We start from the raw sequence: 72089 nt of genomic DNA, 5'->3' as shown, positions 1-72089 counted from the left end.
TAGATGTAGTGCATATACGATTTAGTTCTGATGAAAGAAGATACTGTTGGAAAGATGACCGATTCAGGTTGAATGTTATACAATTTGGTTATGTGGTACTTTTGTACAATGTATATGTTTATTCAAATTGCAACATCACAGTGTGGATCTGACCACATAGCCAGCCGACGGCCAGGCAACAGGTGGATTAAAACAAGAGCCTGCACATCCAGACACAAGAACCACACCTATACCTGCACCATGTGAAATGGGTCTAATAAGGTCTAACAACGTCATTCATTTATCAATTGGGCACCAATGACATTTCCAAGGTACATTAGCCATGATGTGTTCATTGTAGACATAGAACTCTTGGTTAATGTGGAAATTGTGAATCGAAATAACACAAAAAATAAATTAGTTACTTCTGATATTTGTACTGTTTTGGCTATAAAACTACTTGACAAACACTTTTTATGATGAAAAAGTGCAAGACAAAAAAGGTTAATTTTTGTGTAAACTTGCCCTTTAATAAAGGCAAAGAAGGTACCTTGCAGGTGTAGCAGGCCATTTCTTCCCTGGTCTAAACTTTCCTTGGGGAGAATCTGGCCTAGGCCTAACTTTTCACTGTTTTGTCATAGGATATTCCTACCCCAGGGAAAGTTTGGTCTAGGCTAAACCTCCCCCCACCCCCAGCCAAAGTTTCCCAGGGGAAGGTTCATTCTGTACATCATTGATGTACTTGTTGAAGACATTGTAAAGAATGATTTCAGTGGAGCTTCTATTGACTGTGCTGTAAATGCATTGTCCATTCTTCTATTTGCCAATAATGTTGCTACATTTGGAAATAGTGTTGTTAACTTAAAGAAAAGTGATTGATGTTCCAGTTAAATACTGCAGAAAATGAGGACCTTCTATTGATACATTAATTTAGATTAAGGATGTAGCCTTCAAAAAAATGGCAAAGTATCATAAAATGAAAAAAAAAAGATACTGTTCTAAAATATACAATTCTTGGAATATCCTCTTGCAGAAATATTTTCAAGAATGTGATGTACTATGTAAACAAGATGAAAAACCTCTAAATCCAACATATCTGGAACAACTACATCATTGCAACTGATTGATCACATCCATGATCATGGAAGGATGTCTTTGTAAATCAGATACTGTTTTTGCTGACAATTATCAGGGATGGCAACAGGAAAATCTATTTTCAGCTGGTAACTTAATATTATGTCATCGAGTTGAGGGTTTCTCAATGGATTTAGACGATTCACAATTGAACAATTTGAATTAAAATCTGCGGAAATCCATGGATCAGCAGAAAATTGCAATCCCTGAATTATCTCAGGAGATTTTGCTACAGAAGATGTTGCTGGTATTCATTTATTTGGACCTTAAGATGTAGCACAACAGTTCCTTCAAGATAATGCTCACCCACAATCACATAGACTCTTAAAAGTCAGGCTCCTGTCAGAGTCCATAGGCCTGTTTGACTTTGTGATTCAGAGCTTGAGTATGATTTAGTTAAGTTAATGACCTATTCTTAACACTTGGATCATCTTAAGACAAGCAAGAATCATTCTATGCAAGTCTTACAATCCATGAAATCTTTGAATCTTCAAAAGGATTGGAAGTTCCCTAGGGGTTATATGAACAGTAAATGAAGTAAATAATAAGTGGCTGCCAACCACCTACCGACAGTTTCAAGCAAACAGTATGAGTCAGGATAAGGTGAGTGAGTTTAGTTTTACATTGCACTCAGCAATATTCCAGCTATATGGTGGCAGTCTGTAAGTAATCGAGTCTGGACCAGACAATCCAGTGATCAACAGCATGATCATCGATCTGTGCATTTGGGAACCGATGACATGCATCAACCAAGTCTTACGACAAGCATGGGTTACTGAAGATCAATATTCTACCCAGACCTTCACGGGTCGTCAGGATACGGAAAAATGTGTTTCTAAAGTAAAACTATTAAGGAATGTTGTTGTACACAGAGTACTTGGTGTGAATACAACACACTGAAATAAATAAAGATGACACAACCTGTAATTCTCTTCATTACGGTGGCTATCCACCATGTCCACTTTACAGAATTGGAAAAATGTGTAAGTGAACCATCTTTCAATACCATCAAAAGATCACTTGCACAGCTTTAGATATTGTGCATCATTGTTTGGGGTGTTGATCTACAAAGTAAAGCTGTTGCACAAGATATGCTATAACAAGATATCATCTACCTTGACAGCCATGGTGTATTCTACTCACTTTGCTAAGGATCACAAAAATTCACAACTTTACTGAAACAGTCAATTTAATCCATTTAAAACTGGATAGATAATAATATGGTAGCCCCTCATTAGGCAAACAGTCACTTTAATCAGAGACCATATACCGATATGGTCCCTGCCTTAATCTAACCTAATGCACTTGATACATGAGTAACCATACAAAGAGTTTTTCATGGCACCAATCAACCATTTTGCAAATCATGGAACAAGTCATTGGCAAGTACATAACATCTGTTCATAGCAGGTATGGGATCCAGAAGATGCAAGACACACTGAAACCTAGGATCCATGCTTACAATAAGCTTAGGTATTTAAACCAAATTTGACCCCACATAATACTTTTCTGTTGAATCCATGATATGATCCTTAGCAAAGAGTGAATAGTATATTATCACAGTAGTGAGAGAGTTTTTAGATTTAAGGTTACATTGGCAATATTTCAGCCATATTGTGACGAATATCAAAGTACTGATCTGAAATGGACAAACATGATGCCAAGAATGGTTGTTAAAGTAGTGGAATTCTTGCATTTTCTACAATCGACCAATGTACATGAGAATAGTTCTGCAAGTATACATGCATACTTGGCACATGCCTTTCAACAATGTTTCTTTTGGTTTAAAGCTTAAACGGTGATATTCCAGTCAGTCCATAATGAAGCCTGAACCATACAGATCTGTGACTGACAGAAGCAACAAGCTAAACAATTAGGCTACAATGCCATGCATTAACTGTGTGAGCAAGTCTGACTTACAAGCATGGGTAGCTGAAGACTGGATTTTCATGGGTACTTTGAACAGATATTGGAGCCAGAAATTCCAATGTAATTGGCCCATTGTTTGATCTGAACCTTCTGCTTATGATGTGACTAAAGATGCATGCCACTTAAAGAAACCAAGTCCAGCTGGATCATATTAATGCATTTTGATGTGATCAAACTGCCATACTTATCTTGTGCTCAAACTGAGGGGGGATGTCATTTTGACAATCAGGTGCTGACAAGGAACTGTCATGTTTTTTTATGCTAAACACTTGTTTAGAGTTATGACTATATTACTACAAATATCCCCCCTGAACCATGCACACACCTCAACTAAATGAAGGCTATCCTTCAATGTAAATATCAATGTCTACTGATGTATTTCATGAGTACCGAAACTCATCACTTATGGTGGACAAATCATTTCAGAACACAGTACAGAGAGCGAGTGATTGTACCATGCTGCCTGATCCTCTCAACAGTGAATGATTAGGGAACATCAAAGATCAAGATCAACTGGTCACAGACATCTCTCAACAAACAAAGCATCAACATATCTGGCGATCTTGCACAAGATATTGCGTCAAAAAGTTATAAGAAAGTTTGAGTGGCACTTGAATCATTTAACTTTGGTCTTTCATCAGTGCATGCTTCTTCCTGAAGAGGCGGCGACGATTTTTTTCTGGATGCAGAAGAGTTAACTCTAGATACTACATAACGGGTTGACCAGTTTTCACAAGTCTCTCTTGGATCAGAAGTTTGCGGGGACAGACACATTACGATCGGCAAGCAAACTATCAGGGCCACCTGTAAGGTAATTATTGAGCATTTTAACTGAAATTATTCTGGGTTTGAAACGGAACCATCTGCCCCACATTTGTCAGGTAAGCTCTGGTGCATACTGATCAGGAACTTATCATGAATTCAAAACCAAATCTCACGGATAGCAAATTTGGCAACATAATATGTAATATTTTCTGAACTTGGGAATGTATTATTTCAAAAGAATACTATTTACTCTCATTTGCCATGACTGACCAAATGTCAACCTCTGAGAAGTTCCAGTAAAATACCTGTCAATCCGTTCTTGTATGGCGATGTAGGTTCTTCACAGGTTTCTGGAAGTGTAGGTGTAGGAATACCAAGGTCTTGCTTTATATAGTGAGCCATCCTACAACTTTGGGTCATGGGTGTTTGTCACTTTACCTCTTCAGTATGCAATTTCAGAAACTAAATGATGATAACACACCATGTGATAGTCCAATTCAACATTGGACATTCAACCACATCTTCTTGGTTCCCGAACCGAGCCACATGGAAACTGACATGACATAGGCCAGTTTCACACTTCTACGGGCTTACAATCCTAAAGTGTGTTGCATTCATGCTTGGTTTCAGAACAATGCATGTGTAAAGAATAGAAAACTTACCTTTACTGTACATCTTCCACTGTGATATGAGGAACAGCAAATTGATCACTGAATCACATGCACTTTCTCTAATCCTTGTTTGAATATGACACTGTATCAAGAACTCAGGAGCAGCACATACAATAGTCAAGTCCACAAGTGAAGGATTTCTTCAATTCACATGTCATGATCAGCTTCCGGCAGCTTCATGATGGTACAAGATGACTTCATCCTTGATGCCAAGAACAGGTGCTTGTTCATGCAGTTGCTCTTTGATCTGCCCACCTCATTTCATCGGCAGATGGTTTGCTGGAACATTGACATATTAGACACAGTAAATTTATCTGCTACTACTTTCAATAAAGTACAATATATGTGCTAACCAAATAATAATAGCCATGTTTCTGGAATTACCATCTTACCTAAAAATAACCCCAAACATACACGAATTGTTCAACATCAACATGAAGATATATGGCAGTATTATTCATTGTGTAACAATGTTCCAAGAGTAAAACACTGTACATGTGGATAGTCAGAGAAAGGCAGTGGTGTGAACTATATTTAGACAGTTCTGGTAGTTACTGGAAGGTAGTATAGCATACTACAACCCTAGGGGCCTTTCCACTATATTCTGACCGACTGGATTGGAGAATTTTCTCGGGTCTTCCAGGCATACAACGGAGTTTGTTGTTTAATGCCACATTCAGCAATATTCCAGCTATATCATGGCGGTCTGTAAATAATCAAGTCTGGATCAGACAATCCAGTGATCAACAGCATGCGCATCGATCTACGCAATTGGGATACCATGACATGTGTCAACCAAGTCAGCCAGCCTGACCACCCGATCCCGTTAGTCACTTCTTACGACAAGCATGGGTTGCTGAAGATCAATTCTAACCCGGATCTTCACAGGTTCTCATTACATGAAGTTACAAGACCACCAATTGTGTAGAGATCATTTTTAACTGTCTATTTCTGAAAACTTGACCTTTGTTTCAGTGAGGTGAATATTACCATCTGCGTTTATTGCCACAATCACTTTCTTATAATACCGTCCTTATTATGTAATGCCACTGTAATACCTTTGTAGTGATTTGCATTTATTTGTAAACATAGGTAACTTTAGAATACAATTGTTAATTACATCACATTGCTTTGCCGTTTGTTGGTTTCACACCAATTCATTTATAGACTGATTTCCGGTTAACTACTGCGCAAGTTTCAAATGAAGGAGAATAACTAATGTTACTGCACAAAACCTATAGGGTTTCACTGATTGTAACATTTAAGTGTATCCAGGGGTGGAAATAACCCATTGCCCGACATCCGAGTCAAGTGGTTTTTTTCTGTTGGGCAAACAAATTTGTATATCACACTGTACCAGTGTCCAGTTGCCTTTCCAATGTTAATTATGTTGTTTATATACAAAAATCAGCAAGAAAACAGTCGGTATAGTGGAAAAAATATTAGGGCAAGTGACTTTACATGTGCCACTGTACCGGAGTACACTATCAATTTTAAAGTTATTTCCACCCCAGGCATCAATGCTCCTAGTGTTGGAGTAAATGCTGTGCAAAGAAGTGAAACAATTCCATATTTTTTATAAATTGTCTAATTATTGATGTTTTCAAAATGAGAGAGTTTAGTTTTATGCCACACTCATCAGTTTTCATGGTATTCCAGCTGTCTGTAAATAATTGAGTCTGGACCAGACAATCCAGTGATTAACAGCATGAGCATTGATCCAAACAACTAGGATATGATGACATGTGTCAAGGAAGTCAACGAGCCTGACCACCCGATCCCATTAGTCGACCCTTACAAGCATGAGTTACTGAAGACCAATTCTAACCCGCATCTTCATGGGCCTATTTTCAAAATGTGTATAACCGTGTATGAATATTGTAAAGATGAATTTTGTTCTTGTTTTAATGATTATCAACCGCTGCCAGTCGACCAAACCTTGTGGTTAGGTTGACTGTCAGTTTTACCTGACGTCAAGGTGATGAATACTTCAGACATAAAAATCAACTGCCTATCATTACTTCCAGTACAAGACACCGCTGTTCTGTTAATTTGAGATGTGTCAGATTCAGGTTCCTACTTTTAATCATCTTTACAGTATATTGAGTGATATAGGAGTATAGGATAAGTGCCAAATGACATGACAGTGAATTTTTCTAAAAGGTTGCCATAGGGCACCAGACAGATAAATCAGGTGTGCCTTTGTGAAAATAAGTGTGCCCATACCTTTTTGATTAATCAAGTTAACATCACAGCAATTAAGTCATTGGAATTCATTGTTTCATATATTCAGGGCTCCAGATAAGGGCCGTATCGGTGTATGTACGGATAAAAAATATGCACGATACGGTAGGAAATAATTTAGAAAACGTAGCAGATACGCACCACAGCAATGGTGTATGGTCTTAGAATCACTTACAGACGTATTTATCTGAAAAAAAGTATTGTTTTATTGTTTATTGACCTGTTTACACAAGAGTAGCAATGTTGTGCATATATGAAACGAAACACAAGATTACTGATAGTCCATTAGCTTCCATTCAGTACTCTAAATGTACACTTAAGGTTTTCCAGTACTCAATATTGAACAAATAAGGAGTACGTACTCCTGATGTTGAAAAATTATCTGGAGCCCTGATATTCGTAAACATTATGTAAACCAATAAACCTTTGAGCTGGATTTAATTCTCCCTCCTTACATTCTGTAAACAGGTTTTATCTTATTCACTCTTTGTACTGACTCAGTATTTACCTGATGAAGGAGCAAGAATTAGCTCTGAAACATTGTGTAAAGAATAAAAAGTTGTTATCCATAAAAGTGTCATGTATTTATGGATTTATACCGGAAAAATAGTTCAGCTTCATTTGTCTTGCACCCATATCCCACAAGCTATCCCTATACCAATGTTAAGCTGTGGGATTGAGATAAACAGTTTGAAGTGCAAAAATGTTTTTAAACATTTCAGTTGGTGAAATTTATCACATTGTTCCATGAAACAAAAAATGAATATTATTTCCGAAATTCACTTGTGCTGGCTGAGCATTTTGAAAATATTTCATCCGTGCCATTTCAATAATTACTGTGCCTGGGCACACTAATTACCATAAGCACTATTTTTATCCCGTGTGAAATGGGGATTGGGTTATACGCCAATCAGTCGTCGTCCTCACCATAGATCTTAATTAACAAGTCAGAAATGATTAGGTTTTTTCAAGGATGTGAAGCTCTTTAGTAACATGGGTATAGTGATTATAGTAAATATTTATAGGTTTTGGTTAAGGCTGCAATGCTCTAGATAATGTTTTAACTTCAGGAGTATGTACACCTGAAATTAGCTGGAAAAGGAGTACAGGTGTAGAATTCTGCCTTTTCGAGTACTGAGCATTGCTTGTTCTGCCAGCACAAATATGGCTGTTAATATCTTCGACTGTTTTACTTAAGTTCCAGCACAATACTACAGTATTGCTCACCATCATGCGGCAATGAGTCACTGAATGTTCCCTTTACAGTGAAACAAACCCGCATTATATTGCAGTAATTTCAAAAAGTGTGTCAGCTGTTCATTAATTACAACTTCTAGAAAATCAACTACCACCTTTCCAGGTTTTAAGTAAGAAAAAAAAATCTAGTATAAGCAGGGTAGATCTCATCTCTGGGGGATGGTGGTGGTACAACCAACCTGATTGCAAAAGTAGACAGTTAAAAATAAATTGTTTTTAGAATGTGATGTCTTCATTATTAAAGTGTAGTTTGGATTTTAGATCTGGCATTAGTGATTTTCTAATATGCCAACAGTTCCTTATTATCGATTCTGAATCCCCAGTTGGAAGATAAAGCTTCTATAGCATTAAGTACAGGTTCAATTTGTTTCTGTACTTGTTTAGTTTTGAGGATTTCCAGAATGAAATATCATTGGCAAAGTCAGGCATGATAGAATTTGGAAAAATGTCTTTGATCTTGGACTAAGAAAGTAACACAGGGATAATGAAATTTGGAATTTGAAGCTGATTATAATTGCTGCGGTGATATTGTAAATATGTGATTTGCCAGATATTGGCTGGTGTGCTGACAGTTTCCCTGGTTTGAGAATCTGTTGACCATAGCTAACTCAACTTTTAAGGACTGTGCCAGACATAAATAACAATATCTAATGCTACCTCCTCTTGCCGCCGAGGGCTTGGTTTTTCTTTGAAGCAGTTTGTAGTTCTAATAAATATATAATTTGCGTAACAGGATAAAATATTTGTATATATTTGGGGAGGTTTTATTCTTTAGTTTTCACTGAATTAAATATTCAGTATGTATTAAACATTACATACTTCTCACTTCAACTTTCCTAAATCTGTTTCAGCTTACTGCATGAGTTTTCTGCCACAGCCCCAATCACCTAGTGCTCTATGACACAATAGCCCGCCCAAGCACATCACTTACTGTCCCTTTGTCATGAACTTTGCTTACTGTGTCCAGTTTAAATGTTTGGTGTTTACTGCAGATTCACATTTCAGGTTACTCACAGATGGTCCCAGTACTTACAGCACTGAACAATGTGAAAAGTGGAAAAACATATTCATGGACTTTCGGATTCATTTCAAAAAGTTAGTCTCTAGTTCATACTTTAAATTTTATACATATTCCTCAGATTTGTATAGATAATGCATTTATGCTTTCAATAATTCAGCTGTTTTGTCATGTAACTAGTTACACTTTTACATGTGGTAAGTAATACAATAATCCAGTAAGCAATACATTTAGGCATGATATATCATTTCTCGGTAAGAGTTCCTCCAGTTCTATCCCAAATAATATGTATAACTATTCTAGAATTATAAACAAAACTTAACACAACAATTACTAGAGAACTCACAAAATGATTAAAAGTCCAAAATTTAAGTTAGGGCTAGGTTTAGAGTTTGGTTTTCAGAGTTTGGGGAACGGAAGGAACTCTTTATCCATTTCTCAGCATAACCCTCCAGTAATATAGAGCTGTATGATAGAGTGAAGGTTTATCCTTTGTTTGCCACACTGTATAGGATTAATAATAGTTGTGTTAATGGTAGTTGTGTTTTTGCAAACAAAGGAGGCATCTTGGTCCATGTCCAGCTTGGGGACTGTTACCAAAGTGCATATGACAAATTATCACTTGTCAAATTGAACAGAAAATATGTGATCATTGCTATATGTGTTCACTACCATGCTGATAGTCTTCAAATTGTAACCAGTAACTGCTGCCCAACAAGCTACCACATGTGGGTTCCAGTGCCAACTCCAGGGGTGCACCCCTTCACTATCAGGAAGTAATATGGTGAAGTTTTCAAACCAGATTGCCAGTGACCCTTCAGGGCTTGAAAATTCCACTCGTCCCCTCGTATTGACGAGTAATATTTGTTCGGGCAAGTGAAAAACAATTTGCTCGTATTCAAGGACGAGTACATTTTCGGACCCAAAAGTAACATTTTTCTTTTTCTTTGAAGTTCAGCTATCTTAAATGGTGAGCGAATTCAATTTTGTCAGATTTTGTACAGAAGACAAAGTAAGTAATGTTTATTGTAATTTTATTCCAAGAAAACATTTTTAAATAAAATAATTTAAATTTACATTCATTGTGATGCATGATCTATAGGGAATGTACAATTTTAGAAGGACGAGTGGAAAGTTCATATTGCTCACCCTGCAGGGCTTTGCAGATTTATTAATTTGTCGAGCCCTGCCCTTTCATAATTCTTGTCATGCCAGAGCCTGTGCCTTGCCCTTTGAGACCTGCTGACAATGTTTGGGTTCATGCCCTTGACCAAATGCACTACTGATGTTGCAGTGTTGGCTTTTACGACTATGGTACTGAGGAGAGGGTTGACTGAAGAAATGTGTGGGACCATTTTGAAACAGCAGGCCCTTTAACCATCAAAACTTTGAGGGGTGGCAAACAAGTTTGAACCAAATTGCACATTCTCATCTAAACTTGTGTAACTTTGACATTTCGAAGAAAGCAGATGCACAGCAAATATTGTGATCAGCCAAAGACGTATATACGTCTTTGGATCAGCCAACTGTTACTGGGTGACAAGCAGCTGCCTTGGAGAGAAAGCACAATTTTCTTTACCACCTGAACCAAATGAAGGAACACCTGATGAATGGACCTAAGACTGCCATCCAGTGTGAGGACTATTTCATCTTGTTGGACTTTAATGTGTTAACAGGGGTGGAAATAACCCATTGCCCGACGTCCAAGTCCAGTGTTTTTTTCTTTGGGGCAAGCAAATTTGTATATCACACTGTACCGGTGTCAAGTTGACTTTCCAATGTTAATTATGTTGTTTATTTAAAATCGACAAGAAAGCGGCCGGGTATAGTTTTATCAGGATTTTAAACTTACCGGAGTACACTAGCAATTTAATTTATTTCCACCCTGGTTAAATGTTTCGATCCAAGACTGCGATAATCCATACCCCTTCATCAATCAGTGGACCTCACCCCTGATGAAGGAAGGTATGTCAAACGTGGGATGCTGAGTTAATGTTTAATGTATGAAGGAATAATGTGTGAACCTATGAATGAATCAGGGATTCAGCATAGTTTAGAAATGTTTCCAAGTACTTGCCAGTGATGTATGTTTGTATTCATGTTGTTTATATTAATTGAAATGCTGTTAAATGCAGCACTAATGTAAGTAATTAGGGCTGGACCAGACAATTCAGTGATCAACATCATGAGCAACAATCTTTGCAATTGGGATACATGACATGTATCTACCAAGTCAGCCAGCCTGACCACCTGATCCTGTTACAACCATGGGTTGCTGAAGACCAATTCTAACCGGATTTTGTCTTAATACTGTTGTGGTTTGATTGACAGTATGTATAGAAGTTCATTTCTTGGCCATGCAGATGTAGCTGTCGTGCTTGTGTAGCTGTCGCTTGTGTAGCTGTCGTGCTTGTGCAGCTGTCGGTATCCGACATTACATTGTTTTCTTCTGTATTGTAGGTAGAATGACAATATATATGCATTATGCCACGTTTGTTAGTTTGTATATGGTCACATTTACAAAAAAATATTTGACATCATATTATAGAGCCTCAGACCAATATCCTCGTCCCTAACCCTAAACCTAATCGTGGGGGCGAACAAATTCAGAAGCTACACTCCCTAACCCTTTTGAACTGACACTAGGTTCTGTAGTTACATAGAATGGCTTACAGTTGTTTCAGGATTAAACTTGTTCATAAGAAATATATTTGGCCATATGTACAAACAACACCTGTCCGTTCAAAAAAGGAAAAAGCGGGCAGCTATGGCTTTAGCCTTACGTGGCTGACACTGAACCGCGACACCGCCGTCCTACGTATCACACAACCTATTCTGGAGACAAGATGTAACCTACTCGCATACAACTGGGACTGTAGGATCGGTTATTTTCAATTCCAATATTTAAGCTACAAGAGCGTAAGTGGCTTACCTGTTGTCGAAACTTTGCTCTCCGAACATAAGCGAAAAATCCGACATTTTCAAATCAGACACCTCTGTCGTCTGGTATCCTCCACGTGACCAAGACTTTCGCGCGTTTGCACGTGCTGTCATTTCACGCTTTTCACATGGAACAACCATTTTCCGCAGTGTAATGAATCTGTTGTTACAATCATAACTCGAATGCAAAATTTGGACTCACTTGCCTGTTGCTTTATGGTAGTGATTGATTTTGGTTTTCATCATAGCCAAAGAACATATTTACTATTATGACTTGTAGGAGCTTTGTTAAAAAATAGAGATTCTATGGGTTGTAGCAGCTGTGCTCCATTTTTGGAAATCAATACAGTGTTTACTAGACCCGCTATGGTTAAGTTTTGATTTACAGCTGAGGTGCATGATCATCAAAATTTGGCACCAGTCATGTCATAACCAGTAGGCCTATATTCTTTTGGGATTGAATAATGAAATAATTTTCAGATGACTTACGCGTTAACATATCCTTTTCCTTTTCCACAATCTGCTCATGGAGGCTATAACCATGCCAAAGGGATTCCTGGTATTTACACCATGTAAAAAGAATTAATGGCACTCCAAATCGACACACAAGGAATGTATGTTGTTTCACTGTGATAGTGATGTGGAAATAGTTTCAAGATTTCACACCTCTTGGGATTCCAAATTGGGACCATTCTCAACCAACTCCCATAGCTCCCGAACCGTGAAGATCCGGGTTAGAATTGGTCTTCAGTAACCCATGCTTGTCGTAAGAGGTGACTAACGGCATCGGGTGGTCAGGCTCGCTGACTTGGTTCACACATGTCATCGTATCCCGATTGCATAGATCAATGCTCATGTTGTTGATCACTGGGTTGTCTGGTCCAGACTCGATTATTTGCAGACCACCGCCATATAGCTGGAATATTGCTGAGTGCGGCGTTAAACAACAAACCAGCCAACCCCCTTCCGCAATGCAGAATATAGTGCATAACACAGCTGATTCACCCACTCACTCACTCCCCAGATAGCATTCAGGCCTATAGTACAATGCCATATATACATATGCTTTACACACGTTCAAGGAACAATACGCTTTACACACGTTCAAGGAACAATACGCTATGTACAAATGCGTAGAAAATATACATGGACAGGTTTTCAATTTCTTTAATATTTGAACTGTTTAGCAGTAGTGAAAACTAAAGCCTGTTTGGATGGACATAATATTTTTCTCTTATATATTTGCTTCGAAGATTACTGTAGTTAGGGCACACAAGAAGAAAATGATACTCGTCTTCAATTGCATTTGAATTACATAATTCTAGTTCTATGTTCTCTGTTCGTATTTACATATCTACCTTTCTGAATTAAATGTTCATGAGATGAGCATCGGAATCGTGTTAAACTTACTCTATACCTTTTTACATTTAAACGAAATAGATAGAATTCGGTATGGATATTGTTTTTAAACATAAGGTAAGTGTCACATTTGCTTCAAATAGATAATTTTTCTTGCCAGTTTTGGAAATAAATATCATTTAGTCTTTGAGTAAATGATTTGATGAATTCCGGATATATTCCACTTTCTTCGTTATTTCTATCGTACAAAAGCGTCATATTATAACAGTTCTTTGGTAAGCGATATGTTGGCATGTATAATAACTATACAATACCGAAGCCAAGCCAACTTCATGGCTGTTTGTTTACAGAGTTCGGCCATTACATTATGGCACTGATAAGTAAAGTGTTCTACATAAGTAACACAACCAATTCACAAACGGATACTCTACGAAGACACTCTCTTGTTGAAGAAAATATATCTTATATCTCTTGGGGGATTCTGAGTTAGGGTAGGTCCCTAGCCATCTATGCCAGTAGGGAGAGGGAATTCAACTGACCAGGTGACTGTTGCCCGTCGGCTTGGCTCATGCTACCCATCACTGGATTGTCTGGTCCAGACTCGATGACGTTACAGGCCACCGTGACAAAAACGGAATATCGCTTACTACTGTTACAAAAAAATAAACAATATTAACTAAAAAAATCCGTTTTAAGGATGAATAGTTCGTATGTAATGGAATTGTATTTTTATTTTGACGGATTCGTTGAAATTTCTAAAATACTTTCATAGACCATTTCAAATAACATTTAAATGTAGGAAGACAAGACATCAAAAGAAACGAAACCTTCTTCTAAACCCATACGCCTGTCACAGCATAAAGTCTTTTACGTCAGTCAATTGGCGATCTTTCTTCTCTGATGCCGTATTGTCACGCTGGAAGTTATTGCTGGAACACTGCCTCAGGCCTGTATGCCGCATGATGACAAGTCTAATAACAACAGACTGATGTCGATGAAAGCTATCGGTGCGGACATGGACACACAATGAATGTACGAGATCACTTCTTTTCAACAAGGCGTCTGCTTCTGAATCAACAGTGGAAGAACACTACGACAAAGAGTGTGGACATCGAGAGACAGATTAACGGGAGATGCTAATATCAGACCATGGGCAGGTAGTTCACGACAAAAATTGATATATACGGTAAAGAGATATAGAAACACCGATGTTGGCATACTGGTTAACGCCGACCTCAGCAATATTCCAGTAATATTGAATTGATAAATCGAGCCATTAGCAGACAACCCAGTAATTGACGTCATAAGCATCGGGCCACGGAGTTGGGATATGATGACATTCAGGAACTGAACGTGTGAACTTGACCGTCTAATCCCTTAAGTCGCCTCTCTTGACAAGCTAAAGACAAGTCATAACACTCTGTGTATGGTTTTACGCGGCTTTTAGCAATATTCCAGCATTATCATGGCGGGGGCACCAGAAATGGGCTTCACACATTGTACACATGTGGGGAATCAAAACCGGGTCTTCGGCGTGACGAGCGAACGCTTTAACCACTTGGCTACCCCCACCGCCCCCTCAAATTAAAACACAGACCTTTACTGGCAAAGGTGTCAGTACTAAACACAATACAAATTCACTTATCGGAGTGGCACTGTTGTCAGGTAAAACTGTCCGGTGTAACAAATGTCCGACTTCTCTGTAACATCTGTAGGACCACTTTCCCAAATATGAACGCACGGAAAACATTTTTCCAGATTAGTGAGTGAGTGTAACACCAGTGTAACACCAGCAATATTACGGCGTGGAACATAAGGAATGGGACTCGCACATTGTACCCATGTGGGGAATGGGACCATTGGTTTTCGGCGAGACGAGCAAACGCTTTAATCACCAGGCTATCCCCTTGTTTCCAGGCTAAATAGTACTGTACTCCCGGACTACCAATATTTGTACTCACGGTCACCATGTACCCGTAATGCTTTGTGTTCTTAATAATAATACATTGGCAGTTATGTATTTGTAGACATGTACACCGTGACATTACGAACAGGAAGATATCACGATCTACCACTGTCCAATACACAGAAACATAGACTGGCCAGTTGTCTTAATTGTAGAAACTCGCGGTGCTGAGTTACGTCCCTTTGGACCGCCAGAAACATGATTCTGGGTTTCAGTTCATCTGGATTATTTGTTTTAGGCTAGAAAACACCATACCTGTACTCGCGGGTTTCATCAGCGGTTCGCGGCTTGCATCACTTCGTGCTTTCCCCCACATTAAGCTGACTACTCCGAGATATAACTGGAATATTGTTCAAATCCGCGTTTATACACAAACACCATACCTGACAGATTGTTTCCTCTTCCAGAATCTTTCCAAGAATTAATCCCAAGGGAAGGAATACCCTCAACATTTGACAGTATTAATGTGAGTGTCAAGGTTGGGGATAAATTAAAGGATGTGGATGTGATTTGGGTTAGACCTATTGCATGTTAAGTTTAATTCAGGATAAACAAAAGCTTCAAGTATGATAACTTGTACCAGTCTAATGTGTCTTTTTATTTAGTTGTTGGTTATAAACAGAACTGTATATGTTTCTGGTATTATTTAGAGCTGAATCACCTATCGGTAATGGGTGTTTACGTCTCAGTTAATCCAGAAATCTGTATGTAAAAGATTCCAATGTGAAACAAACAAAATGCAAAGAAATGATATAATTAACAACTGAATTATGAAATAACTAGGTTTACAAATCAATACACGTCACTCCAAACTAAAATGGCAGTCCTAATACTATGGCCGTACAATTACAATGACAATATAATATCCAACAGCAGTGATAATGGCAATAACATCAATGATATCATTTCCCACCAGGAAGCAACCAAATATGCCTTGGTTGGATATTCAGGGTGGAGAAAGTATCTTCACAGTCTGCTGTTATGTGAGATTACAGAGGTACACGCCTTCCCCCATTTGTTAAAAAACTGCCATACATTGTTATTATTAATCAATGCTGTTCTTAAGGGTTTAGAATAATATTAACTCCAAAAACGTCTAAATATTGCAACTTACACGATACTGCCCTATATTTTAACATAAAAATGTAATGCAACATTGTTTTGTAACAGATTACTCTCCATGTAACGGTAGTTGTAGCTGATATGGACACAGGTGAGAGAAGACAGGCGACCAGTCAGGTCACAGGTTGTGATCACCCGATCGTCATTTGAATCCGTTCTTACTGCAATGGCGATAGAAAGCGGACAGCCAAGCGTCATTGATTGAGAAATGGCTCATTTACAGGATGACATACATTGATACGATTGGTAAAAAGACATCGTCATATATTGAGAATGCTATGCATGTTCACAAGGGGTCAAACCTGTTTTACCCTCTGATAATGCAGCATTTTCACGGATGGCTGTCAGTATTCGAGTAAGGACCAGAGATTTATTGAGCAAACAACTATGTTTCTTCAGAGAATGTCGACGAATGACACATTATGAGCACCCGGTCTGTATTTATGACAACTCTCATGACAAACATGCGACGCTGGGGAGCGATTCTGCCCTTAATCCCTGCCGGCGAACGTGAAACAACGCTGAAGATAAACTCGGATATCGACGACCTGCTATTCTCTGACTCCCTCAAGGCTTAAACTTAGACGAAGTGCCACACACTCACAACCTTATGAAGCCTGTGACAAGTTTTGTGATGAAAGGGTTTGTTCAAAGATCATTATTCGTAATGTATAGACTATTGAACTGATTTAAGACAGTTTGATGGTTCATCATGCCTGGGTCGACATGTACCTTAAACTTGCACTGAAGAGGACACTGATATTTACTAAAGAATGGCGTTGATTCAATAACGTCATACAAGATCGAATACCAAGATAAATGCTGTCACTACATTCAGCATTCAGTTCAAGCTTTAATGTGACTGTCATAGACTGTATCTTCGTCACCTAGTGAAGCGATCTAAAATCAGACCAGTCGAGATATTTAGGAAGGCGTCTCGCCCCTAATGACAGGCGTCAAGAAACATTGCACTTCATCAAATCCAGAATTGGGTCCAATTTCCGCTCGTGTCAAACAAGTTTACGTACATCGGAATCAAAGATTTTGTGGATGGTTGAAACATATGTGTCTTCCTTTTATCTCCTAATGGTCTCTATTTGTAAAGGGTTAGCTGGGTTTCAGACGCACAACTCACTTTCAAAGCGAGGCCTGATACTTTCAAATAAAGAGAGGGTACCAATCTCCAAGCTAGGCCTCGTTATCAGCGATAATTGGTCGTTTATGTGTTAGCATAGACTGTTAATGCCAGTGCATCTTCTACTAATAGCATCACTTCTCCGCAGTAAATTGGAATTGACAAATTTCACGAAGTTTTAAACAGTTGTCTATCTTAAAGGGGAAATGTGACTGAAAAGAACCCACACGAAATTATGAAGAACGTGCTTTTTTAGATGTTTTCTTAACGCACAGAGTGAGAATAAAACTGACAAGGCCATTTCAAGCTATAGAGGGCAACGTTCTCGGAACCCATTTGTTTTAATTTGTTGGCGCCAATGACTCTGGCACATGGGTATTACACCGGAATAAAAGGAACCCTTTGGTCACCAGTCGCCCTCCTACTCATCAACGTAAACGCCTTTTTCTTGCCTCCGCAGAAACTCCGCAGAATTCTGAAGAAAAATACTCAGCTAATGTACACGGGGACTGCACATAAGTTCTGTACACTGTCTGCGTCGTTCGCGAGCCCTAAGCATAATTACTGCGGATTGTCTAAGGACAGCCATTCATAATCAATTGAAGCAACGTCAGTAAAGCTTACGTAATTGTCACTTTAAAAAGAGGCTTTGATACGTTTTCTAATTTTCGACGACCATCAAGTTCTATATCAGATCTATTACCAGTTAAATATTCTCCCGAATGTGTGGAGTAATTGCCATGCCTTTCATCTCAACACCTCGTATCATATAAGATAGAATATACAGGCTGTACCTCATGGCAACAGGGGATCGAGAGGCTATCTCAGTCTCTGTGTCTCTATTGATTGTGTTGTTGGAATCTGATACCGTGAATATTTGCACATGATTTCAGTCACTACTTTATCTGGCCCAGACTCGATTACTAACAGGTACCTGTGAGTTACTGTCGACTGGATGTTGAGCTAAACTGACGTTCAAAAGAAAGTATACAAAGATTGGGATATATCATTGAAACAAATTGAAATCACCAAGGTCAGAAAGAGAACATTCACATTTCTTTGAGAGGCATTTTAGAAGTTGTAAAGATGAAGGAATATGAAGTTCTGTGGATAGTCAACTTCTTTATTGCAATGAGTATGACGTTTTGGTGTAGGTACTAACACGGTGTTGATAACGGTGTTAGTACCCACACCGAAACGTCGACTTGCTTGATAACGGTGTTAGTACCCACACCGAAACGTCGCACTCATTGCAATAAATAAGTTGACTTTCCATAGAACTTGGGTTTCCTTCAACATTTGCATTGTCATTATGAAAACACATGTGTTAGGACAGACTAGTTAGTCACTGCAAATCATAATGCACCGGTTAAAACTGAATATCTTCACCTTGTGCATCAATGCAGGCGGCCGCCGCCATATATAGCTGGAATATTGCTGAGTGCTGCGTTAAGTTTAACTAACTCACTCACTCAATGCAGGTTTTACCTCACCGATGACGTCACACGTCAAAACGACATCTAATTACAAAAGACAGCTCCTAAATGTCTGCGGGATTTTTGTATATGTGTCGATGTCTGTTTGTTTGTTTGTTATTTATAGCCGCACTCAGCAATATTCCAACTATGTGGCGGCGGTCTGTAAAATAATCGAATCTGGACCAGACAACCCAGTGATCAGCATCATGTGTCAACCAAGTCAGCCAGTCTGACCACCTGATGCGTCAGTCGCCTCTCACGACAAGCATGGGTTACTGAAGACCCATTCTAACCAGGGCCTAGATTTTCGAAGCTCTCTCAGCGCTAAGATAGTTGTAAGTTAATGTTAATGTATGGCACTTACGACTATCTTAGCGCTAAGAGAGCTTCGAAAATCTAAGCCCGGATCTTCACGGGTTCAATGTGTCAATGAGATATCGCTCCAAGGTAACAAGGCTGAGCATGGAGGTTTCACAGTTGTGACACTGTGTGCCAGTTGACACGATATCCGAGTGTAGTCGATGTGTTTACTGTCCGTTTTGGATAGCCACATGGGGCCTCCCAATCTTATGTCTGACCTGACTCGAGTGCAACTGAATGCTGTTGACATGTGGACATGCGTAGCTCCCCCGGGCCGCCAAACCAACGGTTGTTAAAAGAGGCACCTTTTTTGTGTGCTATTGTTTCCAGTGATCTGTCGGCAGCTGTTTATTCCAGTTTTGCACGTATATTTCGATTTAGAAGCGCAGAAAACATTTCACAAAGATTCGCAGTGATCTTTTGAATACTTCTCTAAAACGTCGGCGGTCACATGGGGCTTTATTTCTCTATAACGGATTGTGACAGTTCAGTTTGTGTATACGTGTTTCATACGTTACACTTATGTTGTTCAATAATGAGTTTAATTTTTCACGACAACCCTCAATTCATTAATGCGTGGGAAGATTTGGCACAATGCTGAAAGGGATATTCTTTTCATCTGCTTATTCAATGTTGTTCTAACGGTGTAACTGAACTCAAGTAACCGCATAGGGGGCGTAAAAGTAGAACATGTGACCAGATATTGTATTGGAACGAGTAGTTGTTTTGATAACATTCTGATCTGAATTTATTTTATTAATTCCCTCTTTTTTGATAGTTCTCTTAAGTCTGAGGGAACAAAGGGATTTTTTGGTAATTGTACAGAATGTTCAAGCAAATCTAACGCTGCGTTTTCACATTTCTGTTATGGTGCTAATTGTCCAATGTGTTTTTCATTCATAATGAACGTGAGATACTGAAGCGTGGCGTGTACCATGTGTACGTGTGGAATGTTGTTTGGCCTCCACCTCGTCTGCGACAGTATTTTTGTTTCTTCTGAATGTGTCTGTTGACATAACATTCTCAAAAACATATTTTGTATTGTAAATTTCTTAAATTTCAATTGGTGTTATTATCTTGTGTATTTGGAATACAGTGTTCTGAAAAGTTTATTTCATCGAGAAACACCTAGTTAGTATACTTTCTTTTTTGGGCGTCAGTCTATTTCAATGTTCCATGTTCTTTACAAGAAATGAAAAGTTCCCGTACTTAATAATTATCAAATCTTAAAGTAGTGTTCCGGCCCATTTCGGATGTTCACGGCGGAATATTTCTCCCATATTGCTAAAGGCGTCGCAAAACCATACCCTCGCACTATTTCTCACTCCGTATTTCCAATGAGCACCCTCAATACATTTATCAGGGTGCCCCATTTTTGTGAGTCAAGGTGAACAGAGAATTTCCTTCATCTACAACCAAAATGTATATCACCTAGTTTCACATAAAACCCTTTGGTATTAGGGACACCGCTGGTTTCACATTTTGTGAAGATGTCTGATCATTCTCCCTGAAGCAGATCCGCTTTCTTTCACACGATAACATTCTTTTTGAAGTACAAGCTAATTCGCTTGTATCATCAGTACCAACCCTTTGGTGAAGTAAGGCGTTTCCATCATCTTCTGACGTAACACAGACAATGGTCAGTGTTCCATATATCCATCTTCGGGCTATCGGTGTCGAACTTCACCCTTGGAAGGGAACCTGGTCCAGGGGCTCCTTTCACGAAGCAACCTTTACTGAGGTTAACCTTAACTCCCATTCCTTTACATTGCACTAATGTTACCTTTAATGACTTACGATCACCTTAGTGCTTTGTGAAAGGAGGCCCTGACCAATAAATCTACTGACAATAGATCCAGCGTATACACATGTTATGCGTCGCCATCACGCAGCGAGCTCATGGTGTAGTTGGCAATGTACAATCGACACTGCTTTGGGCAGAGGGTTTTCATGAATATGGACGGGGTGTTTTACGCTGCTATTAATATACTGAGTCAAAAAGAAACTTCTACATTCTTTCTTCAGGGCACTATAAAGAACAAGAGATGGTAAGATGGTTAAATTGTTATTATTTCATTGCTTTGAGATCTGTGTTATGTACTCGATACACTGACAGTGCCATAATCAGTTCCATTAGGCTACACCGCCGTTCCAAAACATGGGTATACAGAATGTAAAGTCACAAGAATAAAAATGCGAAATTTCTCAGTTCAATATCGTGTATGGCCGCCCCGCGCATTCACCACTGCCAAACACCGTCTCCTCATCGACTGCCTGATGCTTGTGAACACGTGGTTGGGGATTCTGCGCCATTGCTCTTGCAAGGCAGCGCCAAGTTCCTGCACATTCTGAGGTTGGTTCCTAAGACCACGAAGCCTTCTCCCAAGTGCATCCCAAACGTGCTCTATTGGATTAAGGTCAGGGGACCTCGATGGCCAGTCCATGACGTTGATTCCAGCGTTTTGAAGGAAATTTCGTGTCAACATCGCGGTATGCGGCCGAGCATTATAATGCTGGAACTGTAGACCTGGGCCATGAGCCGCCATGAAAGGAATGAGTTCAGGGATGAGCACCTGGTCGCGGTAAGCAGCAGCTGTGAGGTTTCCACGGATGACCAGAAGTCGGGAACGGTTGTTCCCACAGAAAGCACCCCACACCATGCAACTTCCGCCCCCGAATCTGTCGACTTCCTGTACACAACATTGGGCATACCGTTCACGACGTCGTCTCCAGACTCTATGCCTGCCGTCCGCGAATCTGAGGGTAAACCTGGATTCATCGCTAAAGACGACTAGATTCCAGTCTCTCTGGGTCCATCGGAGGTGACGTTGGGCCCACAGCAGACGTTGACGTTGATGAAACGGCGTCAATATTGGCCCACGAAATGGACGTCGAGAATGGAGATTGGCAGCCCGCAACCGATTTCGAATGGTCTGTGAGGACAGTCGACCTCTAAACATCTCAGCCCTGGTTCGTGTAGCCGGCAGAAATCTGTCACGTAGGTGACGTAGGACGATGGACCTTGGGCGATCAGAAGTGGTGCCAGTTTGTTGTAGACGACCTCGCAAGTCATACACAGTACGACAGCTGCATCCCATTGCTCTTGCGACGTCAATAACTGATCTTCCCGCTTGCAACATGCCAACGGCACGTTCACGTTGCACATTTGACAATCGTGGCATTTCAAGTACCGTTAGAACTGTGGTTTAAAAGTGTTTTTTCAATTCTTGAGGCCAATGCAAACACGTGCATATGAAGAAAACTTCGATGCGAAGATCACGTGATCGACTGCACGTGCAAAACCTGATTTGGCACTAACGTCATTTGCACGACGAATGGATGGGTTTGAGTGGTTTTGCTAACGTTTTTCTAGAGTCGAAAGATAGGGATCCCATTTCGGATACATAGATGTATCATCAGAGAAAAATTATTTATTATTTTTCAAATTACATTTTGTGAAGTTTCTTTTGACTCAGTATATAAATGTATTTCTTAACTTTCAAGGCTTCTTTCCAGTGCTTTTAAAATAGACCAGCTCGTAATGTTAGTTACGTTTTTGGGTTTAAACAGTGGCCTGTGTTCTATTTTTCATGTTTCTTCCTGTTTCAACATTTGCTAAGGATCATGGAGTTTTGGAAAAATATGATGTGTTACAAGTATCATATAGGTCTGTTAGAAAAGACATTTCCACTGATAACAGTGGATTCGACCATTTGTGAGAAAGTGTCTTTGCGTAACACCTAAACGCACAGGTGGTGACACAACAGATGTCAAAGTTACGTCTATGGGCTCAGTAGACTGTGTGTAAACCCCAAGCACGCACTACAGCTTGACATATGCTATATTTGGGATTACACTTTGTACATGTCACCACATTCTAAATGGCATTGTGTATTCATAGCTTGAAATCGCCTTCTCATGCAGCCAATTAGGATCTTCTGCTGTGGAAGAAGGTTCCATTCCTTCACGAGTTCCGCTCCGAGTTCCTGTTTGGTGCTTGGTTGAACCACACGATCTAGCAATGCATGTTAGTGCATGTTCCATACATGTTCCGTGGAATTAAGATTAGGGGAACCCGCTGGCCACTCCATACGGTCAGTGGTTTGTATATGCAGATCTTTGCATGATGTGGACGAATGCTGTCAGCCATTAGGACTGTATCTGCCTCTTCTACACCCGTACACATCCATCGGTAACGTCCAGACGCTATCTAAACTCGTCTGTGAACAAGACAGGTCTCCAATCTTGTGCAGTCCCATTCACATAGTCAGCAGCCACTGTCTATGTGCACCACGGTGAGCAGGGTTAAGGGGATTCGAACACAGGGTCGTTAAGACCGCGAGTAGAGAGGGAGGTCAGATCTCTGTAAATAAGCCCTGTTATTGTGTCTGAGAGCTTGAATATGCATTTTAAGATGACGGTCACCCGTGACGATCTCCACCAAGACGTCTGGCGGCAGTACCATACGCTTGGAAACGAATGCATTGCCCTATTCTTCACCCACCTCACTGAACTGAACTGAACTTTTATTTCAACTCAGGCCGCAGACAGCGCTGAGTCGAAACATTCCAGTGCCTCATTGGCAAATGCCGTCTAACACGACGTGGCTTATCATTCAGTTCTTTAAATCTTTTCTTGAAACATTACATGATCGTTGGCAAATCATTTATTTCCGTATCATATTATTTTTCTCGCTACGATATACGTATCGTAAAAAACAATTTGATACAATACATGACAATGACAATAATTAAATGAGTCAAATGAGAAATGAGTAGTCTATTGTGATATGTTGCGATACCTGACCTCAGAAAATATCGAGACGCACCGAAACTTCGGTTGATCGTCCGATATTGTCCTCTAACAATTGTCGTAATGCTGAAACTGCTTGATGGAACAAGACCGTACGCGTGAACTCTGCATTGTCAATCCCGGTCACGGCTTCCGGTACATGATTGAGATATGGCCACACTAACTAGTGACTGAAAGAATGAGCAAATATCTACGGGAACAGGTTACAGCAACATGCGACCATTAACGACAAACCAGGACCATCCAGTCCCCATGTTGCATGACGGACGGTGAACCTATTGTTGTCCGTGTTCCTGCAGGTCTTGAAGGTCATGGTCATTGCAGGACAAATCCTGTTACACTTCACCACAGGGATAGATACAGATTGTACAGGTCATTGCTGGACACATTCTGTTACACTTCACCACAGGGATAGATACAGATTTTACAGGTCATTGCTGGACAAATCCTGTTACACTTCACCACAGGGATAGATACAGATTGTACAGGTCATTGCTGGACACATTCTGTTACACTTCACCACAGGGATAGATACAGATTTTACAGGTCATTGCAGGACAAATCCTGTTACACTTCACCACAGGGATAGATACAGATTGTACAGGTCATTGCTGGACAAATCCTGTTACACTTCACCACAGGGATAGATACAGATTTTACAGGTCATTGCAGGGCACACCACAGATAGTTACACTTCACAACAGGGATAGATACAGATTTTACAGGTCATTGCAGGACAAATCCTGTTACACTTCACCATAGGGATAGATACAGACTTTACAGGTCATTGCAGGACAAATCCTGTTACACTTCACCACAGGGATAGATACAGATTTTACAAATCAGGTCATTGCAGGACAAACAGGTCCTGTTACACTTCACCATAGGGATAGATACAGATTTTACAGGTCATTGCTGGACACATTCTGTTACACTTCACCACAGGATAGATATCAGATTTTACAGGTCATTGCTGGACACATTCTCTGTTACACTTCACCACAGGGATAGATACTGATTTTACGGGTCATTGCTGGACAAATCTTGTTACACTTCACCACAGGGATAGATACAGATTTTACGGGTCATTGCTGGACACATTCTCTTACACTTCACCACAGGGATAGATACAGATTTTATTAGGTCATTGCAGGACAAATCCTGTTACACTTCACCACAGGGATAGATATGGATTTTACAGATCATTGCTGGACACATTCTGGACAAATCCTGTTACACTTCACCACAGGGATAGATACAGATTTTACAGGTCATTGCAGGACAAATCCTGTTACACTTCACCACAGGGATAGATACAGATTTTACAGGTCATTGCTGGACAAATCCTGTTACACTTCACCACAGGGATAGATACAGATTTTACAGGTCATTGCTGGACAAATCCTGTTACACTTCACCACAGGGATAGATACAGATTTTCACCACAGGGATACAGGTCATTGCTGGACAAATCCTGTTACACTTCACCACAGGGATAGATACAGATTTTACAGGTCATTGCTGGACAAATCCTGTTACACTTCACCACAGGGATAGATACAGATTTTACAGATCATTGCTGGACACATTCTGTTACACTTCACCACAGGGATAGATACAGATTTTACAGGTCATTGCAGGACAAATCCTGTTACACTTCACCACAGGGATAGATACAGATTTTACAGAACACACTTGTTCGATTCCCTACATGGGAACAATGTGTGAGCCTATCTTGGTGTCGTATGACTACTGACCACACACGCAGAGTACTACTTTAATTGAGTTCTGCTTCCACCTTTGTCCATGCCATATGTTCAAATGTAACATTCCTTCGCCGTCATTAATATAAAGAGTGTGTCATTTCCCTTCTTGATGGCCTGCCCTGCGAGGAACAGCTACCATATCCTGCTATCAACAATGACCGTCACACTGCGATTATGTGCTTTGTTTATATCACTATGTTGCATATAGCCACTGTTCTAGCTCTTGTCTCGAATTCCTGTGTAATCAAGGCTCTTTCCATGCTTACAACATCTGTCTCTGAGTAGCCGATGGGTGGGGCAGGGTGTGAAGCCACACAATGTGACTACTATATTGTTCGGGTTATAGGTGTAAAGCCACACAATCTGACTACTATATTGTCAGGTTATAAGTGTAAAGCCACACAATCTGACTGCTATATTGTCGGGTTATAAGTGTAAAGCCACACAATCTAACTACTATATATTGTCGGGTTATAAGTGTAAAGCCACACAATCTGACTACTATATTGTCGGGTTATAAGTGTAAAGCCACACAATGTGACTACTATATTGTCGGGTTATATGTGTAAAGCCACACAATCTGACTACTATATTGTCGGGTTATAAGTGTAAAGCCACACAATCTGACTACTATATTGTCGGGTTATAAGTGTAAAGCCACACAATCTGACTGCTATATTGTCGGGTTATAAGTGTAATGCCACACAATCTGACTACTATATTTTCGGGTTATAAGCGTAAAGCCACACAATCTACAATCTGACTACTATATTGTCGGGTTATAAGTGTAAAGCCACACAATCTGACTACTATATTGTCGGGTTATAAGTGTAAAGCCACACAATCTGACTACTATATTGTCGGGTTATATGTGTAAAGCCACACAATCTACAATCTGACTGCTATATTGTCGGGTTATAAGTGTAAAGCCACACAATCTGACTACTATATTGTCGGGTTATAAGTGTAAAGCCACACAATCTGACTACTTTATTGTCGGGTTATAAGTGTAAAGCCACACAATCTGACTACTATATTGTCGGGTTATAAGTGTAAAGCCACACACTCTGACTACTATATTGTCGGGTTATAAGTGTAAAGCCACACAATCTGACTACTATATTGTCGGGTTATAAGTGTAAAGCCACACACTCTGACTACTATATTGTCAGGTTATATGTGTAAAGCCACACAATCTGACTACTATATTGTCGGGTTATAAGTGTAAAGCCACACACTCTGACTACTATATTGTCGGGTTATAAGTGTAAAGCCACAAAATCTGACTACACTATATTGTCGGGTTATAAGTGTAAAGCCACACACCATGACTACTCTATGGGGGCGGTTAGGTAGCCTAGTAGTTAAAGCGTTGGCTCGCAACGCTGATGACCAGGGTTCGATTCCCCACATGTACAATGTGTGAAGTCTATTTCTGGTGGCCCCCGCTATTGTATTGCTGGAATATGGCTAAAGGCGGGGTAAAACTAAACACACTCACTCACTCATTATTTTACTGTGAATTTTCATGGGGTCATTTTTGGAATATATCACTGTCTTCCACTTGTTAAGTTATAATGCACTGTTAAATCATGGAAGAGTATGGACTGATAAATGATGCTATTTTAACTTTTGGTAATCTTTTGCTTAGTTTCTACATTCACATTTGGGGCTAGTGAATTATTTTGTGGGCTAGTAACTTTCAGGCATAGCTAGCCCGACTGCCAAACAAGATTTGGAAACTATTTCGCACACTGGTGTGAAGGCGTCTTGTAAACAAACTGAAACAAAACACGCCACCAGTCACATGTTCAAATCACAAACTAGTCTGAACAGTTTGTTGTCAGACTCCGCACTCAGCAATATTCCAGCTATATGGCGGTGGTCTGTAAATAATGAAATCTGCACCAGACAATCCAGTGATCAACAGCATGAGCATCGATCTACGCATATACCATGACATCTGTCAACCTAGTCAGCGAGCCTGACCAGCCGAACCCGTAGTCGCCTCCTACGACATGTATGTCTGAGCAGCGCTCCGGGTAATCTTTGTTTGTGTAATGACCAGTTACCATATTCAGTCCCGGTGAATCGTTGACTGAATTCATTGCCAACTAATTTAGAAAAGCTTTTGATTAAATATTCCAAGCACTGTGTTGCTATTTTCATCATCAGAATATGCCATGCTTTGAAGCCAATCTGTAATCGTGCAATTACAAAACATCGACAACAATCTTTTAAACTGTGACTTTCGTGTTGCTGGTAATGGGGCTATAGCTCGGGAGGAATACTTACTTCCTTATTGCATGTTACGTTCACAAGATAATCTCAAGCTTTGCCTGTATACATGACCATATCAAGAACTGCCACACAGAAATATGCTGGTTAAAAACATTTGGTACAGCATCTGCAGCTAGCCAGGAAGAGAAATGATTTGTAATGGCCAATGAGATATGCTTGAAGGAAAAGTGATTAATTTTATAGCCGTTTCCCTGTAAAGTTAGTTTCTGCTCTGTTTGTCGTGCGGATTACATTCAGAAGAATTTTTATATCATATTTGTTAAACGTTTTCCCGATCTTAAATGAAAGTTTAGGAACAACCTTCCTCCTCAGTTTTAAGGGGTGATGATGATTTTATTAAGAAGGTGTGTGTGTGTGTGTGTGTGTGTGTGTGTGTGTGTGTGTGTGTGTGTGTGTGTGTGTGTGTGTGTGTGTGTGTGTGTGTGTGTGTGTGTGTGTGTGTGTGTGTGTGTGTGTGTGTGGGGAGGGGTGTTTGGGTAGGTGTGTGTGGGGGGGAGTGTGTGTGTCTGTGTGGGGTTGATACCCATTTTGTTCTGGGGAGGTGGCTGTGGGGGTTGTCATTGATTTTGTACATCACATGCAGGGTGGTCACTTACTTTCCATCCATCATTTCAAACTATCTCACGGAGGAGTTAAACGGCTATCCTGACGAGCTGCACCCATGCTAGCGAGCGCTTTGTCAACGGGCCTACCTCAGCGCCGCTGTTTTCATGGGGAGACATATAATGAAGATAGCCATCGTGTGTAGTATTTCCAGACTCAGGTAATCGAACTTTGGGGTTAGAACGGTGGGACACACCGGCATCTGATGTTGCCTGCATACTAGCAGCAATGTTCCCTACTCGTGTCTCTGGGTGCCCAGATAACACGGGAAATTGGACTTCGGTTTGAGATAATTTACTTGATTGTAACATAAATACTTTCAATTGATTACCTTTGTTGTTTAACCGTACCTCTAGGGCAATGCGTATTAAGAACTGATCTTCGATACCAACAAGACGTCAAATTAAAGAAGAGGAGGACTCGCATTATAACGCTACATGTCCACGTACAAAGGGAGATCAGCCAGGGTGCACTTGAGGTATCGTGTAACGGAGGACATCAGCATCTCCCGTCGGGGCATTTCTCACCAAATAAAAGCAGAATGTTTAAAATGATGGATCCCTGTTTGAGATGTCTCGTGTAATTTGATATCAGAAAAAAAAATAATTAATATGGACAAAAGTTGTCTGGAAACCTATCGTAACTATTACCTTCCTTTATGGACTGACAGTATGAGTTCCAATCCCTATTATGGTGGTTGTTTTATCTGTAGACAGTAGCAATACCGACAATCTAATTGGCCTGACACATGGTTTAGATACTGAAGGCCTTAATAGCTGACGGCATGCCATCGGCTATCTGTGTGAATATACTAAATTGACACAGCTAGTAAACCTCTTTACTTGTGATCATACACGGAACCAGAATTATGGCAAAGTAGGGCGCTTTCTGTGATCTGGCCTGTCGTGACGGATAGCCGCGTTGTTTGTTAAAAACATATTACTGATACAATGCGGGTAAAACTCGCATGCTTTTAAGAATGGAATGGATCAAAATATTAGACACTTTATCAGCACGTTACAAGGTTGAAAACTGTCGCCATAACACTGCAATCGTAAGGTCCAAAACAAAGTAAGATACCGTACCAAACACTTCATCATCTTATAACCATTTCTTCTTTGTATTGGTTGAACCCCTAGCAAATAGGGGTGCATGCTGCCTTTAGCCCCTGCATATATTTTGAATTAGTAACGACTGACACGAACTTACTTTTAGTCATCAAAATACATTAAAACAAATGTATTTATTTGCAAACACGGTGGTGTCTGAAGCGATTGCTATAGATTATTATGCATTTTAAACAGTCTCCCCTTGCTTGGCTATGTTTGTAGACAGCCTCTTAAGAAAGAAAGTAAGTTGTTCCGGAAGGGGTGTTTTTATATATCCGAACCAATTTTCAAAACATTTAATAGCGATTTTTTTACCATTTACGCCATATATGACACTGCTCTTGCGAGATTTACAGATTGTGTCCTCAGTATTCCAAGGTTCTCATATTCTGAAACAACTCCTATTTCACTACGATTATACCATTTACCACGTTTTTAAAGAAGTTATGTCAGTTGACATTTAACTTCCACAATCGACAATGAACATCCGGAATATTCCGTTGCTCTTATAGCCAACTACTCGATCAAAAATACGAATAACATTATCAGAAAACATCAACAGAAACTTCATGTAAATCTGGGTATAACTGTACTCTTCCTCCACATGTAGCAAGAAGTTCAGCAGCCACCCCACTGAGTACTAGTAAATATATTTGGGTTTACTACTCAGCCCTGTTTCAGTCCAAAACGACAATCGAAACAGTCAGTACAACCAGCTTTACAGCGTAGTTTTAACAGTTAGAAGACTTTTGGGGACTTGCTTAAGTATATGTCTATCTTCAGAATCAAATGTTGAAGTCTACAAAGGATTCACAGAATCAACCTTCTACGCTAACTGTATAGAAGTAGTCGGTGTGAACATGTTATCCGTTATTGCATAGCCAGGCCCAAAACCTGCTTGTTACTCACTCATGGTGTTGTTATTTTCTGTCCACATTTTAATCTACAGTTAATTATCAAACACACATAGTTATACGACATTAACTTCAGCCATTTTGTTAAAGATCGGCACTATTAAACCGTTCTCTATGCATGTGGAAACTGGTCCGAGGAATGGATTCTATTAATATAGCATACATGTAAGGTATAACTATTTTCATGATGATTTGAACATTTCTGGCAAAACATATCTAAACCTGATGGTTTACCCTGTTTAATGATTTTATACCAGTCAGTATATGTTGCTGTGTACACGTAGACTCCAGCTCGTTATGAAGTTAAGTTCTGTTGCAACAACATCACAAACATCCGTTGTAGGTAATATTCCACCTTCGCCCGCCCAAAGTGACCTTCGACAGTCAGGTCACATATCTGAACCAATGTTTATTTGTCAGAAGACTATTACAAAATGTAATGTAAAATGCAAGTATGAAATAACTCAAAATTGGGTATTAATTTATAATTTGGCGAAGATTATAGAAAACATGAAGACGTTCCTAATTAATGTCAAGGTGATAAAATGTACGGCCTGAGAAATTGTGAATATGTCAAAAGACAATTTTATAGAACCAAAGGATGAAATATTTCACACAGGGACAAGCATTTCAGGCCAGCATTGGAACCTGGACTATATTAGACATTTAATATTGATTACAGGCACACGGGAACGGTGTCATTTGGCAACCGAGACACACCTGATGAGGGAAGTTATCCCTAGAAAATCATAAGCTCAATACGTCTGTTTACAACTTTGTGTGTTTTCATCATCATCAAAGGGTTGTATCATGGGAAACACTGCTTGATCAGATGTCTAGTTCCTGTAGAGACTATTTATGGTGATATCCTGCCAGCTATAGTCTGTACGTTCAGACAACAGGATTGCATTGGAAGCATGGTATACATATGGAGAGCCCTGCTAGTGGACCAACGTCTGACGGAACATTACATCGCTGAACCGCTCACCTTCATAAGATAAAAAAACAAAACCACTGGGCTTCTATTTGAAACTTACGCCTCTAAGAGTTGGAAGCAAACTACGAGTGTTTTTTTTCAATTCACAGTGTTGCAGTGAGGAAAATTACAATCGTCCGCACATGAGATACTAAGAGATTTGACGATGTTCTTAGATTGGTATCTAAATTATATGAAGTTCAATAAAGATTAATGTACATCTATTCTGAAACTCAAAAATGAATTTGTCAATGCATTTTCATGTAAACATCGACTGTAAGTTGTTTATGCAATTTGTACGTACATGTTCATGCACGGCGCACAATCTGGATTTCCTAAATCGGTATTTCCTTAAAAATAAAAAAAATACACCAACAAAAACCAATAGCAATCTGGTACTGCTAAAGCAAGGACTTTACGGTGATTAACGGTAAATAGTGCTAACGTAATACCATGGCTTGCTGAAAATTGGTATATTGCAATCAGGAATAGCGAAAAATGTTCATCGAGACAACATCATCTTTTTGGAGACGTTAATAGACGTAATAGACTGCTATATGAGCAACTCGGACAATACTCAGGCAGAGATCGTTTAGTGTTGGGTTGAGGTCTGGCCCTAAGGTCTAGTGATAGGTCATGTTTAGCTTCAACGTCGCCGTCAGTCTCGCCCTGCTTGGTGCAGACAGCATCTGAGGTTCAGGTGACAAAATTGTCTCGCTATATATACTAGGCGTCATTAATAAAGGGGCAAACGATATATAGCTCATGTAAAGAAAATTTTCTCAGAAATAATAGAACTAAGAGTGACATCATAATGTTTATTGTGTTGACAAACGGGACACATCGTGAAATACAGACTAAAAGTTCAAACGGCACTAGCAAACATCAATTGTATAGACCAACTCCCCAAAATGAAAATGACAAACATGAAGCACTCAGTCATTCAATATCTTGTGTACCCTCCTCGCGCGTCCAAGACACAGGTGCACCTTGTTCTCATGCTCCTTATCGAGTTCATAAAGAAAGCTTACGGAATCGCATTTCACTCCTCTACTAGAGCTCTGCGGAGTCCTGGGAGATCCACTGGTGCTGGGTGACGTGTGTACACGCGTCCACCGAGTTCATCCCAGGCATGATCAATTGGGTTGACGTCTGGCGAGCATGCTGGCCACTCCATCCGCTCTACACCCTGCTGCCTCAGGAATTCCGTGGCAATCATGGAAATCATGGCCCTATGAGGCCTCGTCTTGCAGTAAGAATCGACCATAAAAGCCATGCGTGTCTTGCAGGAATGATACTGCTATTGGAGAGAGAATCTCGTCCCGATAACGCTGGCCGGTAGGATTACGGTCGATCACGTGCAGCGGAGTACGTCAAGTGGGAGGTATCCCTGCCCAAGCCATGACCGACCGACCGCCAAATCGGGTAGTGGCCACAATTGCACCTGTGATTCGCTCTAAATTGCGACGCAATCCGAAACATGAGTCTCATTAGCCTATTCAGACAATGACCTATTTTTCAGCCGATCCGAATTTTCTCGTGTGAAAGTGAAAAGAGACACCACAAACAACTATGGTTACACTGAATTCCAATTCCTTGTTTCATAAGAAAATGGTATTTACAAGTTAATTTTAAGTTTAAACTTTAATAACATCGTATTTCTATATAACATATGTTATATTTGGGATTACACTTTCTTTGTACAAATTCTAGTACTTTTGGGGTTGAGTCCCATCCGGGATTCGAACCCGCACCCTCAGAGTCAGGCACCTAATCGCCAGCACACAAAGTCAGACGCCTAGACCGCTCAGCCACCGCGGCTTCAACAAAAATGGAAGTCGGACAACTGGTAGTCTAGACTGCGGACTTTGTGTACCCCTCTGATAAGTGTTAATTGGCACGGCTCCCACGGCCGAAAGCTATGAAATACACAATGCCATTTTAGAAAGTGGTCAAATGTAACATATGTTATATTTGGGATTACACTTTCTATGTATAAAGTTAGTTTATCATTGCCCATTTCAACAATCACAATTCCAGTAGAATAGACACGATACCATCTTAAGGTTTAGTTTGGCAGGCGGTCGACATTTGTTCTGATGCATTACGGCTGTTACATCTACGTAGAAACATGATTTCGCTGAAAAAATATCAGTCATTTCAGCTGTAAATGTCAATGATTATTTTTTTGCCTGAAGGTTTTAGTTAATTCTTGCTCAGGAGGCTAGTGGTTAGCATGGTGACCTCGCTCCTGACATGCAACGCAACAGAGAGTATTCTTGGCTGGGCTCAACCCCTATCATGAATGACGTCAACAGACAGTTTTAAAGATTGTTGACGATGTTGTGTAATTGCATGATTACAGATTGGCTTCAAAGCATTGCATATCGTGGTGATGTGATGGTCACGTGAATGGCCTCATGCTGTTTGTAATGTTTAATCAAAAGCTTTGTGAAATTAGTTTCCGTGAATCCAGTAAAAGATTTGCCGGAATTGCATATGGTAACTGCTCATTACACACAGAAAAGATATTACAGAGGATTGTTGAATTGCGCTTTGAATTTGAGAACGACGTACTTCGGGTTTGTTTTGTGTTAATGATATTGTTTTACTCACGGGGCTTTGAGACATAGGGAGTGGAGTGGAGTCACAAGCTATATTCATGTATGTTCACATATAACCAATTATCGTTTTTACAAGTAATTTGTTGCCGTGCCAAGTTTTTTTAAAATCTGATCTATTCTCGAATCTCCTAAACAATACAGCAACTTCACATGTGTACTTTGTCCCTGTAGAGGAAATGTGTTACTTTTGTATGACGTGCACCGTATCAAAAGACGTTAACGGGTTGCACTTCTTGGTACCCTGCACGGTTCTAGACACTTAGGGAACATGGACTTGCCGAATTTGAGTCACTATAACGTGTCTCTGTTGAATATCAATGTATCTATTTATCCATAAATAAATAACTGTTGCATGACATCTTGAAGGTCACATGCAACCAAAAAATCAAACATAATTAAAACACAATTATCACTTCTTCATGACATATAATATGCATTGCTGATTATGAAAAAACAAAATTATAAGCGTATAATCGCAAATCAAAAGTGCAATATTTTGTACTTGGGTTTACTTCCCTCGAAACGAAGCAGCCGGGATACCGAACCCAGTCAGAGCGGGTGGGTGTGCACTCAAGTGTAACGGCTGGTTCATTAGCAGATGCCCGCCTCACGGCTCATTGTGTGTGTATATATAGAGATGTTGGGTTTTGTAAATACATGCTCATTTTTGTGTATAACATTTTGCAATCAACAGACATCATAACATGTCATGTGTTCAACTATCACACCTGCCTGTCTGTGTAATTACATAATGTGACAGAGACCGAACTCGGGCCATAAATCAATGCATTTTGTTTATGGTGTATAGCCTGATTGGTGTTAAGTTCAAATTGCATGTGGTCAGTGATAGCCAATGTGTATTGAATATTGTCATTAGCAGACAGGCAGGCAGACACACAGATGTCAATAAAACAAGACATTGAGTTTTGTCTGTGACAACGACATATCTATATCACAGTTAGAAATTCTGTCAACGCTAAATAATGACATTGCTTTTAAGTATCGAACTGAGAAAGTGACTCGGTAAGAAGAACGTGTGGTGAAATTATATAAACAGTTAATTTACTGTCATAACATATAAAAAGCTCGCGCCTGTGAGATATCAACAAAACATTAGAAAAATAGCTCACACCAAAGCCTTCACCGAGTATTCACCCGACAACCCGCTTCCAAGTTGCGCGAACCTATTTCACTGCGCACGTGCTATGAGCGCAGCCCAGCTGTTGAAACCCGTTTTCCCCAGAAGGCTGGGGAAAATTAGCATCTTTGAACTCCGGGGCGCGTTTTTTCATCGCGTTATTTTTCAACTTTATATGGCACCATACCGATATTAAAGTTGTGGATTACAACAAGGGGGCATGGCATCAGACACCGATATTACTCCGGATTACACACGCACAGCACGCAAGCACAAGCACACGTCGCTATGTGCAATAATGTATCCTGCGTCTCGTCACCTAACTTGTATCACCACACAGAGCTGTTTTCATAACAGTGATATGGACTGCCAGAGAGTATATTAAAGGTACACAACCTGCAAAGGTGAGAACTTGTACGTATTTGCTGTACAGTCATCGATATCACAGATATTTGACCGCCACATAAATGGGACCGAGCAACAAGAACATAGTAGCTGTAGTGGCGACTCACCCGGTAATGGTAAGATGAAAGTGGAAACAGACTCTTGTATTAGAGGACACATTGCGGCAACTCCCTTCTGGTCAACTTTATACATGTATTTAGACTGACCAGGGCAACTGTCACTAAGTTTGTCCACATCGACTACCTCAATGATATCATCCAATATAGGGGTTAAAAGGAAAATACGATCGAACGCAAAACTTATCATAGAGGTAAAAGCATTCTAAAGTCACATTCCGTGATTAAAATTGAACACAAAGTGCCATATCAGTGTCACGTGTGTACAACTATTTATGATTGCGTACATGGTTCCCTTACTTGTTTATATAACTGTGTGACTCAAACATCTCCACTGTTTGAAGTACGTTCTAACTTTTAACACACACTGGCACCAAGTACGGTTAACCGTTCTCTTTAACACACCGGGCATCAAGATGTCTGCCAGACAGCGGGAATCCTTAGAACCTAAATGCTGTTAATGTTCTTTCATTTAGATTTTCTTTGCAGCTGACACATCTTGAACTTTCCATACCACACATTTATTCTAAAAGAACTAAAAGACAAACATAGCGAGTAAGCGAAGAAGAAAAGCCAAACTGCTGTGAGTCTTTTACGTCCGCTTCTGAAATTTGTAGACACTTTCCGGATTTTAGCGACCGGAAGTGCAGCGAGCATTGTCCAACATGGCGACGGTGGGCACGTTGGAAGATGCAGCGAGGAAACGAAAAGAACGACTGAGAGCCCTACGAGAGAAAAAGCAGGAAAATTCTAAAGGCGACGCATCGGAACAGTCTGACAACAATGAAAGTGAAAGTCTACCTCGGTAAAGACATTTCTGAGAAGTCTAGGATGTTATCGACGTAACACACGACTCGATCGAGATTCATTGACTAACATTATTGTTGCGTTGTATACAAAATTAATGAACAATGTTATGGTAAATATGTCCAAGATACATGTTCAGTGTAGATACCTTCATTTGTCACTCTGGACCCAACACCTTTGAGACTTTTGAACAGAGCTCTAACTCTCAGCTAGTTCATATGAATAAACTCGTATTCCAGCCAAGGCCTAACTCTCAGCATAATTATTTTCAAAGTACATTGTTATTATCATGCTAGTTTAAAAGATTATCAGATCACAGTTTTAACAGTTTTTGTTCATTTTAACATCCAACAGTTTATTATATTAACTATATTTCAGACCCATGTTTAGAAGCTATAAACCACAAGATGACGGACTGAAGGAGCATGCACTGGACACAATTAAACCTGGAGATGGTATGAATTATTATACTATGTCAGGTCTTGTCTCACATTAGGGGACAACAACTCCAGCCCTCAATTTTCTCATGGTATAATTAGCCTTAGCAAGACTAGCACTGAACACAAGTCAAACCAGCCAGAAGTTTGAGTCCATTATAAGCAGATTTTGAAGTCACAGTTGGAGTGTTGTAGCCTTTATATATAGCAGACTTGTACAACTTTTAGTTAATATTTTATCAAATGATCTTTTATAAAGTGACTGCAGTTCTTAAGATTTGAATGTTTTTATAGATGTTTTAATTTTAAAGTCTCTCATAACTCTGTGCTTATATTGTCTTAGGCTATGTATAGTTTTTATCATGTATATATTATATATGTACATTGTTATCAAAATGACGAGGTGAGACTATAATAAACAATCTGTCTGTCTGTATAACTTTATGTTGAAATAGGTCGCCATACAGACTGACCACTTTGATGAGTTAGTATAGGTAGGTGTGTGTGATTGTGGATCAACAATGGATGTAAACCATGTATACTGTATGTGAGGTTCATATGTTCTTGTAATTTTTCAGTTGAGAATGAAGTAAAACATCAGATCGAAGCTGGAAAAACAAAACATATTGTTGAAGAAGTGGTGAGTAGTCTATGTTATTTTTGTGAATTATATGCATGATAAATGACACTCAACTATCATGCTCATTGTACAAAAAAGTGAAAAGAAACTTTGACATGTTCACCGACATACTGTGTTGCCAATTGTATGTTGTTATAAGCTTCTATGCTGCTTTGCTCTTGATCTTTACAAATGATACATTCTGGATGGTTTGGACAAAGAGGTACAAATAATGACAAATGTTAATGTCATCTGTCAAGTGCATCCTTTGGCCACTGAAACCAATGATCATTGATTTGAATCCTATCCTGGTTCATCCCCAGTAGGCTTTCTTTGATTTGTCAGCATCATGTCAGTATGGTTCCCCAAAATGGCAGATGTATGAGACCTGCATCACTTTGGGCTTTTCTCCCAAATTAAGCCGACACACCATGCCATGTTAAAATACTGTTCAAAGCGGAATGGTACCTAACCCTTCACCTATTCTCAAGGCTTCAATTTTAGTCAAAGCTGTTAGAAATTAGTAGCAGTCAAATATATACCCGTATGTGCTGTTTGACAAGTTACCTACTTGCAGTCATCAGCATAATCAGTGATTGTGAACATTTTATAATAATACATTGATTCATGTTCTCTTTGACAACATGTGTCTTGTCATGGTAACCTGTGTCAAAAATGTGATGTAGAAAAGTTAGGTGTATGGGTCCTTTATTGAAATTGCTACAGACCTTATAGGGGCCAAGCCACTCCTGAATTTGGACAATTCTCAGTGTTTCTTTTGCATAGCAAATCCATTCCTGTTTTACACATTTCCAGTAGAGTGTAATGGGTTTGAACTCGTTAAAATTCTTTTGTGATTATGACAGTCGACAAAGCCCAGGTTAGCTGTCATATTTTCACTTTGCTCATTTGTTAATCTGTCAAAACATTTACATTGTTGATGTCTGAAAGTGAAACCTTTAATGGATGATCACTGCAAAGGCATCTTTAGAAACAGAAGACTGTTAGACAGATTTAAGCAAAGTCTCAACCTTATTATATAACCAATATATGACAATTTGGTGAATTGCTCAGCCATTTTTGTACTGTCTTTGTGACATGGATGGAATATTTGCATAATATACTGACTTTTAGATATACTGTATGAAATTCATGAGAACAATTATTCAGTCATTGTAGACGGTTTCCTTAAAACTGAACTATAGATAATGGTCAGTCTCCCTTTTGATAATGTATCATATGTTTACATCTTGTCTTGGTAAGTCATCCTGGTCATTTGAGCTCAACCTAGCAGTAGCTGCTTAGCAATACCAGTAAACTGTTGGGGATGTGGTCAGCACCTGTTCATTGATTGCTCATTCTGTCCAGGACCTCCTGAACTTGGCACCTAGGAAGCCAGACTGGGACTTGAAGCGAGACATTGCCCCCAAGTTGGAGAAGCTGGAGAAACGGACACAGAGAGCGATTGCTGAGTTAATCAGTCAGTATACAACAGCAGTAGCTCATTTGTTCTGTTTAAGACTGCACAGTAACAAAAATAAAAATATGCTGTCATATTGATGAAACTGAAATATCAAGTAAGAAAGGTACTGTGTCGTCAATATGAGAATGATGAGAAATCTTTTAAAGATATAAGTTCTGTATTTGCAATCATACTGAATAAGGTGTTTTCTGGCAAGATTAGATCCATTACCCTACATTGGTAACAATGTTACAATCTTTAGCTGATGCTAAAACATCTAATCAGCTAGGATAGGTGTGAGATTATCTCCCTTTGTTCATTGCATACATTTCTTAGTCAACCATATGTCGTGTAGGATGAATTGTTGCATGTAAGTAGTGAAATCTGGTCACTGTTTGCAGCAGATGTCATATAGCAGGTCTCAGTTGATGAGCTGAACACATCTGTCAGCAGTCAGTTTACTTGAATTACTTCTGGTATTTGAAAATGTTGAGTGGCTGCGTCAGGTGTGTTTCAGAAACAAAAACACTCACCTTTACTTGATTTCCTCTTCTGTTTTGTGTTTCCAGGGGATAGATTAAAAGCAAGCCAGGAAGATTTAGCCAGTGTGGTGAATGCGAGCGAGGCAGTTGCCAGAGCTGATGCAGATGATGATGATGACTGAGGCATGTGTCTGGATGTCGTAGAACTGAACTGTTCACCCAAACCAGTCTACCGATGTCAGAAATGAGAAGGCACAGGTCTGGACGTGGTGAAACTGAACTGTTCACCAAAATTGTAAAACTGAGGGTCTTCAGGACTTGCAGTGTCTTCAGACGTCTACAGTGAGACCTTATCATCTTTATGATTGTTCCGGAGATGGCTACTTGTGTGAGGTGCGGCTGATGTACTGAGTGGTGTGAGGATGAGTATTCACATTTGAAAAGAGGACACTCTCGGACTTGTGTGACCACGTGAAGACAACTGAGGACATATTTCATCTACTAGTTACGATAGAGTTCCTTTGAATACATAACAGTGAAATAGGCTTTTGAGAGTGAGGCTCATACTGCTAAACATCAAGCAACCTTTGACAAGAGGAGCGGGGCTAAGTTTCCTCAGTGAGTTGTTTTGGGAGTTATGTTTAATGGCGATAACAAGGAGTCTAATAATAACACACTACATTCCATACGTCCATGTGCATGGTGCCGATGATCAGCTCAGAGAGTATTCCATGTGACATTTTTGCCATGTGTTACTTGCTTCCCTCCAGCCTATTATAATGACTTTATTATTATCTTTAAGTGAAAGTTCCAACATGTATAGCTGCAACTGATGTTTGTGTTGATATTTTTGGCTCTGGTAAAGTTAAGATGATTATCATGTCATATTGTGAGAAATAGATAGGCAGAGAACCTGGTCAAACTTTTCTTATGTATATCTCAAGTGTTTCCACATGAGTGTTGAACTTTCTGAATATCTGCATATGTATGAATCATGTGTAAAAATACAATTGTCCTGTTACCATTTGTTATGTTCCAGTGACATTGCTTTTGTTAGAAATCGATGCTGAACCAATTGAGCTGAATCATCAGTTTTGCTGGACATAGCATCCACCAACATTGTACCTTGTATTCTAAGATGCCTAGCGGTTAGAACAATCGAAAAAAAATACATTATCAGACAATAAAGGTATAGTTTTTTGATGACGTTACAATTGAATGACGTTATCCCGTCACTGCGCCATTCTAGTGTGCCCCCTCGAATCGAACTATTTTTACATTACGTCACGATGTAAGCGACGTCACGATGCATGTCAGTTGTCATCGCCTCGTACGGCATCCTACAGTAAACTACTCCGTTGCATCCCGTTTCTTGGTTTGCAGCTGCTTCACGCAGCTAACATCACTGGTGGAAACATTACGTTTATGTTTTACGATGGTTAGTTAATGTGTGTCAATTCGACTCACACGTTTTCAGCGACACGGTAGCGATCGCAATGTTTACATTCCCACAATGCAATTGTGGAATGTCGCTTGACTACTCAGCTTCATCTGGATGTACTGATCTAAACTTACGTTGGTAGTAGAAATGCGACGTTCATATTGCCCCATATGGTTTACGTTAATGACAGATGTAATTAAAATAATTCAGAGAAGATATTTAATCCAAACATAAACCGTCATCAAACTGTTATAATTTGTTTTTTTCTGGTAACGTTCATCTTAACGTGGGGTGGGGGGGCAGACACATCAATAGAACAGCGCGTCAGTTAACCCTGTGTGAGGATTCTTAATTTAGGTCACCGACGCTGTCGTTTGTTTTCTGCCTTAAATTAATCGTAATTATCCTTAGAAAGTCTTAAATTTGGCATCTTAGAAAAGAAATACAGTTTGCTCTACCACCATGTATAGAATAAAGCACACTTTCGCCCTCAACTATTATAACGTTAAAGCACTTGGATGCAAGCGTCCAGTGATTACCATTATAACCATTGGCAAAACACCATTGTCAGGGTGAGGATGGTGGCTGTATGAATGTGAATGTACATGTGGTCCAAATGTAGCATCATCATCATCATCTTTGTCATGTCATCCACTGTGATGATCTGTGTATCACTGATAATATTTCTGAATAAAAATTTACAAGATTTTGTAGCTTTCATGATTTGTTTTCATTTTCATCCTTGTATCTTCATATTCAGTTCTCAACTTCCATCCAATATGGGACAGAGCCTTGGACCAAAGGTAGGCCATGCTAAAGGTGGAGACAACCGTTGATTTAGTTGTGATACAGTTCCAGCACCAACCTCCTGAGTACGTGAAGTTCTAATATTGACATTCATACCCAATCACTCACATCTGAATACAGATACAACTTTTCATTTGTTGTTCTAATACAAGTCAAGTTAAACACTCACGTCCTGTGTAAAGATACAACTTTTCATTTGTTGTTCTAATACAAGTCAAGTTAAACACTCACTTCCTGTGTATAGATGCAACGTTTCATTATCCCCCGCCGCGGGTACGTACGAATTAGAATATCTTAAGAACCGTTAACCATTCTTCTTTTCATAATTGGTACCTAGGTCCATCACAGTATAAGAAAGGTCAAAGTCAGGTTTGGTGACCTTGACCTTAATTCAAAATATGTGTGTTTGAACACCTAAAGAGCAAGACATCAAGAGAGGTTGACAGGTCAGGTTTTTGTTGACATTTTACTTAAATTCATTTTTACAAGTTTGATTTGATAATTTGCGGCGGGGGATTATGTCACCTTAGTGACAATGCTTGTTTGTTGTTCTAATACAAGTCAAGTTAAACACTCACTTCCTGTGTATAGATACAACTTTTCATTTGTTGTTCTAATACAAGTCAAGTTAAACACTCACTTCCTGTGTATAGATGCAATGTTTCATTATCCCCCGCCGCGCGTACGTACGAATTGGAATATCTTAAGAACCGTGTACTAGATTCTTTTCATAATTGGTACCTAGGTTCATCACAGTATAAGAAAGGTAAAAGTCAGGTTTGGTGACCTTGACCTTAATTTCAAGGTCACAAGGGGACTTTAACGTTTTACCTGCATGTTAAGCTATCTCAAGAACCGTTTTCTGGATTTTCTTCATATTCAATACAAAGCTTTATCTAGGGAAGGCGCAGTGCCCAGTCGATTTTGGTGACCTTCACATAATTGCCAAGGTCATGGCGACACTTTGATGATTTCAGCATGTAAACCTGCATGTTAACCTGCATGTTAAGCTATCTCAAGAACCGTTCCCTGGATTTTCTTCATATTTGAAACCAAGCTTCATCTAGGGATGGCGCCAGGCCCAGTCGATTTTGGTGACCTTCACATAATTTTCAAGGTCACAGAGACACTTTGAATATTTCAGCATGTAAACCTGAATTGTCATCAAGATATTTCAAAACCAGTTCACTGGATCTTCTTCAAAGACTTTCAAGACTTCCCTTGAATGTTTTTCAAAAAGCAATTTCTTTAGTACTATTTTGGGGTTAGGGTTAGGGTTAGGGTTATATCTTAAGAACCGTTTACTAGATTCTTTTCATAATTGGTATCTAGGTTCATCACAGTATAAGAAAGGTCAAAGTCAGGTTTGGTGACCTTGACCTTAATTTCAAGGTCACAAGGGGACTTTAACGTTTTACCTGCATGTTAAGCTATCTCAAGAACCGTTTTCTGGATTTTCTTCATATTCAATACAAAGCTTTATCTAGGGAAGGCGCAAGGCCCAGTCGATTTTGGTGACCTTCACATAATTTTCAAGATCATGGCGACACTTTGATGATTTCAGCATGTAAACCTGCATGTTAAGCTATCTTAAGGACCGATTACTGGATTTTCTTCATATTTGAAACCAAGCTTTATCTAGGGATGGCGCCAGGCCCAGTCGATTTTGGTGACCTTCACATAATTGCCAAGGTCATGGCGACACTTTGAATATTTCAGCATGTAAACCTGCATGTTAAGCTATCTCAAGAACCGTTTTCTGGATTTTCTTCATATTCCATGCAAAGCTTTATCTAGGGAAGGCGCAAGGCCCAGTCGACTTTGGTGACCTTCACATAATTGCCAAGGTCATGGCGACACTTTGATGATTTCAGCATGTAAACCTGCATGTTAAGCTATCTCAAGAACCGTTTCCTGGATTTTCTTCATATTTGAAACCAAGCTTTATCTAGGGATGGCGCCAGGCCCAGTCGATTTTGGTGACCTTCACTTAATTTTCAAGGTCACAGAGACACTTTGAATATTTCAGCATGTAAACCTGCATGTTAAGCTATCTCAAGAACCGTTTTCTGGATTTTCTTCATATTCCATGCAAAGCTTTATCTAGGGAAGGCGCAAGGCCCAGTCGACTTTGGTGACCTTCACATAATTGCCAAGGTCATGGCGACACTTTGATGATTTCAGCATGTAAACCTGCATGTTAAGCTATCTTAAGGACCGATTACTGGATTTTCTTCATATTTGAAACCAAGCTTTATCTAGGGATGGCGCCAGGCCCAGTCGATTTTGGTGACCTTCACTTAATTTTCAAGGTCACAGAGACACTTTAAATATTTCAGCATGTAAACCTGCATGTTAAGCTATCTCAAGAACCGTTTTCTGGATTTTCTTCATATTCAATACAAAGCTTTATCTAGGGAAGGCGCAAGGCCCAGTCGATTTTGGTGACCTTCACATAATTGCCAAGGTCATGGCGACACTTTGATGATTTCAGCATGTAAACCTGCATGTTAAGCTATCTCAAGAACCGATTCCTGGATTTTCTTCATATTTGAAACCAAGCTTTATCTAGGGATGGCGCCAGGCCCAGTCGATTTTGGTGACCTTCACATAATTTTCAAGGTCACAGAGACACTTTGAATATTTCAGCATGTAAACCTGAATTGTCATCAAGATATTTCAAAACCAGTTCACCGGATCTTCTTCAAAGACTTTCAAGACTTCCCTTGAATGTTTTTCAAAAAGCAATTTCTTTAGTACTATTTTGGGGTTAGGGTTAGGGTTAGGGTTATATCTTTAAGAACCGTTTACTAGATTCTTTTCATAATTGGTATCTAGGTTCATCACAGTATAAGAAAGGTCAAAGTCAGGTTTGGTGACCTTGACCTTAATTTCAAGGTCACAAGGGGACTTTAACGTTTTACCTGCATGTTAAGCTATCTCAAGAACCGTTTTCTGGATTTTCTTCATATTCAATACAAAGCTTTATCTAGGGAAGGCGCAAGGCCCAGTCGATTTTGGTGACCTTCACATAATTTTCAAGGTCATGGCGACACTTTGATGATTTCAGCATGTAAACCTGCATGTTAAGCTATCTTAAGGACCGATTACTGGATTTTCTTCATATTTGAAACCAAGCTTTATCTAGGGATGGCGCCAGGCCCAGTCGATTTTGGTGACCTTCACATAATTTTCAAGGTCACAGAGACACTTTGAATATTTCAGCATGTAAACCTGCATGTTAAGCTATCTCAAGAACCGTTTTCTGGATTTTCTTCATATTCCATGCAAAGCTTTATCTAGGGAAGGCGCAAGGCCCAGTCGACTTTGGTGACCTTCACATAATTTTCAAGGTCATGGCGACACTTTGATGATTTCAGCATGTAAACCTGCATGTTAAGCTATCTTAAGGACCGATTACTGGATTTTCTTCATATTTGAAACCAAGCTTTATCTAGGGATGGCGCTAGGCCCAGTCGATTTTGGTGACCTTCATTTAATTTTCAAGGTCACAGAGACACTTTGAATATTTCAGCATGTAAACCTGCATGTTAAGCTATCTCAAGAACCGTTTTCTGGATTTTCTTCATATTCCATGCAAAGCTTTATCTAGGGAAGGCGCAAGGCCCTGTCGACTTTGGTGACCTTCACATAATTGCCAAGGTCATGGCGACACTTTGATGATTTCAGCATGTAAACCTGCATGTTAAGCTATCTTAAGGACCGATTACTGGATTTTCTTCATATTTGAAACCAAGCTTTTTCTAGGGATGGCGCCAGGGCCCAGTCGATTTTGGTGACCTTCACATAATTTTCAAGGTCACAGAGACACTTTAAATATTTCAGGATGTAAACCTGAATTGTCATCAAGATATTTCAAAACCAGTTCACTGGATCTTCTTCAAAGACTTTCAAGACTTCCCTTGAATGTTTTTCAAAAAGCAATTTCTTTTAGTACTATTTTGGGGTTAGGGTTAGGGTTAGGGTTATATCTTAAGAACCGTTTACTAGATTCTTTTCATAATTGGTATCTAGGTTCATCACAGTATAAGAAAAGTCAAAGTCAGGTTTGGTGACCTTGACCTTAATTTCAAGGTCACAAGGGGACTTTAACGTTTTTCCTGCATGTTAAGCTATCTCAAGAACCGTTTACTGGATGTTCTTCATATTCAATACAAAGCTTTATCTAGGGAAGGCGCAGGGCCCAGTCGATTTTGGTGACCTTTACTCAATTTTCAAGGTCATAGAGACACTTTGAAGATTTGAGAATGTTAAACCTGAATTGTCATCAAGATATTTCAAAACCAGTTCACTGGATCTTCTTCAAAGACTTTCAAGACTTCCCTTAAATGTTTTTCAAAAAGCAATTTCTTTAGTACTATTTTTGCATATTTCATACACTATGACATTCATGTCAAGTCAGTCTTGAAAATATGTGTGTTTGAACACCTAAAGAGCAAGACATCAAGAGAGGTTGACAAGTCAGGTTTTTGTAGACATTTTACTTTACAAGTTTGATTTGATAATTTGCGGCGGGGGATTATGTCACCTTAGTGACAATGCTTGTTTGTTGTTCTAATACAAGTCAAGTTAAACACTCACTTCCTGTGTATAGATACAACTTTTCATTTGTTGTTCTAATACAAGTCAAGTTAAACACTCACTTCCTGTGTATAGATGCAATGTTTCATTATCCCCCGCCGCGCGTACGTACGAATTGGAATATCTTAAGAACCGTGTACTAGATTCTTTTCATAATTGGTACCTAGGTTCATCACAGTATAAGAAAGGTAAAAGTCAGGTTTGGTGACCTTGACCTTAATTTCAAGGTCACAAGGGGACTTTAACGTTTTACCTGCATGTTAAGCTATCTCAAGAACCGTTTTCTGGATTTTCTTCATATTCAATACAAAGCTTTATCTAGGGAAGGCGCAGTGCCCAGTCGATTTTGGTGACCTTCACATAATTTTCAAGATCATGGCGACACTTTGATGATTTCATCTTAAGGACCGATTACTGGATTTTCTTCATATTTGAAACCAAGCTTTATCTAGGGATGGCGCCAGGCCCAGTCGATTTTGGTGACCTTCACTTAATTTTCAAGGTCACAGAGACACTTTGAATATTTCAGCATGTAAACCTGCATGTTAAGCTATCTCAAGAACCGTTTTCTGGATTTTCTTCATATTCAATACAAAGCTTTATCTAGGGAAGGCGCAGGGCCCAGTCGATTTTGGTGACCTTCACATAATTGCCAAGGTCACAGAGACACTTTGAAGATTTGAGAATGTTAACCTGAATTGTCATCAAGATATTTCAAAACCAGTTCACTGGATCTTCTTCAAAGACTTTCAAGACTTCCCTTAAATGTTTTTCAAAAAGCAATTTCTTTAGTACTATTTTTGCATATTTCATACACTATGACATTCATGTCAAAGTCAGTCTTGAAAATATGTGTGTTTGAACACCTAAAGAGCAAGACATCAAGAGAGGTTGACAGGTCAGGTTTTTGTAGACATTTAACTTAAATTCATTACTTTACAAGTTTGATTTGATAATTTGCGGCGGGGGATTATGTCACCTTAGTGACAATGCTTGTTTGTTGTTCTAATACAAGTCAAGTTAAACACTCACTTCCTGTGTATAGATACCAGCTTTTATATGTGGTTTAATAATAGCCAAGAACATAGTGTGGATTACTTCTGTTCCTGAGCGGTTAAGAACACCTAGGTCATACACTGTTAATCACACATTTTAAGTTCAGCATTTGGACCAGAACTAAGGAAACACTTCACAATTTCGCCTAACACAGTCTACAGGAATTATACTTTATTGTGGAAATGTTTGTGTCTTCCTATATCTTGGCATATAGTTTGTTTTCATGTTGTCTACCCACCAGTATCCAATTTCTCAGTTTCTTCAGCAGGTTACAAACACTTTACAACCTCATAATCAAACATTTGTATTCAGTTCTTTGGTTTTCAGAAACGAACCCATCTTCTTAGTTGTGTCTTGTGCCGTGAAGCTACATTTATCTTATTTTTGGCAGAGTGTGTTTCTACTTGAAATGCACTAATTACAAGTGCATGTTATTTATAACTTAACAGTGGAGAATGGGTGGCATCCTCCTCTAAGGCTCCACAATTTGCAGTGCAGAGTTGTGCCTCTTTGGCACACCGGAAGCCTGTTGTGGGTGGAATCCCGGCTCTCCCATATATTGTTGACTATTGTGGGGTTTGACCAAGGTGCATCCCTTCCGGTCTTCCTCTGAGGTGACATAGATTAATGCTGTTGGAAGGATGGTTGAACGTTAAACCTCATGTACTCGTTCAATCACTCACACTTCGCAGCATGGGGCCGCGGGGTAGCCTAGTGGTTAAGGCGTTCGCTCGTCACGCCGAAGACCCGGGTTCGATTTCCCACATGGGTACAATGTGTTAAGCCCATTTCTGGTGTCCCCCGCCGTGATATTGCTGGAATATTGCTAAAGCTGCGTAAAACCAAACTCACTCACTCACTCACACTTCGCAGAATGGTTTAGGTATTTCAATTATCTGGTGTATGGAATTGTTTTTATTCATGGAAGAAAGAACACGTGAAGTATTAATCTGTTTCATCAATATTTCATAAACACTTTTATTTGGAATATATTTTTACTGTCCTGAAGACTGCGACTGCAACCAGGCTTTCTGAAAAAGAAAGAGATATTTGCTAACACATAACCACATCTAAAACGATATCAAGTTTATATACATCAGATGATAAGATAGTTACAAAACATTGAGACAATATCCCACACGTAATTTCAAGTAAGATGTTTGAGAATTTATCTATGAGCAACAATGAGGAGTCTGTAATACTCACACCACGGCTTGGCAATCAACACCACCCAAACGTGATAGCTTCAAACCTTGGTGGTATGCCGTTTTACGTCACACTCAGCAATATTCTAGTCATATGCTGTCGTAATGCCAAGAATAGGTTCCCATGAACCATTGAAGGTCGTTAGAGGCGATTAAATAGGTCGGTTGTAAGCTCTGTGACAGGATGGGATGAGTTTCATCGTACTTGACACTGTAGATCGTTTACAATCAAACACCGGGTTGCCTGGTACTGACCGGTTATTTACAGCCATAGTTGCGGTAAACAACTACCAAACACGCATCACTACCCTTACACGACTGACGTAACACAGATTAACACTTGAGCGTGGACCACCTCAGACCAGTTCACCTTTACAAGACTGACATGTAACAGGTGTATATTTGAGGGTGGACCACCTCAGACCAGTTCACCTTTACAAGACTGACGTCTCACAGGTGAACATTTGAGCGTGGACCACCTAAGACCAGTTCACCTTTACAAGACTGACATGTAACAGGTGAACATTTGAGCGTGGACCACCTAAGACCAGTTCACCTTTACAAGACTGACATGTAACAGGTGTATATTTGAGGGTGGACCACCTCAGACCAGTTCACCTTTACAAGACTGACGTGTCACAGGTGAACATTTGAGCGTGGACCACCTAAGACCAGTTCACCTTTACAAGACTGACGTGTAACAGGTGAATATTTGAGGATGGATCACCTCAGAGCAGTTTACCCTTACAAGAATGACGTGTCACAGGTGAACATTTGAGCGTGGACCACCTCAGACCAGTTCACCTTTACAAGACTGACGTGTAACAGGTGAACATTTGAGGGTGGATCACCTCAGACCAGTTCACCTTTACAAGACTGACGTGTCACAGGTGAACATTTGAGCGTGGACCACTTCAGACCAGTTCACCTTTACAAGACTGACGTGTAACAGGTGAACATTTGAGGGTGGATCACCTCAGACCAGTTCACCTTTACAAGACTGACGTGTCACAGGTGAACATTTGAGGATGGATCACCTCAGACCAGTTCACCTTTACAAGACTGACGTGTAACAGGTGAACATTTGAGGGTGGACCACTTCAGACCAGTTCACCTTTACAAGACTGACGTGTCACAGGTGAACATTTGAGCGTGGACCACTTCAGACCAGTTCACCTTTACAAGACTGACGTGTCACAGGTGAACATTTGAGGATAGATCACCTCAGGCCAGTTCACCTTTACAAGACTGACGTGTCACAGGTGAACATTTGAGGGTGGATCACTTCAGACCAGTTCACCTTTACAAGACTGACGTGTAATAGGGGAACACATGAGGGTGGACGACTTCACCATCACAAGACTCGCGTGTAACAGGTGAACATTTGAGCGTGGACCACCTCAGACCCCTTCACCCAAACAAGACTGACGTGTCACAGGTGAACGCTTGAGGGTGGACAATTCCACACCACGTCACCCTTACAGCACTGACAATTAAGACTCACGTGTCACAGGTCAACACTTGAGGGTGGACGATTTACACACCAGTTCACCCTTAGAACACTGACATGTCACAGGTAACCACTTGAGAGTGGTCGACTTCACATTACAAGACTCACGTGTCACAGGTCAACACTTGAGGGTAGAGAGGAGGCCAATGTTGACCTTCGCGGTTCCAACCATCTTGCCATTGTCATCAGTACAGAAGCAGACGGATCCCTCGCACTTGTACTGCTGGTAGTTTCCATTGTTCTCACAGGTGAACGTCTGGCCCAGCATCCCGGTCTTGGAGAACTGCTCCTTGTCACGTGCACACTCTGAAGTTAGATGAGTTCAGGGTTGTATTCTGCACTGACATGCTCTGTAATTATAATCTTGATTGTCTTTGCCACTGCTAACAAGTGATTAGTGAATATATGTCAACAAATTAATATGACGGATGACAACTTGAGAGAAGTGGCCACCATGTCGGTATTCGATTGTCTAGTATCTTGGACCTTCCGATCAACATTTCACTATTTCAATTAATCGCAAAACCCAAACCTACAGATCTACAGCTGTGACGCACGCTTAAAAACCGACAATTTATAAGCACGCCTGTCAACGAACCATTCATGTAAACACGAAGTTTATTTCAAAACATAGATTTATACACGCAAAACCCTCCCCCAACCTTAAACACGCGGTCGCACTTTAGCCTACAGACTCCGTGATGAGTAACAGATTACGGCTTGATGCCACCGAGCCGACATTCTTGCTAGCTTTGTGCTAAAGTTTGCTAACTATGTGAACAGGAAGTAAATCCATATAACACAGACAATAAAACGGGAGATCTTGACAAAAGTGACAACTTCTAATAATTAAGTGCACGAAAAGTGAAAAATGAACTCCTACACACTTGTAAACAAGTGAAGCAGGTGATAGTGCGAGAATCATGAATAGTCAATTTGACGACAAACAATTTCTGGTGGTGTCTGGTAGAACCAAGTGAAGACGTAACTACCATAGCCAACCAATCTTCGGGAGCGCAAGCATTTCGGTTACTTTGTGTAGGAGGCGACAAGAAATCGTCTAACGGTAACGAAGGTACTCGTTCTCTGTGAAAATGTATTTGGTATTAAAACAAAATACGCCTGCCCATATTCTTGACACATATACATCGATAGGATGTCTGTTTTATGGAAACTAAACCCGATGACCTAGACATCATTATTATCCTTGGATACATGACACATTTTCAAATACTAGACAAAGACACACTGCAATAAAATAATCATAAATGGTCAGGATATCAAATATAGACCCATAGATAAAATTACCGATCTCATTCTATGTATTGGATTATTGGAAGCTGTAAATATGGCACCAACCACTCTCGGACAAAGATTGGCCACTTTGACGTCATTATGTCCACAGTGCCTGATCATACATAGTACCAGGGCATTATAGAGCTCATCAACGCCCAGGACAAAATGGGTTCCTACAATATACCCAACCAGCGATTCTTTTGTGAATGTAGCAAGGTTAATGCTCACGTCCATAAACTTCTTGATTTTGTAATTAATCAAGAAATGTGCAATTTGTGAAGGGTTTGTTAGTAGCGTCACTTGAAATAACTTTAGTCCATTGGATTACTGTATCGCCTCTCTTCGGCAGCAATAGTAAGTTTAAAGGTGGTAACTTTAGGAGTTTGATCTCCTGTTCTCCAATATATACTTTCGTACATTGCTTAGTCATAATACGTCTGCTGTACATTCAGACGTGAAATATATCCGATAATTGAGTGAGTGAGTTTGGTTCTACACTGCGTTTAGCAATACATTCCATCAATATTACGGCGGGGGACAGCAGATACGGGCTTCACACATAGTGCCCATGTGGGAAATCGAACCCAGGTCTTCGGCGTGACGAGCGAACGCTTCAACCACTTGGCTACCCCGCCGCCCCTCCGAATATTGAACAATAGGAAGTTTCGAAAAGCTGCTTAGTTCTTCCAATAGTTTTGGAAGAACCTGAAGTCTTGTGGTTAAGGGAGTGAAACCCGACAAAGTTTGACGAGTTATTCGCCTTTCATAGCGATTTGCACAATTGAAGAACATAATCTTAGTAAGCCTTAAGTTTCTTTTATCGAGAGTATGGATGAAAACGTTTACACGAACAGTCAAATAACACCAGAAGAAATAGAACATTGGTTGCAAAACAACTAATATAGAAAGTCTTCTGCAAGTGATGGAATTACACATGAATACATTGTACGTTTGTTGGAAAATGTTGATAAGAAAAGCAAGATTTATGGATGTCAACTTCTTTATTGTGGATAACACGACATTTCGGAGTGTATGCTTGCTGCTTCATTCACCTGATGATGACATCCATAAATCTTGCTTTTCTTATGCATTCCACTTCTAAATGCCCTTAAAAGATTTGAAAATATTGATGTTCATATAAGGTAAATTAACATATGTTGTCTTTAATCCTGAATCAAGGCTAGTCGGCATCGTAGTACCTATACTAACAAAGAAGGCCCATCCCATCCAGAAAGCTGTCGCCATGTTGTTTACTTGCTGTGTGGGAACATTATTCAGTAATCAATAATAGACTTTATAACTTTATCGGAAAAATGTATTTAGCTTTATTGAGTTGCTGATGGTGAGGAAGAAAAAAACGACTTATTTTTATTAATTGATTTTATTGATAGCAAACAGTTCGATTCTGTGCAGCGGGTCGGGCTTTTGGACACACTATTGTCTCTTAATATTTCTGAAAAAAGTCTCACGATAACTACACTGTGCTCATAATAAATATGAAGCTGGAGTCCAGGGTAGAAAAAACCCGTATCCTCCTGTTCGTGTTCTTTTCTACCCTGGACGCCAGCTTCATATTTTAGTGGAAATACGTGTAACGAACTACAGGTAGTGGTCCCTGTGGGTTTTCTGTATGTACAAGGATGCGGACGGATCCAGAGTGCACACTGGGTGCATCAGTTATAGATATTGAATCTAACGGGAGGACCTTAATTGTTTTACGTGTTGGTTCGAATCCCGGAAGGACACAACCCAGAATTAGTACTAACACGTGTACTTTAGTGATCATCTATTCGCTACTGAACCGGACAACATGAAGCATACGAAAGAAAAACAACGAATAAGAAGCGAGAAGGTTCTACCCGACCGAGAATTGTAGGGCCACCTATATACTCACGGCAGTTCTTGGTGGAGAAGTCGGTGGCTCCGATGCTTGTTCTGTAGCCAGCAATCTCAATCCCGGCAGAATCCACACAGTAGCATCTACAACGGACACAAAGCTCAGCAAGGGTAAAATATCATGGACTGAAGAAAGCCAGTCGGTTCTAAACGTATTCAGCTTATAAAATCTGGTCACGGATTATATTCTTCATATGTGTCCGTTTCCGGTGTCAATAACTACGGTATTGCCTAAATAGTACTAAAGTTCACTGTTTAGGTTCATCGCTCACTCTATGCTGTTATTAAATTCTAAACAACACTTTACTTCACAAACCTTCAAATTAATGAGTATACAGCAATATCATAACAATTCATAGTTTCTTCTTGGTGAACTACGTATATTGCTGAGTGCGGCGTAAAACTAAACTCACTCACTCTGGTTGAAATAGTCAAAACTGCAATTCAGTAAGATAATCCACTTCTGTACTTAGGATTATCTTGCTAAATTACGTCGCCATCAATTACCCAGTGCATTACATCTGTTTGTCGACTTAATAAATGCCCTGGATGAAATCACCCTTTAGTTTCGTTCAGAAAATGAGGTCACCGTTTCGGTGACGAGAGTAAATACATTGTGCGGCTGTGTCAGCGCCGTTACAACTGAATCAGCTGGCTAAACGCTATGCTCGAAAGCTTTCTCACTTATATTCCCTTTAGGCTTTCCTAATAGAACCATTGGTAGGATATGAGCCCGCAGAGAGCGCGTTACGACTTGTTCACAGACACCGGAAACGGACGCAAATGAAGGACATATTGGTCACATATAGTTAACAGCGTAATGTTGACGTACACTGATCCCATGCACTGTACGGACTTGTAGGATCCGTCCTGGTTACACGTGGGGGTCTGGACACCCAACATGGGGGTACCAGTCTGCAGCTGTTTCAGTTTCAGTGCACAAGGACCGAGTGCCACTGTTGAAGAGGGAGAGAGAGAAACATGTTAATGCAAAACGAGAGAAATATCTTTACTAGACGCCTCAAACCATCAAAATATTATAATTACCTTTTTAGTTTCACATATTTCATGATATATTTTAACACGAGGCTAATAAATAATTATCAAATACTTGAATTCGGACATCATAGGTAATGTCAGTCACTGATAAGTCAAATTCAGAAGCCATACAGTGACGTTTTGCCAAGCAGCATTCCATACAGCTTTTTGTGAAACGTTTGTATGCGGCATTGAAACTGCCGCGCCCCAAAAAATCAAAATCACACAACTAGTCACACCCCATAGCCCTTGAGACGTTATATAAGATATTTATAATGCATTTAATATCCCCAGTGATAATCATATATGATACATCGCCATCGAATGTTGATTTCTTGTTCGATTCGTTTTTAGCCACCATTTGGATGTATACTTTCTTCTCACATACAGTTGGTAATACGATTTGGATTTCATCTACACTTATGGTATGCTCGTATCAAAAATATCTGTAATCTATCCAATGTTTGAAACGTAAAGAATCTGACCTTGTCTTTTGACAGCTTTGACACAAGTCACGGTCTTCAAGCTACAGTGTAAACCGGGTCCACACTCGGAACTAGAGGGAACACCCAACAAGAAGCTGAAACTACACTTCTCATTTTCTCCTGAAAAAGAAAAATTCAGATGTCAGCAGGTATATCCTTATATCTCGCATATAATGAAATAACACCGTGTTGCGAAATTGCAAGAACAACGTGCTGGCAATCGTTAACAAATTGTGCTTGCCACTGCCAGAAATATAATATAATCAGGGTACATCTTGAATTCGAACTCACAATCGTAGGTTCATGGAACGTCTAAGGGACTCAACTCTGTTCAGCAGAGTTTGGAAGACGGGAGACAGGGTAGATGTTACTGTAAGACACTTCGTCACTGTTTACTGTTTTCTCTGCTGGCCTACGCCATTTTACCAATATTCACATAAGGCCAGTATATCAAATTCCCATTTTTCAAACAGTTCAGATAGCACCAAATTGTATTATCGTGTTTACAAGATTTCGACTGTCAGCCCGCGTGGAACTACCGATAAGAACGGTCATTGCATTGTCCTCGATTCTGTATGGGAATACCCAGCTGATAGCCACATGGCAACACTGAACATAAGGCTTCTATTCAAATAACACAGAATTAATATGAGATGAGATTTAAGAATCTTCTTTTTGAATAAATTCCAGAATAAAGAAAATCTCTCCTAAGTAGAAAGACTCATTTTGTCATTCAAACACTAAAGAACATGTGCTATTATAGTTTTATTCATTTCACTCTACTTTCAAGACATGCTTTCAAGAGAACATTTTCACATGCATTTTCGCAATTATTCTGAGATATGAAGAATGCGGTACGGCCGGTGAGATCTGATAGTTTCTCCTGTAAGAAAGTTTTGATGTTGCATGACGCAAAGGCGTATGGCCAAGGACTGTTGGAACTGTGCGGACAGCAGGTGTACCTGTCTGTTATTTGATCAGCTGATACACACCTGAACTGTTGAGCATGTACTTAATATCAGTTGCCAACATCTAGGTCTTCTCATAGTGATATTTGAAACCACTGTAATATGTATATGTTGCGGCCTATGACATACGAGTGTACAGATGTTTCATTACAATAATGTTTCAAAGGTCATGTTGACATAATTATAATTACACACAGATCAACTATATTAGCTCCCTAATTTAAGAATGTAAGGTAGGCAATAAAATGACATATGTTTTTACCTCGTGCATAAGATCCATAAAAGTTGGAATGATATTGAACAATAACACAATATAAATTAGTCAGTTATCAGTTCGTGAGTGGGTGAACATACTGTGTGATATCTACTATACTACAACACAAAATATCTTAACTGTCCTCTCAAATTGAGTCATGTATGAAATAACGTTAATGCCATATATGTAGTGATGCCGGGAGGAAGAACAAGGTAAATCCTTACCTAGAAGATTAACACAGGTGTCGCAGCAGCCACAGAACCCGCCGTTGGCCTTGACCGTGCCCTTACAGCCACTAAGGTCAGGGCAGCTACCCTTGCACATGTCAGGGGTGCACACGATGGCCTCGGCAGCCAGAAACCCACAGGCGGCGACAAACAGAAGTAACATGGCGAAGGTGGCTTGCGAAATGAAGTGCTCCCGGATGACGTTACCTATATACCATTGGTCTGAAACCTTATCTGTGTGTGACGGTGGTGTGATAATGCAGCACTGACAGTAAGCTGTACTGTAATGGGACTTTAACAGGTCAACTTACAGACGCGTTTACAAAACTTTGGGCGTAAACCAAGACATAGATTACACATGCACGTCGTATTTTTATCTACTTCTTAATTTGCAACACCCTGATTCCACACATTACCGATTCTTTAGAATGCTGTATAGATGCATTTATATTGAATCATTATCGAAGCGAGTTACAAACTCTATATGAATAAGAAGAGATCACATGATACATTTGACCTTCTCTGTTATTGACATAACATATTTATGCTAAAGATCGCAAGTATGTGTTACATTAACTTTAGATTGACCTGCAATAATGCCACTCCAGGTGTTGTAATATTCAGTCCGTGAATATTGTTTCATATCCCGTTCAGCAGATCCAACTTTATCACAAGGGTTTGTGAAGTTAGACGATCGGACAGAGTGATCGGCCAACGATCTCCGTTTCTAGGAAACACCAGATTATGGGAATCTAAACTGACCCGAACTCTCCAAGGGCATACAGCTTTTGTTTCTTCGTTTGTTGTTTAACGCCGCTCTCAGCAATATTCCAGCTATATGGCGGCGATCTGTAAGTAATCGAGTCTGAACCAGACAATCCAGCGAACAACGTCATGAACATCGATCAATGCAATCGGGATGACATTTTGGGTTGCAATTTGGGATGCAATCATGGGCTGCTGCTGAGTAATTCTAACCATGATCTTCACGGGTCCAAGGGCACATCTGTCCGTGTTGAAAACCTATCATTGCAAAAATACAGGGAGTGCTTAATTAAGTTCTTTGTGTATATTACATACGGCCCAGGACCCGTGTAGATATGTCTTCAAGATATTAGGTATATGTAGTTGTCCCACATGATTCGAGGGGGCGGTGGGGTAGCCCAGTGGTTACAGCGTCCGCTCATCACGCCGAAGACCCGGGTTCGAATCCCCACATGGGCACAATGTGTGAAGCCCATTTCTGGTGTCCCCCGCCGTGATATTGCTGGAATAGTGCTAAAAGCGGCGTCAAAACATACTCACTCACTCACATGATTCGATCATGATTATACCACGAGCGGCCAAGAGCTCATAAAATATTATCATCGTTCAGTCTTGTCAAAGAGTTACATGTGGTTACATCACAGGCGCCACGTGTGGGTTCATGGTCGTCCTGGTGCCCACACATCAGTGGGCAAGGTGTGGCAAGGTGTGGCAAGGTGTGCTTGTTTGCCCCATCTGTTGTTATTGTTTTCTTTCGGATTGCACTTGTGTGACCTCAGCTTATGACCTTGCTGTGAACGTCACATGTTGAGGCTTATCACTCCGCACACTACCCTGGTTTCTCGTAACTCATTTTCCTGTTGTTACTGTGTGAATCATAGGGGACTTGGTACATTTGCTACACAATGCTACACTTGCTGGACACAATCTAACCCGGCGAATCCAGACTGTTCCGCTTCCAGAGAAATCGTCGTTAATTGTAACTACTCGGCAAGGGGTGGATTGTGGGGTACGTCTGGTGGTTGAACTAACTAACGTCACGTGATAACACAGAGACATGGCTGGATGATTATAGATTTGTAACTAACATTTCACTCTATTTACAATCATTATTGTCAGGCTGCTGGTTGGATTGGATCAGTGTGTTTGTTGCTTAACGTCGCACCTACAAAGTGTTCAGCTATATGGAGACAGTCTGTGTATGGTCGCTTCTTGACCAGACAATCATACTGCATCATGACAATCGATCTATGCAATTGTGATACGATGACATACATCATCAGGGCCGAACACCTGACCAGCCGATCACCTCTCACGTTGGTTGGTTTGTTGTTTAACGCCGCACTCAGCAATATTCCACCTACATGGCGGCGGTCTGTAAATAATCGCGTCTGGACCAGACAATCCAGTGATCAACAGCATGAGCGTCAACCTACGCAACTGGGATACGGTGACGGTCAACCACCTGATCTCGTTAGTCGCGTCTTACGACAAGCATGGGTTGCTGGAGAGGGTTGTGTAAAGTACCATGCATGATATCTAGTCAATGCCTGCCTTGGATGCATCACGACTGTTGCTGATTGGTGAATGTCATTATCACCGACTTTACTGCTATTGCCACTGCTATTTTACTTTACCTTTGAATTTAGTACTGTCATAAATTGTGCACTGTCAGTGGCATTACTTTGAAGCTGTTTGGGTTGATTTGTAAATGTAGATAAGTTTATAACACAATTGTGAATCTAATGACATTTTTCTCTCGCTGAAATCTTTTGGTTAGCTTGTTGTTTCAGTTTGAAAGTCGCCTAGCAGCAAAATTTACATCAAACGCACTTAACGAAGACATAATGAAACACAAACAAAGTACTTGTTAAAGGAACCGACGAACCTCACCCTGTGTAAGATACAACAAAGCAACCGCTTTCAGTGTTTGATGAAGGCAACTATTCATCGACGCTAAAATATTCTGGCAAATAGGCCTGTATCTAATAATCGATCGAATTGTCTTAACTGAATGTAAAACATACCCACAAGCGGCTCCAAATCTATTTTCAGTACAATTCGATCGGTCCATGACAGCGTGTAATTGTGACGGAAGGATGGCTCAAGGATTCTCGATCGGAAAGGATGGAAAGCGTCAACACCCGAGCGGCCATCCTTGCATTGAATCAACTGAAGCTATAGGGACTACTTTAAATGGATATATGTAGGTGTTGATTCTAAGAAGAGAAGAGTACTCTTGAACCAAATTATTGTGATGTGTAAACTTTTATTTAAAAAAAAAATAACTAAACGTACAGGAAATTGTTTATAGGATTTTCCGTCATGTTTCCCCGCGTCAATGGCAACACATGATCACTAGTTCCACTTAACTACTGTATGTTGATTTTAAAACTTGAGATGTTTAAGGGAGATTAGTTACATCGCACTGAACATCATTCTCAGTTCGTAATCCAAAAAATCATCTCTGGGAAACATCATTCGAATTATTCATCGTAAGATCGTTTATTCACGATTAATGATAATATATTACATAATGGAACTCGAAGATATTTGAAATTATTTTAAGTACTGCGCAAAATGATGGAAAATACAAAACAATGTCCTTTATATTGATCTGGAAGTCCGATATTCCATTGCCCAATATGTTCTATAGATTTAGAACAAATATAACAAGTTGTTGGTTGGTTGGTTGGTTGGTTGGTTGTTTAACGCCGCACTCAGTAATATACCAGCTGTATGGTGGTGGTCTGAACTATAGACTTTCTGTACAAGTGCCAGTTATAGGGAATGTAATGCTTGGTTCCACGGGGCGACGATATCAGGCAGTTGGGGACTCCCAAGAGTAAGCCACTACAAGATACTGAGAACAGATGACTTTCCCCTCCGCATTCAGGTATTTCATATGTACCATGATGAACCGGGGTGGCAGTGACTTGTGCCATCTTTGAAAAAACATGTTATTATCTGTTGATTATTTATATAATACATACGACTGCTTCCGTGGTGCGTCTATTCCGATACCGCCTATGTGGTGTAGTGGGTGGAGCGTCTATCCCGAGACCGCCTATGTGGTGTAGTGGGTGGAGCGTCGGTCTGGTGATGCAGCGTCTATCCCGATACCGCCTATGTGGTGTAGTGGGTGGATGATACCGCCTATGTGGTGCAGCGTCTATCCCGATACCGCCTATGTGGTGTAGTGGGTGGAGCGTCTATCCCGATACCGCCTATGTGGTGTAGTGGGTGGAGCGTCTATCCCGATACCGCCTATGTGGTGTAGTGGGTGGAGCGTCTATCCCGATACCGCCTATGTGGTGTAGTGGGTGGAGCGTCTATCCCGATACCGGGTGGAGCGTCTATCCCGATACCGTCTCCGTGGTGTAGTGGGTGGAGCGTCTATCCCGATACCGCCTATGTGGTGTTGTGGGTGGAGCGTCTATCCCGATACCGCCTATGTGGTGTAGTGGGTGGAGCGTGGTGTGTAGTGGGTGGAGCGTCTATCCCGATACCGCCTATGTGGTGTAGTGGGTGGAGCGTCTATCCCGATACCGTCTCCGTGGTGTAGTGGGTGGAGCGTCTATCCCGATACCGCTATGTGGTGTAGTGGGTGGAGCGTCTATCCCGATACCGCCTATGTGGTGTAGTGGGTGGAGCGTCTATCCCGATACCGCCTATGTGGTGTAGTGGGTGGAGCGTCTATCCCGATACCGCCTATGTGGTGTAGTGGGTGGAGCGTCTATCCCGATACCGCCTATGTGGTGTAGTGGGTGGAGCGTCTATCCCGATACCGCCTATGTGGTGTAGTGGGTGGAGCGTCTATCCCGATACCGCCTATGTGGTGTAGTGGAGCCTATGTGGTGTAGTGGGTGGAGCGTCTATCCCTGATACTCTCTATGTGGTGTAGTGGGTGGAGAATCTATCCTGATACCGCCTATGTGGTGTAGTGGGTGGAGGGTCTATCCCGAGACCGCCTATGTGGTGTAGTGGGTGGAGCGTCTATCCCGATACCGTCTCTTTGGTGTATGAGGAGGGCAGACAACCAAAGTATAATGTGACTGGATGGGGATATTCATGATTTTAACTGCAGCATGGTGTCACAGTTGGCGATCTATATAACCGGCATTAGAAATTAATAGCGACAAAACCCTTTCCATAACCTCTGAGCAAAGACCATCAACCCATAAGTACATCCGTATTCCAATCGTCGTGGTTTGCACAGATCTTACTGCAATAATCTACCACGAAGTGATATCACTTCTAAAATATTAATAGCCAGAGGTCCAATTACTTCACATTCATTTGTGAACATAAAGATATTTAATTTACATTTGCTCAGATGCATACACTATTTCTTTGGTAAGTTAACCTACCGTTACTGGTTTCAACAAAAACAGACCCTTCTCAGCATTACAAACAAAGCATAACCTTTGTTTCATGGCAAATCTCCAAGGTCGATGCGATAAACCTGTCAACTGCGCAAGTTAAACTCAATATTTATCGACAGTCACATAGCCAGCATACAGCTCTGTACTTCAACTGCATGGACCTTTCCAGCACAGTCTAACCCAGAATAATATGGAGTGAAGCATCATATACATATCATGGGTAACTACAAATTACTACATGGACCTTTCCAGCACAGTCTAACCCAGAATAATATGGAGTGAAGCATCATATACATATGATGGGTAACTACAAGGTGCTACATGGACCTTTCCAGCACAGTCTAACCCAGAATAATATGGAGTGAAGCATCATATACATATCATGGGTAACTACAAGGTGCTACATGGACCTTTCCACCACAGTCGAAACCAGAATAATATGGAGTGAAGCATCATATACATATAATGGGTAACTACAAGGTGCTACATGGACCTTTCCAGCACAGTCTAACCCAGAATAATATGGAGTGAAGCATCATATACATATAATGGGTAACTACAGGGTACAACATGGACCTTTCCAGCACAGCCTAACCCAGAATAATATGGAGTGAAGCATCATATACATATAATGGGTAACTACAGGGTACAACATGGACCTTTCCAGCACAGCCTAACCCAGAATAATATGGAGTGAAGCATCATATACATATAATGGGTAACTACAAGGTACTACATGGACCTTTCCAGCACAGTTTAACCCAGAATAATATGGAGTGAAGCATCATATACATATAATGGGTAACTACAAGGTACTACATGGACCTTTCCAGCACAGTCTAACCCAGAATAATATGGAATGAAGCATCATATACATATAATGGGCAACTACAAGGTACTACAACTGCATGGACCTTTCCGGCACAGTCTAACCCAGAATAATATGGAGTGAAGCATCATATACATATAATGGGTAACTACAAGGTACTACATGGACCTTTCCAGCACAGTCTAACCCAGAATAATATGGAGTGAAGCATCATATACATATAATGGGTAACTACAAGGTACTACATGGACCTTTCCAGCACAGTCTAACCCAGAATAATATGGAGTGAAGCATCATATACATATAATGGGTAACAACAAGCATGGATCTTTCCAGCACAGTCTAACCAGAATAATATGGAGTGAAGCATCATATACATATAATGGGTAACAACAAGGTACTACATGGATCTTTCCAGCACAGTCGAAACCAGAATAATATGGAGTGAAGCATCATATACATATAATGGGTAACTACAAGGTACTACATGGACCTTTCCAGCACAGTCTAACCCAGAATAATATGGAGTGAAGCATCATATACATATAATGGGTAACTACAAGGTGCTACATGGACCTTTCCAGCACAGTCTAACCCAGAATAATATGGAGTGAAGCATCATATACATATAATGGGTAACAACAAGGTACTGCATGGATCTTTCCAGCACAGTCTAACCCAGAATAATATGGAGTGAAGCATCATATACATATAATGGGTAACAACAAGGTACTACATGGACCTTTCCAGCACAGTCTAACCCAGAATAATATGGAGTGAAGCATCATATACATATAATGGGTAACTACAAGGTACTACATGGACCTTTCCAGCACAGTCTAACCCAGAATAATGTGGAGTGAAGCATCATATACATATAATGGGTAACAACAAGGTACTGCATGGACCTTTCCAGCACAGTCTAACCCAGAATTATATGGAATGAAGCATCATTTAAGAATTGAATGTCAGTTTGTATGTTTGCACTGAAAAATGAACGATGTCAAAGCGGTGTTCAAACTCGTGTGAACGAGCGAGTTTACGAGCGAGTTCACGCGAGAGTTTGAACACCGCTTTGACATCGTTCATTTTTCAGTGCAAACACACAAACTGACATTCAATTCTTATAATTTCGCACCTTGAAGTTTACACATACGTTTTCCACCCACTTGTAGATGATCATTGTTTAGTGTGTTTTAATAGCTGTAAAATGTTGTAATGCCATTTGATTCAAGAACGATGTTTGCAGCGATGTTTGTATACACAGCGATTTTCTTTTTACACATGTGTCCCAACCCTTGAAGACATAGTTCTCAAAGTATTCGATCTTTAAAATATAACAACAAATTCGTTATGAGGTTTGAAACTGCTTTAATAAGTATAATCAATAACAGTATCAAACAGAAACAAATATCAGAAGCAATAACAATACCATTTTAACAAACTGGCATTGTACCTTTTCACTTGTAAATACCTTGTTTGACGCGTAATAATACACTGACCGACTTAGAAGTTGTGCGGCGTGGCGAATAGGAAACAGGTCTTGTTGTATTCTGTTTATTTGTGATTGTTTATTGTGAAATTTATTGAGCAGTTGTTAAACTATGGTGGCTCATTCGGGCCATCGCTTTATCGCCCTGAAAAATCTAGGCGATATTGCGACAAAGCGATAGCACGACACGATATTGCGATATGGCGACACGATATAGCGATATTGCGATACAGCCCAAAAACGAAATAGCGATAACACGACACGATATGGCGATAGCAAGACACGATATGGCGATAGCAAGACACGACATTGCGATAACTCGACACGACATTGCGATAACACGACACGAAATGGCGATAACACGACACGAAATGGCGATAACACGACACGAAATGGCGATAACATGACACGAAATGGCGAAACAGCGATATTGCGATATAGCGACACGGCGATAATGCGATATAAACAGGCGACACGGCGATAGTGCGACATAACGATATGAAGATATAGCGATACTGCGATAAAGCGAAATTGCGATAATGCGAAATGGTTAAGCGACATGGCGAAACAGCGATATGGCGATAAAGCGATATATTCATCTTTATATGAGTTTGTGTGTATGTGGTATGTACTTATGTGTATCTGTGTGATGCGTCCATGTTGTATTTGAATTAGTATCGTATTAGTTTATGTGAGAAAGCAAAAACTTTCTAGGGATTTCACGTAATGATAATATTCGGTGTATGCAAATGGATTTTATGCAATAGTAATCTTCTATGCATGCCCATCATAAATATGGTGCTATTGTGTAACTCATCGTCTGAATCATCAAAATGCAGCAACAACCGAATAATACAAACAGAAAGAAACAAACATGATCGACGAAGCACCAAAAGGTGGAGTGGTTATTAGTATTTAAGACTAGATCTGTTATAGCAACTTCGGCGTCATATCACCACTAAATAAAGCACAATGGCACAACGTCGGCGAATGGAATCTCTGTTCCATCCAAAAGTGTTGAAAATTACACTAAATGTAAAAATGTTTGACTTATTTACCGGTTTTCTTTAAATTGTCATTACTAGCATATCATTTGGCTGATTATATTCAATCTTAATACATACAACACAAAGTAAAAGTTCGTTATTGTACACATTTATCATTGTCTTATCTTTAAAACCATCGTATGAGCTACAACCAAATCGAGAAAGTGTTACTCTTACTTTGTAAAAGATACGGTTCTGCTTTTTTTAAAATAAAGTGTACTATTCAGCTTTTTCTAGAATTGGGTAAACTGCCATGCCGTTTTGAGATGTACATGTCTTTTAAGGCCCATGTTAAACGCCTTATCAACATCTGCAGCGAGTATACGTGTTGTAACTAAATATACACATGAGCGTTAATTAAGCACAACTTGAAACTAAGGGCAATTTTAAAACTTTTAGCTCAAACAGTCGATCATACTAGAATGCACATGTAAAGCACGTGCTTCACCCAGTCTATAAAATGCAGTGGGTCGTAGGTTCATGTGCTGCGAACGCGCCTAATACATTGGGGTATATATTTCAAAATTGCAGTATGTGCAGTCTGAACTGATATAAAAGATGACACTACATGTATCTTTCCAGTAAAATCCTAATGCTCTTGCCTCCACATATCTGATAAAAATAAATGAATTGGACCTACTTTTGAAATCAAATACTTTAATCCAATCATGTGTAACATTGTATCCCGGGCTGTTTTGTTGGGCTATCTGTCTCCTTAAACAAAGAAGTTCCTCAGTGGGTCCACAACACTTTATTCGGCGTCAAATATGCAATTAGATGATAGTACAGCAACGCACAGATAGCATATCAGAGGGGATCATCATTCCCCCTGCCTTGCCGTTTTATGAGGGTCCAGTCCCGTTGAAAACCAGAATTCTACATACATTCTCACTTTCAGGCATCTTTGTATCGTATGTACAGTACATGTATGGTCAGTCTGCAGTACCCAGTACCTCATCCGCAATACTAAGCTTCCGTGGCCAACTGGCCATTTGCTGCTGGCCTACACATGGCTTTGCTTTTAACTGCACTGTAAAGATTTAGATATACTACTTTTACTTAACTTAGTGAGTGAGTTTTGTTTTACGCCGCACTCAGCACTATTCCAGCTATATGGTGGCGGTGGAACCGATGATATGTGTCACCCAAGCCAGCGAGCCTGACCACCCGATCCCGTTAGTCGCCTCTTAAGACAAGATTGGGTTACTGAAGATCAATTCTATCCCGGACCTTCACGGGTGACTTAACTCAGGAATACACGAACATATCTATACTCCCCTTTAAAACCTACATCCCGCCAAATTGCCAACAATAATTGTCAAAAACTCTGGGATTGATTTACTATACAGTGGACTCTGAATTATCCGACAATCTGTGTATTCCGACATATATTTTGGGCCCCGGCAGCGTTCTTCTATATTATCATCATATCAATATTGAATTATTTGACTTCTGTACATTCAGAATTCCGACACCATTCTCTGGTAACAATGACACTATCACGCTGTACAATCCGACATCCTCTCCCCATATTAGACTAAAATAGCCAATCAACCTGTCAATGGCTACAATGGGGAATTTTTTAATGAAAGTGTGAATATGATTGTGATTGGGTAGTCCGCATGGTATGTACATTGTACTGAAGAGAATAAATACCAATGATACATGTGTATGTAAATACCGATTTTGGTTTTTTCCCTTTATTCACCGAGTAAATAGCTATCAAACATTAATTTCATGAAGCCAGTTACAATGTATGGTACTGTTTGAAAAGTATTCAAGCAACGAGACAGTGAATTATCCGATACGCTGTATAATCCGACATTTTCCCCCGGTCCCAGTGAGTGTCGGATTATACAGCTTCCACTGTACCTACTGAAATTATTTTGGTGTGCAATGTATTGTTTACTTATTTATAGATAGAAGAAGAAAAGTATTCTAGAACTTTTCGTTGATAATGATAGTTTCCTTTCTTGATAAGCAACCACCATTCTTAAAAGTAGACACTTCAGAGATCGATTTCCCATAAGATTAGGCAGATCGATCAGGCACCGTAAGAGCCCAAATCTATTCTGATGAACTCTTATAGCCTACATAATTCTCAGGATCTTGACATGGACAAGTATTGAATGACTCCTTTCCATTTTGGGGGAATACTGACGATGACACGATTTATGTCAAGTACTGTGCCCTTAATATCAAATTTTGTTTTAAGTTCTGCAAATGAGAGTACCTCTTAGTCACTGAAAATGTCTTTAATATTTACAATTCCTTGTTTGAACCAGTTATTGATTATCAAATATGTGTTGCGAAACTAGTGATTTAACCAGAGAGGTTGCATAACAATGTCGTTTATGATGATATGATTCACTACATATCCTTTTATATATCTATGCCAGGCATCAAGTGCATCTTTATCTCACATACTTCCCGCTATCTTATTATTGAATCCTAAGAATGAATCAACTTACCCGCTTTTCTACATATCACCATATCGCAATGTCGCTGTATCGCCATATCGCCATATCGCCATATCGCAATGTCGCTGTATCGCCATATCGCGTCGCCATATCGCAATATCGCCTTTTCGCGATATCGCAATGTCGCCTCTTTTTATCGCCATTTTGTGTCGTGTTATCGCCATTTCGTGTCGTATTATCGCCATTTCGTGTCGTGTTATCGCAATGTCGTGTCGAGTTGTTGCCATTTCGTGTTGCGTTATCGCTATATCGTGTCTTGTTATCGTCATGTCGTGTCGTGTTATCGCTATTTCGTTTTTGGCTATATCGCAATATCGCTATATCGTGTCGCCATATCGCAATATCGTGTCGTACTATCGCTTTGTCGCGATATCGCCTAGATTTCTTCAGGGCGATAAAGCGATGGCCCGAATGAGCCACCATAAAACAGACCTCGGGGCAGAAAACCGCCGGATTAACCCGCAAACTGCGAGACATTAAACTCCTGTGAAAAGGAACAATGTTCGGCAATCCGTTTGGTAGTGACATTGCCAAACTTGGGGTGACTTGAAACAGGTTCGTTCGCGAAACTGGTATCACCAATTATTGGGGGTCCTTGAAACCGAAGCGAAAAACGTTCACACATGTATGAACGGTGTTTACACAAGTATGAACGATTAGAGGGGTTCAAGAGTAATGAACCTTGAAATTTAGATCACATGACCGCTCTCTCAACCAACCAACGTTCGGGAATCTGTGTAAACTTGAAAGCACGAAATTATATACATATAATGGGTAACTACAAGGTACTACAACTGTATGAACCTTTCCAGCACAGTCTAACCCAGAATAATATGGAGTGAAGCATCATATACATATAATGGGTAACTACAAGGTACTACATGGACCTTTCCAGCACAGTTTAACCCAGAATAATATGGAGTGAAGCATCATATACATATAATGGGTAACTACAAGGTACTACAACTGCATGGACCTTTCCAGCACAGTCTAACCCAGAATAATATGGAGTGAAGCATCATATACATATAATGGGTAACTACAAGGTACTACATGGACCTTTCCAGCACAGTTTAACCCAGAATAATATGGAGTGAAGCATCATATACATATAATAGGTAACTACAAGGTGCTACATGGACCTTTCCAGCACAGTCTAACCCAGAATAATATGGAGTGAAGCATCATATACATATAATGGGTAACTACAAGGTACTACATGGACCTTTCCAGCACAGTCTAACCCAGAATAATATGGAGTGAAGCATCATATACATATAATGGGTAACTACAAGGTACTACATGGACCTTTCCAGCACAGTCTAACCCAGAATAATATGGAGTGAAGCATCATATACATATAATAGGTAACTACAAGGTGCTACATGGACCTTTCCAGCACAGTTTAACCCAGAATAATATGGAGTGAAGCATCATATACATATAATAGGTAACTACAAGGTGCTACATGGACCTTTCCAGCACAGTCTAACCCAGAATAATATGGAGTGAAGCATCATATACATATAATGGGTAACTACAAGGTACTACAACTGCATGGACCTTTCCAGCACAGTCTAACCCAGAATAATATGGAGTGAAGCATCATATACATATAATGGGTAACTACAAGGTACTACATGGACCTTTCCAGCACAGTCTAACCCAGAATAATATGGAGTGAAGCATCATATACATATAATAGGTAACTACAAGGTGCTACATGGACCTTTCCAGCACAGTTTAACCCAGAATAATATGGAGTGAAGCATCATATACATATAATGGGTAACTACAAGGTGCTACATGGACCTTTCCAGCACAGTCTAACCCAGAATAATATGGAGTGAAGCATCATATACATATAATGGGTAACTACAAGGTACTACATGGACCTTTCCAGCACAGTCTAACCCAGAATAATATGGAGTGAAGCATCATATACATATAATGGGTAACTACAGGGTACAACATGGACCTTTCCAGCACAGCCTAACCCAGAATAATATGGAGTGAAGCATCATATACATATAATGGGTAACTACAAGGTACAACATGGACCTTTCCAGCACAGTCTAACCCAGAATAATATGGAGTGAAGCATCATATACATATAATGGGTAACTACAAGGTACTACATGGACCTTTCCAGCACAGTCTAACCCAGAATAATATGGAGTGAAGCATCATATACATATAATGGGCAACTACAGGGTACAACATGGACCTTTCCAGCACAGTCTAACCCAGAATAATATGGAGTGAAGCATCATATACATATAATGGGTAACTACAAGGTACTACATGGACCTTTCCAGCACAGTTTAACTCAGAATAATATGGAGTGAAGCATCATATACATATAATGGGTAACTACAAGGTACTACATGGACCTTTCCAGCACAGTCTAACCCAGAATAATATGGAGTGAAGCATCATATACATATAATGGGTAACAACAAGGTACTACATGGACCTTTCCAGCACAGTCTAACCCAGAATAATATGGATAGTTCCAGAACAGTTACACTATATGTAAGGGGGATGCTTTTGCCTCGGTCATACTCGGCTTAGGGCTTTTTGGGAGAGTATTATCAACATTGTCGTCATTGCTGTAATCATAATTACTGTATAGTTTTAACCATTCTGTAAGAGGCACCTCAGTTCATAAATACTGACCATAATTTCATATGGTTTACACTGTTGAGGCTTTAGGTAAACGGCAACAAACTATACCCTAACCACACGCCAAACCAGATAACATAGGATAACACGCAGAAGAATATGATCAATGGTGGAGTAATCTTAGCGAAAACCGGTGTAGGGGTCTGCAGTTTTAAACTATCGGGTGCACATTGTCTGGGTAACAGCTCCTCAGATTCATGGCGATCAGACAATGTTTTAAAACCGTTTGATTCTTTATCAATTTGATCTTTTGCGACCTTGTCCATACACTTTGCACAGTGTATGTACATCACTATGAAAGAGCGATGATACCAGGGAATCGCGGAAGGATGTGTCATTTGGACCATAATTCAATGACAATAACCACTTACTGGTGGGGCATATTATTCCGTTAAAATATGTCGACTCATCTCAGACGATATGAATTGATGCGTGATACTTGTTGACGATACTTCAGTCAGCCTCATTAGGTAAAATCGATGTGAAACAAATACCACATGTATCGACATATCAAGGGAATTGTTTTATCCCAGGCATGCATCCCGATTAATTTGTTGATCATTCTCTATTCCAAACCTTTAATTAGTTATAGAACAAGTGCAAAACCGCACACGGATCCAGTAGATCAAAAATATTCTGTTAAAGAATGAATTGGTCAATCGTTCAGATTTACTATTATGTGAAAAAGGACTGTTTTATCATACACCAAGCATGTCTTCGACACATAATCGTTTGACCGGGAAGGAAAAAGAAATCATAAGTATCACAGGTGATTCACAGGTGAAGTGAAATGAGGCCAAATGAGATTCGACGTCGAGTCGGTGCGGCATGATTAGATTACTCCCCTAAATGTTCCTCCCAAATGGCTCAGTAATGACTCTGGTATGGAGTTGATACACTCTAGAGAGAGTGAAATTATCCCAGGATCAACTCACTTCAGGATTAAAACACTTCCTTATGGATAAAAGAACTCAACTGACAAAAAAACCCAAATATAAAATTTAAATATTTCGAAATACATATATACTGTATGATATAACCAAAGAGAATATAACACGTTACAGTCACTGTATTGTGTAGTTTCCATTTTCTCGGGGCCTGCACCATGATTATAAGGTTCATAATCTGAAAGAATAATTGTCCACTTGTCATTGCTACTTGTCATTTCGTGTCAGTTGTAACGAAAAGTTAACTCGAAATATGTACGTATAAGAAATATACTCCCCATCAAAACTTTAGACTCACTAGTGTAAATGTAGCCACTTACTTCAGTCAACTGATCTAAACTAGATTTTGCAAAATATCCTATACAGTTTAATGGTACTGTTTACACATGAACTGATGTATTATAAAACAAATTCGTAACGTTGAAAAGTTTATTGTCATGAGTTCAATAAATGATGAAACTCAATGAAAATTGGCGAAACCAATAAACAACAAAGTACTGTTATACATTTAACGGCTTTATTCTAAAATAAGCTAAGTTAAATGGCACTACAAATATACTCTCCCAATAAAGAAACGCATATAGGAATTTCAACTGTATTTTTATGTTTATTTTGAAACATCTTGTAGGCTTTATGAGTCAATGAAATATAGCGAAATTGCACACTGGAAATGCAGACTTATCCGTCTTTGGCACCAACTCGAGGAAAGTCAGTTTGAGTGTTACATGGAGACGTGCGGTGGCGC

General features: G+C 39.9%; 2 protein-coding genes and 1 long non-coding RNA gene across 3 annotated transcripts; 1 reads left to right on the top strand and 2 right to left on the bottom strand.

Moving 5' to 3' along the window:
* Positions 1-3149: 3149 nt before the first annotated feature.
* On the bottom strand, positions 3150-12051 carry LOC124273846. Its single transcript, XR_006897756.1, has 3 exons — positions 11930-12051; positions 4470-4757; positions 3150-3846 (listed from the first exon to the last, which is right to left on the bottom strand). It is a non-coding gene; the product is annotated as an uncharacterized LOC124273846 (long non-coding RNA).
* Positions 12052-36777: 24726 nt separating this feature from the next.
* LOC124273837 (coiled-coil domain-containing protein 12-like) lies at positions 36778-41184 on the top strand. Its single transcript, XM_046709150.1, has 5 exons — positions 36778-36926; positions 37307-37383; positions 37944-38005; positions 39353-39464; positions 40016-41184. Exons 1-5 carry the CDS (start codon positions 36787-36789, stop codon positions 40108-40110), a joined length of 486 nt encoding a protein of 161 aa, XP_046565106.1. The 5' UTR covers positions 36778-36786; the 3' UTR covers positions 40111-41184.
* A 7599-nt stretch (positions 41185-48783) lies between these two features.
* On the bottom strand, positions 48784-56913 carry LOC124273827. Its single transcript, XM_046709141.1, has 6 exons — positions 56713-56913; positions 55265-55384; positions 54574-54697; positions 53740-53825; positions 50658-50855; positions 48784-48865 (listed from the first exon to the last, which is right to left on the bottom strand). The coding sequence occupies exons 1-5, from the start codon at positions 56876-56878 to the stop codon at positions 50668-50670; spliced, it is 684 nt and encodes a 227-aa protein (XP_046565097.1). The 5' UTR covers positions 56879-56913; the 3' UTR covers positions 48784-48865; positions 50658-50667.
* Positions 56914-72089: the final 15176 nt, after the last annotated feature.

The sequence above is a fragment of the Haliotis rubra genome, unplaced genomic scaffold, assembly GCF_003918875.1.
Source record: "Haliotis rubra isolate DU_JTF1 unplaced genomic scaffold, ASM391887v1 Scf1038, whole genome shotgun sequence".
Classification (NCBI taxonomy): domain Eukaryota; kingdom Metazoa; phylum Mollusca; class Gastropoda; order Lepetellida; family Haliotidae; genus Haliotis; species Haliotis rubra.
The sequence above is the reverse complement of the archived record's forward strand: the minus strand, read 5'-3'. Positions and strand labels throughout refer to the sequence as shown.

Excerpts from the sequence above, each read along its gene's own strand:
- LOC124273827 (XM_046709141.1), bottom strand. The coding sequence starts at position 56,878 with ATGTTACTTCTGTTTGTCGCCGCCTGTGGGTTTCTGGCTGCCGAGGCC. Across the intron at positions 55,385-56,712 it reads CACCTGTGTTAATCTTCTAG|GAGAAAATGAGAAGTGTAGT; the intron begins GTAAGGATTTAC and ends TTTCTTTTTCAG. Across the intron at positions 54,698-55,264 it reads CAAAGCTGTCAAAAGACAAG|TGGCACTCGGTCCTTGTGCA; the intron begins GTCAGATTCTTT and ends CCTCTTCAACAG.
- LOC124273837 (XM_046709150.1), top strand. The coding sequence starts at position 36,787 with ATGGCGACGGTGGGCACGTTGGAAGATGCAGCGAGGAAACGAAAAGAA. Across the intron at positions 36,927-37,306 it reads GAAAGTGAAAGTCTACCTCG|ACCCATGTTTAGAAGCTATA; the intron begins GTAAAGACATTT and ends ACTATATTTCAG. Across the intron at positions 39,465-40,015 it reads AGCGATTGCTGAGTTAATCA|GGGATAGATTAAAAGCAAGC; the intron begins GTCAGTATACAA and ends TTGTGTTTCCAG.